This window comes from Thunnus thynnus, chromosome 7 (genome assembly GCF_963924715.1).
Source record: "Thunnus thynnus chromosome 7, fThuThy2.1, whole genome shotgun sequence".
Classification (NCBI taxonomy): domain Eukaryota; kingdom Metazoa; phylum Chordata; class Actinopteri; order Scombriformes; family Scombridae; genus Thunnus; species Thunnus thynnus.
Window position 1 is genome coordinate 30,761,345 of NC_089523.1, and position 72,089 is coordinate 30,833,433.

A 72,089-nucleotide genomic window follows, 5' to 3' on the forward strand; every position below is an offset into this window, starting at 1 on the left:
CTGCCGTACCTCATCATAATTAATGATGTCTTATTAACAACCAGTGTCATGACAAAATAAGGCATTCCATTTTTTTCCTTCGTAATATATTGTGTATGTCAAAGTGTATGGAAATGTATCTATAATTTTAGAAATTTATAGCCAGAGAAATCCATATTTTTGTACAAGGTTTTCTTTGTGGGTACAGATAAAGGTTAGCCAAGAACTAATTCAGATACAGCCAATATTTGAACCAAATAGCTACAAAATGATCTCCATCTGATCTGGAGCTGACTGGGTGCCAGCCCAGATACGAAAGGACGCCGGCCCGGATCCATTTTACTGATCTGGGCCAGAGCCTCCATAGGTTCTGGGCCGGATCCAGTACAGAAATTATCCAGATCTGGTCCACCTTTGGGCCAAATGACTTTGGGCCCTTCAACCGTCCTGTCAACTAACTCATTAAAAACAAACTTATCAGAAAAATGAGCACTTGGACATAATCAGCGTGATAAGAACTACCTAAAATGACAGAAACCATCTTTGGGAAAATTTGGGACATGTACTTTGATTTTTTTTTAGTTTGGTTCATGTCCCATCCACTAACATGGAGAGGGGGTGAGATTTATGACCCATACTGCAGCCAGCCACCAGGGAGCAGTCAACATGTTTTGGCTTCACTTTTTAGGAGCTGTCATGACGTACACAATTAGAAAAAAAATAGAGCTAGACATTTACTAACTGTGATGGAAATTTACTGAGCTGCTGAAGTTGTGCACTGAGAAGTTTAGTATCTGTTCATGACGCTCATGACAACATGTTTTCAATTCTACTTCTTCAAGCCTAGCCAAAAGAGAAGAGTGTCCTTGCAACGGAATATTGATGTGGCGAGACAGTCCTGAGGCAGCGAGATTAGGGGGTTGGAAGAACATTCTGTATGTTTCATTCAAATGTACACTTTGCTTCCTGGATCCGGAATAAATGAAGACAATGGCCAGAGAGTTTTCTTTTTATACATAACTGGTGTGGTTGGTTGAGGTGAAGCTAATTTGAACTATTTATTATTTTTTAACTATATAATAATAATAATAATAATAAATATTATGTGATTTTTTAATATAAACACTTAATTTGAATTAGTAATTAGTAACTGTAACTCAAATAAACGTCCCTCTGATGTGTGGTGGAAAAAGAAGTATAAAGGGAACAGAAATATTCAAATACCCAAAATTTAACGCCTGGTTGTACTCCCTGATCTTATCTCATGCATCTGTGCACATTAGGGGTACTGCCCTACGTCAGATTTTTGTTTTTTCTGAAACTTTTTATAGAGGATTATTTTGTGGGAGCAGCAAGTCTGTTTTTAAGTATATTCCAAGTATCATACACCAAATTACAAAATACAGAATTGTATTTCTGGCAGTATGGAGAAGGCTTTGAAACACCATTTATACCTTCATGTTGGGCAATTACATTTACAGATAGTATAACTGAACAGTTAATTAGTTACATAAAACATGAAAATAACTTTTCTACCCTTATCTTAAGACAGAACTGACTTATGCTGCGTCCTTATCTCAGTGTGCACAATTTCTGTACTTGTGAAACAATAAACACATACGGAGGTGCGTCCAACCCATATTTCAGACTTTCATGTTTTCATCTGATGGGATTTTAAGAATGTACTTGTCACATCCCTTGTTCGTTTTTGTTGTTGGGCGTTTGATATCCTTGCAGCACATGCAGACACACATTAAGTTAGAACCTACAGTAATACTACACCATATATAATATTGAGTTTACACTGGGAAAAGCCTTGTTTATGTAACTGATAGTCAGCATGCTCAGCTCTGTGGTCTGTTTTTATCTTATTCATTGCCACATAAACTGTTAGTATAACATCACAGCATATAACAACACAGAAAAAAGGAACTTACTTAACTTACTTTCCTCATGCAGGCAAACATGTTAAAATCCCATGTCTGGAAAAGTCCACTTTGGATGTTAAAAGCTGAATTACCCACTAAAAGCAGGAGGCTTTCAGGAAGCAGGCACGTAGCCTTTTGTAGACAAAGCTGATGTGTCTCTGTCTGCACTGTGAACAACTGTGGGCAGTGGAACTCACACTTGTCATCAACTGGCTGCTGGAGGAGGAGTAGGATGCACATTAGAACTATACTATCAAAGTGAAATTGAAACTGTAAATGAGAAAACTGCATGTTCTTTGTTGGCAACATCACGGTTAAAACGGTTTAACATTTACATAACGTTTAACATTCAAAAGTAGGTAGTAGTAGTGTTGCAACTTGTATTGAGATTTTTCAGAGTTTATAGCAGACATTTTCAGTTGATACAGAACAGCTATATGAGATTAAAATACGTTTTTTATTTTTATTTTTTTTATCAACATTGTTTTTCACTTCTGCTTTATTTGGATTTGGGTGTTAAACGGCAAGTGTGCAAACATGAGCAGAGTGAGAACAAAAACTCTGCCGGGTACTTTAAACAATGACTGGCCCGCTAAAACCCATCAGTTCTGAAGACACACCACAACAAAAGCCAGAATCAAGCCACAAGAATAATGTAAGAAAACAGATATTAAATGAACTATAATTATTTGTAGACCAATATGTGGATTAGGCACAAAAACCACTTGGGTAGGGTTAGGAAAAGATCACGGTTTTGGTTAAAATGATTGCTTGAAACATAGTTTATACCTCCTTAATATGATTAATATAATATAAATATTTTTATTATTTTTTACCCATTACACATACTTTTTGCGGGTTACCCAAACCCTGGTGCAGGACTCCAATGTCAGCGGTGATAGGAAAACAGCCTGAATATTTTCTCTACACACATACATGTGAGTGCGACAGATTGTGTTGTGTGCGCGTATGTGTGTGTGCGCATGTACGTCATGGACATCCTTTGTCCTGCTCTGTACATCAACATCCTGCATGTCTGCAGGATGAGAAAGCGTGCCTGTTTCTCATTGAAGGACAGGAGGAAGACTTCAGGATCACATGTCACCTTTACAGACAAGCAGGGGTCATGCGCTCTGACAATAACGGATGCTTTCATTAGTAAACAAAATCATGGTCCAGTGGAAAGGTGTGTGAGATGCAGGCATGGCCAGTAACAAGATTCAAACAGCTTGGTGTGCTGTATATTATTATTTTACTGCCAATAAATGTGGTTAACTATATAACTGCTACACTACTATCATCGCATTTATCATTGCTATAGTGCCCTGCAGTATAGCGGCCTGAGAGGTGCGCAACACACAGTCCTGGAAAACTCAAAATACTCAAAACACACTTGGTACATTTAGGGGTTCGGACACGGATATACCCAGACAACTCAAACACTCAAACTTCCCAGCACAGCGCCGGAAAATCTCTCAGCATTGCACTACTGCAAAAAAAAAAAAAAGTATCTCCTAGGCACTAATCTTACCATGCTTTTTAATGTTTTACTCACTACTTTCATTTTTATTTTAATATTTTTATGAATAATATTAAAATTATTACCCAATCTGTCAGTTGGGGTCTTGGAGGCCCTGAAGCCCCTTGTTTAGGGCTTGGGGGTCAATGGAAGAGGCCTGTAAAAGTCCAGCCATAAATTTAAAATGATCAGAAACTTGTGATTTGTGACTTTTGGCAGATAGCACTTCGATCAGACGTATTTCTTATATAAATATAGTGTAAAAAAGGCAAGGCAAGGCAAGTTTATTTGTATAGCACATTTCAACAACAAGGCAATTCAAAGTACTTTACATAGAGGGTAAAAGGCATCAAAACAGAATATAAAAGCAACACAATTAAAAAGACATAAAACAATTAAAAAGTGTTAAATTTGGAGATAAAAATAAGCTAAAAGGGAATAAGACAGATAAAACAAGAGAATAAAAGTTACAGTGCAGTGTAAAATATCAACCCTCAAATCTGGTTTAATAAAAGGCAGCAAACAGAAAAGTCTTCAGCTGTGTTAAAAGAACTGAGAGTTGCAGCAGACCTGCAGTTTTCTGGGAGTTTGTTCCAGATATGTGGAGCATAAAAACTGAACGCTGCTTCTCCATGTTTAGTTTTTTACTCTGGGGACAGAAAGCAGACCTGTCCCAGACCACCTGAGAGGTCTGGATGGTTCATAATGTAGCAGCAGATCAGAAAGACTTTGATTTTTTGTAACTTTGAAGGTTATTGATTTGATTTGACTAATTTGGACAGCCGAAGACTATTATTCACATAAATGATCAGATGCATTTTTGCACAGGAGGAGGACTGTGGATTTTGTCCACCATCATCTGTACCCTGTACCGCAGTCGAAGGACTTCTGTCACGGGCATGATGATGTCTTCAGACCCGGGCTGTTTTCAGACAGTGCAAGAAGGAGATAAACATCACTTCCTGTAACTATAGCTTTTCACTGTTATCTAATGTTGCATGAAGGAGTTAAATATCATTTCCTGAGTTCACTATATGGTGCAAGAAAACACCCGTTAAGTGAACATCATGTCGCTGTATATCAACTGTAGAGCACACCTTGAAAATTTCATGTGAATCAGATGATGTTTGTCATATAAGACTGAGTTGCTCACACCTGTGTCATCAAAACTGTACAAGTTTTGAGCCCGGTCACTTGAATTTCAATTAGTAAATTGAAAAGTCTTGATGAATTTGTGTGTAAAACAAATTCATTTCCTATTTTTCATCATCTATTTTTTGAAAAGTAAACACTTTTAACCCACATGATCTGGTCAAAGTTTGGTTGAAATGCGTACTGTCACTGGGCTCTACAGTGTGAGTATTTCATTCGCATTTGCCCCTAAAAATAGATATGAGTGAAGGGGAGAAATAATTTGCAGCTGCAGCATGACCGGAAAGAAGCACAACCAGTTAGCCTCCGCTGGGCTCTCAGCTAGCTGTTGGTTGTTTGGATCCAACCGGACCACTGAGCCCTGGTTTGTTATTCAGTTTAAAGTGGGAAGAAGCAGCGGGTCTGTCGGCCAGCTGAGTGAAGTGAAAACTGCAGAGGAAACAGTGGTACCATCAGGGTGAAACAGTCCGTAGAGGAGCTGCTGTGTTCAGCTGCACAGATAGGAAATCCCTCGACTGACAGGATGTACCACTCTGTTTGGAAAAATATTTTACTTTCCTCTTTTTGGTTTATAACAGCGGTTGGCAACCAGCATATTAGGTGCATTACTGCCACCCTCTGCTTCAGACTGTCAACCAATGATTAAATCCTACATGTTAATCCTGTCTGTCTAATAAACTAAAAGAAAAACTGCTGCTCCATCCTCTTGGCAGGTCCATTAAAGTTTTAATGCTGTGCTCTGGAACTCCAGTCTTCCTGCGTTTTTCCCTCATGTAGGCTATAGTCTTTCTTGATCATCAGTACAATATATGATTGCATGTGTAATAGTCTCCTCAGCCAAGTGGGGAAAAATATGTGCATATATCAACATCAGCAATTGGCAAAAATGACAGTCAAAAAGTAATCATGTTAAATAATCGTGATCTCAATATTGAACAAGATAATCGTGATTATAAGAGTTTAAATATGTATGTGATAAATTGTAAATATGTATGTAATGAATTGTTTTCTTTAATTAACTGTTACTTGAACATTTTTCAGTGTGCTCCTAAAGTTATATGTGTGCTCCTAATTTTTCATTTAGGAGCACATGTACTCCTTGAAAAAAAAGTAAGCATTGAACACTGCTGTCAGATATGTAGAAACACTAAGTAACTGGGGTGTGGCACAGTCCAAGGGCTTCTGTCACAGGCATGTAGATGTTTTCAGACCTGGGCTGACAGGTCTGACTTTACTCTACCCCCCCCCCCCTTCTTTCCTCCTTCTCTCTCTCAGTTGGAGAGGAGGATTTTAATAGTGTTCTTGTGAAATATCGTCATAAATCCCAGGACTTTGGCCAAATCTTACATTAAAAATAATATTTTTGTAGGAAAATTCGTCGCAAATCCATTGACTTATAGTTTAGACATCAGAACCATTTGTTTGGCACAAAGTCCATGCCTAGAGATTGCCTCCCCATTGGTTTACATTGTAAGATGCGATGTGTGTTCAGCACAGTGTGATAAGTCATGTATTCAAGTTTGAAGCCGATACCATTAACGCCCTCGGAGGAGATAGCGTTTGTTCGGGGTCCAAAATTGGGGAAAAGTCGTACTTTCATGTGTGTATTGCGGACTTCCTGTTGGATTTAGGTCAGGGGTGACAGCATATGATTTGTGGGTCTTGATGAGATGAATAATTAGGACCTGAGCCCCAAAGGGGCGAAGACCCTCTTGTATCTGTTCTGTTTCTTTCTTTCTTTCTTCTTTCTTTATTATCTCGCCACTTCAGACCTAAATTTGACCCCCTAAACATGTTCAAAAACTCACCAAATTTGGCAGGCACATCAGGTCCGGTAAAAAATTTGATACGATGTAAAAATTATCCCCCAAAGTGCCAAAATGTGCTCTATAGCGCCACCTATGTCACTAAAATGGCCGCCACGGCCCGTAGGAATATCGTAGAGAGATCAAACCAAAACTCAATTATTCGTCTCATTAAGACCTACAAATCATGATGTAAATCCAACAGGAAGTTCACAATACACCAATCAAAGTATGGCTTTGTGCCAATTTTGGACCCCGAACAAACGCTATCTCCTCCTAGGGCGTTAATGGTATCGGCTTCAAACTTGAATACATGACTTATCACACTGTGCTGAACACACATCGCACCTTACAATGTAAACCAATGGGGAGGCAACCTATGGGCATGGACTTTGTGCCAAACTGAGGCCTCTGACGTCTTAACTATAAGTCAGACTACTTTCAAACCTGTATCAATGGATTTGCGACGAATTTTCCTACATTTTCTACAAATTCCTACTAAAATGTGATTTTTAATGTAAGATTTGGCCAAAGTCATGGGATTTATGAGGATATTTCACAAGAAGAGTACTCTGAAATCCTTCTCTCCAGCTGAGAGCGAGAGGGAGGGAAGAAAGTGGGGGGATGGGTGTTACGGTTAAACGGAGGTAATTTTTGAAGGATACAGCAGAAAGGTCTATATACATATAGTACATTATATACAAACTTTGTATGAAGTTTGGTGCTATTGTCATTTATTTTACAATAATTATGAGTCTTATATGTATAATTCAGTAGTGGGGATGACCTATGAGGGGAAGGGAAAAAATTTATTAGGGCCCAAGCACCTAGTGGTTCGCTCACACTCCATTCAAATATATTTTTTCTGTGTCCAGCTGCAGTTACTTATTGTCTCTACACACCTGACAGTACACATTTCAACTTTGACCAGGTCATGTGGGTTAAAAGTCTTCACTTTTCTAAAAATAGACTTGATGAAAATTAGGAAGTTAATTTCTTTTACACACAAAAGTTTTCACAAGAGTTTTCAATTTACTAACTGAAATTCAAGTGAATGGGCCCAAAACTTCCTGTCATTCTCACACTGTTGAAATTTGATGTTTTACCATGACAGAGGAAATTGCTGTCAGCCCAGGTCTGGAGACATCTACATGCCCGTGACAGAAGCCCTTGGACTGCATCGCACCCCGACGTGCGCAAGAGTGCGAAGGCCCGTTCAACGCTGCTTGCAGCTTTAATTTGTGTTAGCTTGTGGTAATGTGATTAAACACAAAATATAAGGAATATACATAATATGAGCAAATATAAATGCAAGTTCTTAAAACTACATTTTGACACAGGGTCTCCCTACAGTATAAGACCACAAAATTAACTAATAATGCAAGATCCAAATTAGTTGATATTGTACTTTAGTGGTGAAAATTCAACAAATTTGCAAGTAATCAAATTACCTAAACCATTTGATATGTACAGTAGTGAACCTGCTTCTTTTTGGGGGCCCTTTGGGGTCCGGGGGCTCGGGGCAGGTGCCTGCTTTGCCTGGTCTTTAGCATTACTTATAATGATGTAATAACAACAACAAGCTTAAATGAATCCTGTATTGTTCTTATTTTGGTTTAATAGATTATGTTACAAGTTTTTATACAGTAGATTGATTTGCTATGCCAGGAAAAGGTGCTCAATGGTGCATGCATGGTCAAGGGCCACATGCTGGATGCCTATTCACTCTCCAAGTGCAAACAAATTAATTATCTTGGCAGTTAGCGCTATACGCTGGCCTTTACAGCATTATACATCTCTATTATACTAGAAAGACCTCTCAGAGCACTGACTTGTGTGTATATGTGCATTTGTTTGCCTTTCCCTCTTTGTCATGACCACTCTGCCTCACCCTACATTGTACTGCTGAAACACCTCACGCCAAACCCTTCCACCCCTGCATCCATCAAGATTAGACAGTGGGGACATGATTAACCTTAACGTTTCAGTGGAAGCTAAAGCAGATGGATGATGGATCTAATGAATTAAGTCTGTATTAACCACAAACCACAAACAGTCTTTTGCTCTTTTAGTCACTGTGATACAGGATATTGTTGTTATATTTGCACTTCCTTTTAGCCCTCTCTATGAATGATTTATGAACTTAAATTCATTCATTCTGAATTTTACTTAATTTTATGCCCATAGATTTATCAGCAAATGTATTAAGTCTAGAATATTCACAATTAAGTAGCAAAAAGAGTGTTCACCTTCATCTTGAACTTTTAAAGAGTGTGTAAATACTATTCACCTTTACAGAAATAAAAGTTTAGTTTGTATCCTGCTGTGTTTATTGTTACAAAATGTCATGTAACATGTAATAAAAGCATAATGTGTAAATAATAAACAGAATCTCCAAAGTCAAGAGAAGTAAAAGAATAATGGATGATATGTGAAAATGATTTTAGCCACGTCGAAGACCAAAGGTAGGACATGAGACTGCCATGGATACAAAGGTAGTATCCAAGCGTGTGTGTTTTCCCATTGAAGATTATACACACAATCCTTCATTTTCACTCACTTGTGCTGTCTCTGTGCTCTCTGTGTATTTTATATACCAATCCATTAGTGGTCAGGTTGAACTGTTGGGGCATGGGAGGTCAAATTTTCTGAAAGTGACAATGCCTTCTAGTTAACATGTTTGAATTATAAATGTATTTTCTTATTTGTAGGGAACTATAAAGGCAAATAAAGTGGAGATTAATTTATACAGTAATAATGAAATATTGTCACAATTGCCCATTGCCTAAGCACCAGCCCCCTTAGTTACTGTTGCTACACCTGCAGTTTACAATAATAGCAGTGGCAGATTCATAGTGATTTTTTGGGATTTCAAGAATTAGACAAAGGCGGTTCTCATCACTAGTTGGCAACAGTCAATTTTTGTGGTGGTAACGACAACTGTCACTGGTAGATTTTAATAATATAGCTTGCAAGCAACTTAACGTTAGCTCTTTGAGTTGGTTATAAACCTCGTCTCCAGGTGCCTCCTTTTAAAGTGAGAACCTTAAAAAGGGTCTTAAATATCCACTTGATGATGATGGCCAAAGGGTTCATGGTAAAACGTCAAAATCCTCACCAGTTGTTGATCCATGTAGAAGACATGGGAATAAAGGAGTAGCATTGTTTTTGTGTTGCAGCTTGTTAGCCCTAATATTATAGTAGTATTATAAGAAAGATTAAAAATGTAATTTCTTTATAACATAACTATGTTTGAATGCTTACTCTAGAAATAACATCAGATAAGCAGCACAGAGGTTAGGTTTATGCCTCATTGTTTGTATTTTCAGACAGCAAGTCTAATGGTAACAACAGAACAGTGTGTGTGCAAATCTAACACCATCTTGGATAAGTAGTTTGGTTTGGGTTGCTGAAGTGTAAACTTGGTCAAATCCAACAATGAGCAGACCAAATCAAGCCGCTAATGTTAACCCATACTTTTGTAACATCCAAGACCGTGGACAGAGGGGACGTTCCAGTCCTGAACAGGGCTTTTATCCAATGTAAGCTGTTACCCCACAAAATACAGTAATTAGCTAATGATACTGTAGGTAGGAAGCTATGTAGTGGGACATGCTAACGTTTTCATCTTACAGTATGTTAAAGCGGAGTATCTCTCTTGCTAGAGGTGTAAATTACAAATTGATTGATATTTCGTTCAGTTCAGTTCAGTCTAAAGATTCGTAGTTGCTGACTATGCAGTTTGTTTACTTTTTTCAAAGCTAAGTGATGGCATCACCGTTCAGACCGCCACGTCATTCAGTGCTGATTCTTCAGCTCAGTAGTATGTTCATGTGATGCCCACAAAAGTGTGATCACGTTTTGGTAAATGAAATTAATTGGTTTTAGCATGTTTGAAAGAATATGTATTTTGTTTGTGTACTGTTTTTCCTTTTCATAAAAAAAAGCATAATCTAGTTTAAACCAGAATAATTGATCTGCTATAGCAGTTTTGTGACAATACGTGGCAGTGTGAGACCGTAGTTCGCCACAGTGACTGTAGCAAGGAACACGCACAGCTCTCTTCTCCTCACAACTATGGACGATTCAACAGCGACAAGCCACATCTCTCTGTCTCACGTTTCTGTCCTGTATTTCAGGTTAGTAATGCGTCAATAACTTACAGAAATTGCTGTAGTTTGTCAGCTAACGTTAAGAGATAATTTCAGTTTAAGTATGCGAGTGAAACAAGCGGGGAGAGTGTTTGTTTTGATTTTACGAAAGTAGCAGGTAAAAGGTATACCTGTTTATTCTGTAGATAAAGCAACACTTCAGAGGTATAAATCAGCCTTGAGACATACCGATACTCTGTTTGTCATGGTGATAAAGTACTTCATTCACTTCAGAATGTGGTTTCAGTGAGCATTTACTATGATGAGTGTGCTGATGCCAGTATGGCTTTGTGCTACCATTGCAACTGTTGAACGTTAACCCTGAGAGAAACATGGCTCCCAGAGAAAACATAGTAGTGCAACCATATATTTTTGAACCAGTCTGACCCTGAGCATACAACAGGATGTTTCTGAATGGTTAGTTATTAACTTTATGGTACTTCGACATTTCTTTTTGTACGTGGTTATGTTAGCTAAAGTCTTACGGTGTTGCTGGCTGCGGTGGTTGTTTGTGTTGTGGACAACCCACTGCCAAATGTCATCTTTTGAAAACGTGTAACTGTTACTGTTTTTTCTTATTCTGTTGTAGATACAGTATGTTTGACATAGTATTATTTGGTATTCTCAGTGACTTGGGAAAGTCTGATACTCATGAAATATTTTACCTTCCAGCAGACAAACTCATTAGCAGCACAGACAAAAATAAAATTTGAAGTTTCGGATGTATACCATTAAATCTTGGCTCTGCTTTAGGCTTCCTGTTCTGTCCTATAAGGTGTTTCCTCTCCTGTTCCTGTTATGTCTTTATGCACAGCTCTGCGCCCAAATATTTGTGAATGGGACAACAGTAACAGACCTGCTACGTGCGGGAGGCGGGCGGGGCTGAAATGGCCTCCGTGATTCAGGGCAAGTCAAATTTCTTGTGAATTTCTAAAAAAAAAAAACAGCAGCAAGAAATACTGGGAACAGCACCACCCATTCTCTCATTTTACTCTCCTGTTATTTAAGAGTGTTCATAAGTTCATCTTACAGATAATCAACTAACAAACTAATACCATTAACGTTAGTGTGGACCCTGCAGCAAGTAATGCCAGTAACTTACTTCTAATATATTACCTCAGCTGTTAGCGTTAGCTTGTACTAAATGGCAAAAGAAACGTACAGCACAATTATTTTTTAAATACTTACATTTCCCTCATCTGCATTTTTTCCACGGACATTTGGTATTGAAAAGGTTTCGTGGCCAGTCCTGTGTTGTACGTTGGCAAAGGTGTCAGACACAAAGCGGTTAGCACACACATACAGGTTTTTGCTAACTGTAGCTAGGACGTTGCTGTCAAAAATAAACTTTATCCACTCAGCTCTTCTGTCCTCTGAGGCTGGCCGCCAATTTAGCAATTTGTGCAGGCAACAACAGAGCAGTTCCCGTCTTTAGCCCCTTGACTTCGACATGCTAGCGGGTCTGGTGCTTGCAAGAAAAGCATGGCGCACCTTTGGAAAGGTAGTTCCTAATCAAGCGTGGGTGGATATACTCAGATAGGGGTGGTATTATTCTAATGAGTTCCCACTTGACGTAGGAGGGGGAGGCAAATCTGAATGGCTTGTTGAATCACGTTTTCTGACCTACTGGGAATTGTTCTGGTGCTCCCGATGGCCAGTCTGGGCCTGGTGCTCACAGGGTTTCACAACAGATTGCACATGTCTCAGGGTCAGGGATGAGGAACAGAGGGGTGGTGGGTTGGGATTAAGAATATTCTATTATTTGACACCTCCTTTGCCTTGAATCCATGTTATGAATAATTCCACTGGCATAGATTGATATCATGGACTATGGTGTCCATACATATGAAACTGTTTTGCATTGGGGGAATACAACATACAAATAAAACATAGGGCAGCTCCTTTTGGACTTGGAAATGACATAGCAAAGCAATGATTTTAGTTTATTTTTTACAGCTATATGTAACATCTAAAGGTTTTCTATGGACTAACACGCCTCTTTTATACAGAGTACCCACATTATAGCTGTAAAGAGCTGTTGAGCCACCTCTGGATTCAGAGGTATGATGGAGATCAGACTGATCAGAGCTGTAGAATCAGATAAAAGAGAGCTGAGAGCACCAGTGTGTGAGAGAGAGAGAGAGCGCAGCTGTGGTTGAGCGAGCTAGAGAGTGAATGAAGAGCACGGGTAGTGAGCTGATTTATTGGTGGAGCAACTCTGTCATCCGAATTTAGTCGGATGACAGCATATCGACCAGCTAATTGACCATTCGATAATATGAAGTGAAATACCCTGGAAGTGCCCCAAAACGTTTGCAGCAGATGTAGAAAGAAATGCTAGATAATTGTTGTGGCAATTCACCTCTTGCACTTGATTTCAATAAATAAAGAAACAATGCGCTATAAAGTATTGTCACATTTTCTTTAATGCTCAGAGCATGACACACTCACACTAGATACAGACATACAAGCTGCTGCAGAGGAGTGAGCCCCAAAGAGTGGGTGCATACTTCTCTTTCACACCAACGTCTAGGAGATGAGAGTACTGTTTGTATGGTTATAACCATACAGACTCAACAGGACATGCTTCAGTACAAATAGTTGTTCTTTGTTCCTCTTTCACATGGGAACATACTGTTAGGTTGCACAAATGGTTTGTGTAACTGCCACTGACCGTTTTTAACCTTTCAGAAGTACATATGCAACTGAACAGGTTGGTGACTCAACATGAGCAGTCATGTTGTACTACTGTCAACATGACTCAACATGCCAGGCTGTTGTGGCTGCGTATGGTTCTTCCACATCCGGCTGAGGCTCCTGTTTGTTAAATGAATAAATTGTTAAATTGCCAATATGTCTTGTTTCTTCAAACTTCAATCATCCAGTCCACTAAACAAGAGTCAATGGCAGAATAAGCTTGTTTGGCATTGGCAGAGAAGATTTGGAAAATTTTTCATGGGCACAACCCACATACTCAGCTCTGCTGCTCATCCCACAAATGCATGTTCCTTACAAATGTGGCAACTGTAACATAACTAATTTAGCAGTTTAACTAATTCTAATTACTACACTTAATTAAAGTGTTACTGTTTCTCATATTTCTCAAATATGGCTCATGCTACCTTCTCATATATAGCTTCAGTTGAACATTTAAGAGAAATATCAGATCAGACAAGGAGGACACAATGGTAAGATCTCATTGACCCTGTTTACACTTGGTTTTAAAATGTGTTTTGGGTGATCAGATTACAAATGGACTAAATACAAGTGTAAATGACCACTAAGACGCATCGTCGTCCGATCACTCAAACTCAGTGCCGCCGCTCCACATACGCAGAGTACGCAGAGTACGCAGAGCACGTGGGGCCTCAAGCACCAGACGGGGGCCCCCAAAATTAAGGTTGATAAAAATGTCATGATAATTCTCACATTATTACATTTTAACACCAATAGAAAAAATATATAAATTAGTTATGGACAGGCCCACTTTCACTTTTTTTTCATTGTATGGACCCTATCACTCAATTCAGGCAAATTAGATATTTTTACCTAATATATAAAAAGAGCCCCCCTCACCCCCCGCCCCTTCCTCGAAATGGTACAACCTTCAAAGCCCTCATCTGTTCGCTTCGGTTCGCTTGTAGCCTACTAACTGCCTCTCGCCTGAAGTTTGCCATATTAGCCGCTTTATCAAGCTGTTTTTGAATGAGTCATAATGGCAAGTAAGAGACAAAATGAATCTGGCGCTGCAAAACGGAAGAAGAGGAAACTGAGAGATGAAGCCCGTGCCAGTGTTGTAGTACTCGAGTCCAGGGCTCAGACTCGATATCAGGTTGGGGAAGCAGGAGTGGACCCAAACACAGAGGCCGGAGTGCAGATTTGATGGAAAAAAATCTCCTTTAATCGTGGATGGTCATTAACAGGCAAACAGAGCTGAACAGAACTAGCAGACGAAACAAAACGAACGATCCAACAAAGACTCAACTCAAAACCAGACCTTAAATACAGACTAAACTAATCAGGGAATGGGGAACAGGTGATGAGATACAACGGCAAGCTGGGAGTGATTGGCTGAGGAAACACAGGAAGCAGGGCAGGGCTAACGAGGGTGAAGCAGGGCAGGTGAGGAGGAGTACATTAACACACAAGGGAAACACAGTAACAAAACTAAAACCCAGAAAACACAATATTCTAAATACAACCCACACCAACCTGTCCAAGAACCACCATGAACCTAAACTAAAGTATACAACACACCAGGCTAAACAACAAAAGGCAGTCCAAACCCACCACCCAAATATAACAAGAAAACCCATATGACCCGAAGGACTAAACAGAAGTGCAAACAGGAGACCCAAAAGAACATAAAAAGACCAAAAAACACACAAAGTCCAGGCAGGGTGTGACACTCGAGTCCGACTGGAGTCCTGATTTTCCAGACTCGAGACTCGACTCGGACTTGCGTACTGATGACTCGGACTTGGACTCCAGCACTGACTGCATTCAGACATTGTTGCCGCACACAACATGCAGTCACGCACACAGCGCACAGAAATTTGTGTTCATGTCGACAGCAACAGTGAACACAACAGCTGTGAGCGCAGTGCCGAAGCTTTGGGTCCCGTCGGCTGCTACTGCTCCAAAAATACACACTCTCCCTTGAGTTCTTTGCCCTTAATATCTTGTGATTATTTGAACAGAAAACATGATCTTTCCCTCACCCAGTGGTTTTTGTGCCTAAACTTAACCAGACCTTAAACCCAGTATTGTCACATCATAAACATCATTAGCTGCATTCAATGTCATGTTTAACTCCACTTTAATAAATCAGCTGTTATATAAATGTGTAAACTTTGTTGTTAAGGCAGATGAACATTACCTGGGAAACATCACGTTTACTAAATTTACATGGAGCTAAAATTAATTCTGAATTATGTTAAATGTTTGCAAAATGTTTATTGTTACATACATTTTGAATGCAGGACTTTTACTTTAATAAAGTTGTTTCAAAACATGAAACTTAACATCACAAAACAGAACTGAACTGGCTGACAGGACACTTAGCATGATGCTAACAACATATGAATACAATGGAATACAAAGCTAGCAGAGTTAGCGCAACACTATTTAACTTAAAATAATTACTAGATGTGTACACAAAATAGTCCTTATGAACACCCATGAAAACAGTCAGGCCTCAGAAGGGGGGCTAGCAAGAAAAACGTTTTTTAGTTGCTACCTCCCCCAACTTCTCATGTAAACTTTCAAAAGTAAATCATAAGTTTTGCTGAAGTTTATTTGTTGTTTGTTTTTCAATGGCTGGTGCAGTTACTTCATGTAAATAAATAAATTCGTGTTGTGTACATGTAAACGAATTGCATTTACTGTGTGAAATACAGAGAACACGTGCAGCTGCATCACATGTAGTAATCAGTAGCAGACTGTGGGGTCTTGCACTGTAGTTTGTGTGTATGCACCATGTACATAACCCCATTCAGAAACCAGAGCATATGCACTGCAGCAAACATGCACACATAATATACACACATCTCAGACATTGGTATAAGAAATAACACCTGCGTTCCTTGTTATCTGAGTTTCTGGGCTTAATCCACTATATCTCATTCACATTTTTATTATCAACAGGGAGTGTTTTTCTTCTTTCACACCTATCATGTTTGAAGCAGTTCATTGAGAATCACTATTTGCACATTTAGTTTGGCTCATTTGTGCTAGTGAGAACAGTGCCATTTGGACTGAGTGGTGTACCAAATATTTGCAGCTCTTCCAAGTGAACTGCAGTAGAGAATGTAATCTGAACAAACCTTAAACATGAGGTTTTATGGCATAAGGCACACAAGGCAGATAATCATGCACAAAGAGCATAATGTCTTATTTATTTATTGGGACCATGTACAGTGTTAAACATAAATGTTACCATTTGATGTACTGCACCACAGTTAGCTTATAGCTAATTTTCATCTGCGGTCAACAACAGCACAATAACACACAGTTCAAAACTAAAAATACGCAGGCTACACACAATAGCACATCACATACACCCACAATGTCAACTAGTAATGACTCGTATATGCTTGTCAAATTATTTGCATCCATGAGAGGACCTTGAGATAAAATGTAGAGTCAGAGGTTACCCAGCCTCGAGGCAAACCACAGCCTTGATCAGTGCTTATATTACAAGGTCTGAAATTATAAATGATGTGTCTCGACACAGCCACCAAAATCTCTTAACATAGCAGCAGTGCAGGATATGTTCCTTCCTCGTTATGTTCTTTTGCTATTGCATTCACAAAGTGCTTCAATAATGCAAGATTATGCCGTCTGCAAAGCCTTACTCTTAATGGCTATGTTGCACTGGACACATCCTACATATCGGCACTTCTGTTGTGCTGGTGCCTGTCTGGAAAATCAGTTATTTTGAATTTGTCAAGACTGCAGTTTTAAAACAGTGAACAGCCATTTATCAGTCAGTCATGCTGTTCGTCTCTGGTTGTATGCGGTGATTGGCACAGGTTGACAATGCTGAGAAAACTCTCAACATCGCAGTCTTCATCTCAGCTATTATTATTCACCTTGTTACACATGCTCCTGAAAGCTATGCTAAGACGATATTTTGACATGCGAGTTTTCGATTAAAACTGCAGCCAGTGACAGCTCAGGCTTTCTAAACCTTCACTCCCACAGTGATCTGAACTTGTTTATGAAGATTATTCATGCACACTTGCAGTTTCTGTAATACATTTGCATTTTTACACTGAACCAGTCACATGACACACTAGCATAATGTGAGATACGGATATGAAAATTGCCCTCTGCAGGTGCTATTTATTCCCCCTGTCCCTTTGATACAGCTGCTGTTGGCTTTTTCAATTAACATCCTGCCATTTTTTTAGGAGAGTGATAAAGGTGTATCCTTCGTTATCACATTAAGCGAGTGATGCGAAAATGAGCCGAGCAACGGCTTCTCCTCACCCAGCAGACGAAAGTCACAGCTGTTTAATGTGGTCTAAATTTCAGTTGCTGTGTGAAACTTTTTTTTTTCTCTTGCTGAGCTCCCCCAGCTGCTTATTGAATAATCACTCAAAAGTATCCCAGCCTTTTATTGTAGCCATTCAATCAGCTGAGATGATTCTTTCACACACACACACACACACACACACACACACACAGAACTAAATGCTCAAAAGTCTGCTTACACTTCACTAGAGTCAATGCTGACAATGCTCGTTGCCACATGTGCAACAGGTTTTTTGCATGTAAGGTCAGAAACATGAGAAATCTTTCCAAACATCTAGTAAAAGTGCATCACATAAAGGCGGAGAAATGTTTTTCGACTGCGCAGCTCGTGGTTCATCTCCCATTGCCCTTTTCATACCTCAGGTATGTTATGTATACTAGCAGCCTAGAGTCAACAGAGAGTGAACTAAATTATACAAACACAGGTTAATGATTAAAAGTAACCATTAGCCAGCTGATTGTTCAGCTAAGAATATGGGTGTTTTCATAAATTCAATCTGAAATGGTCAGAGCATCGTCTGGACTGCTCCAGTTTCAGAGCACTCATCGGAGTTCCTACAGGCACTGCGTATCATCAAGTGTATAGTTTTGAGTATAGAATAAGAGCTGTCATAATCCCTCCTGACATAAAGAGTCTGTGCCAAGTGACAGCCCTTATCTATCATCTACAGACTGTGTTTCGAGGGTTGGTGTACACATACAAACCATGCCTCTGAGTTTTAATGCATGGGTGCGTGTGAGGTGACAGTGGCTTGATCGTAGCTGATTTATGTGATGAAATGATTGAGGCAACCGTTGCTACTGATTGATAAGTGATCACATTGGCCTTTCCTACACCATACCAGGTAGGAATTAACTTGTCACCAAGGTAACTCCTGCAGGGAGGGGAATATCTGGGGTTGAGTGCCTTGCTCATCTCCCTACAGTAAAAAAAGGTGTATATTTTTCATGTATTGAATTATCATTATTAAATTGTGTTGTGTATTGTATTGTGGAGTGATGGGACTAACATATGACCCATTTACAACTACTTTTACTAATACTACTATATCCTCAAAACTATACACTTGATCATATGCAGTGCCTGTAGGACCTCCAATTCACCTTCAAGTATGAACAAACTGAAAGTGGCTGTTATAAAGCCACAACTAGCCAAATAGCTCAATTTCCTTACCCTTCATTCCTGTAGTACTGATGAGCACTTTGTAGCAGCTCGAAACAGTTTCACAGCAAGTGAACCAGGGATGAAAATACAGTGACATTTATCTGACATATAAATTAGCTCTCACACCTCAAGTTCCTTGAAAATAATCGTCTTATGTTCCACCTTAGTATGAGTCACACCTTTTATAGTTTGCTTTTTGTGCTGTGATATTGGGAGTCATCAGATGTTCAACTGTGCACCTTGCATTCAAGGTCCATCTGATTGAAATTACTGTCATTCAGACAATTTATTGGATCGATCGCCACTTTAAGATAGGTTGCTTGTCTGTCATTTTCAATAAAAGCTAAAGAAAACGTTCAAGATAAGAAAAATCCTCATTTTACTGAAGAATCCATGGATTTCCTGAGCATCACTGGGGCTCAGTTTGACAACCACTTTTGTGGTTTTCATAAAAAAAGGGGAAAAAAGAGCTATTATATTACCTTATAATGAATGATAGACAGGTAAAGAAGACTCCAATGAGCACAGCAGAAAAGGTGGTAAAGCTGCACCTGGCAGGATTTTATGTAAAAATGTGTATATTATAATATTTTTAGGGAAGTGTTCCTCTTCTCTATTTTTTCCCCACTGGAATTCATGAATAAAGTCCTATGTAAAAACATTTGACACTGCACTGCGGGGGGTGTGCTGCACATCCTGTGTGTGTGTTGAGGTTTAGGGCAACAAAAACACTTTGGTTCACACTCTTTCTGTAGTAAACAGAGACCATGATTTTTCTCTGACCTTAAACAAGTGTCAGAACTCTGGTAAAAAAACAAACAAACCTAGGTATGTTGTCTCTGAACATTTCACTCAAACGTTCAGTATCAACATTTTTGCAACTTGTTAATTAACATTTTATCATTTTGTCGAGAGAAAACTTAATTCAGCCAACATTACGTTTCTAGCAAAACATATTTGCTGTTGCAATTTAGTTGTTTATGAACATAGTTTCTAGGAAAAAGCGTGCACACACACAAGAAACACAATCACGTCACACAATTCTGGAGAACTGAATATCCATTCAAGATGTGACAGATCATTTATAAACCATTAACTTTATTTAACCAGGGTAGTTTCACTGAGAGCAATGTTTTTTTAATTATTAGCCTACCTTAAGAAGAGAGCATTGCTCTCTTCTTAAGGTAGTACCACACAGATGCTTTCACCCATGTTAAAATAAGATGTACCTTTATTGATCCTCCGCAGGGAAAATTCACAGCAGCACAAGTTAATGTAGTTAACAGCGAAGAAAGATACTTATACATCAAAGAGGGGTGAGTAAAAAATAAAATAAGATAAATTAGGAATAATAGATACAATAAAATAGATCTCTGTTTACATACATGTGCAATGGTGCTGTTTCTAAAATGTACATACACTCATACAGTATCTGTTGTATATACACATATATACCAGAATAAGTCTTTAAATTCTTTATTGAAAGCATAGTTTGGTCTTCACATGCCAGTTACAGCTTCTACATTTTCCATGACAAGGACACACTCCGATAAAAACAGACATACACAAACACAAAAAGGAAATCAGTTGGAATTTGTTTTGAATGCCAAGTTACTGTGGAAACTATAAACTGAAATTGCTACCTTAGGAGGAATGCCACATCCTTGACGCACCCCAAGCAAATACACACTGGTATCTGATACGTGTCAGCAACTCCATGGTAATGCAAGTTTGAACACCTGCAGTTCAAGTGCAGGTTGTCTGTGTACCCATCTTACAGAGATTATATTTAATATTACTTTTGAAGTTTTCCATTTGGATGGCTCACATCCAAAATCATGATAGAGGGTTCTTTTTTTCTGATGTAAGAAGCTAAATGGATTGCCAGTGAGCTCAGGTATTTCACATCACACATTAATACCTGATCCAGTAGTGCAGTTTAGTAACCATGATGGTAATTTATGAGGAAGTAATTAATACACTGGAACAATACACAAGACATGTTTTATCATGTATAATCTAGTTAACTGGGATTCCACAAATGCATTACAATTACCTGAGCTGTAGAAATGTGCCCTTTTACTGAACTTGACTGAACTTTCACTGAATGCTGTTAAATCTCTGTTTAGCCAGGTTTACAGCAAGTTTAAGTTAAATGTCAGATGACTGCTTGAAGCATTTAGGTGATTTCTACAGGAAGCAGCAGCTGAGCTTAGACTAAACCAGCACCAACCTGTAACCACAGTGTTTTAGAGACTGTTTTATTTTGTTAGACAACACAGATTTAAACAGTCTTAAACCTTAAATTGCAGATAAGAGGAGACAAACAAAACACTAAACCACTGGATGAACATACGATGGCTGTATGCAGGTACATTATTACAACCAAGGTCACACTGACTGTTTTGTATGTTAAAATATGTGTTGTGGATCTCTCTCTTTCTCTCTGTGGACATGTTATGATGTGGTTGTGTGTCTGATGGGCTGCAGTTGAGCTGCTACAATTGCTTCTTTGAATATTTGCCAGGCTGGTGCACTAATTCATTACAGCCGTGAGATGTTCAGCTGGATAGCATCTTTCATTTACATTTCTTTCACTTTTCAACTGCAAGCGGAAAAGGAAGTTGTAATTAACCAGATAAATATTTAAATTCTTGATCGAAAACATAGTTTTGTCTTCACATGCCAGTTACAGCTTCTACATTTTTGCTCCTCTCCATGACAAGGAAACACTACTATAAAAACACAAACACAATAGGTAAACCGTTGGAGTTTTTTTTTAATGTCAAGTCGAAACTGTAAACAAAAGTTACTACCTTAGGAGGAATGCTACATCCCTGATGCTGCCAGAGCAATTACAAGCTGCCATCTGATGTGTGAGAGCGACTTCCTCTTGCTCAGGACAGTCTTCCCTTCCTGATTTAGGTTAAAAGTTAAATCCACTGGGGAGCCATTTACTTTACCACTGATTGAGGAAGAGGCAGAGGAAGTCATTACAGACATTAACAGACACGGACAAACAGACGCAGGAAAACAGACGCAAGTAGTTGATTCTTTTAAAAATCTTCATAGTTTATATCCATCATTGCATTGTATCTTTGATACAGTGGTTCCTAAACTGGAGGAAGTGTATTACAACAGAAAACGGATGCGGTGTTTGGTGTTACAGTGCAGGAAAACATGACTACCCTGTCTCCTAGAAATAAAAACATTTATATACTACTATTTTAAGAAACTTAATACTGCCATGGTTATGTTTTTTAACACCACAATGAGGAAGCATTACAAAATGCTGCAAAATGTTGATACTGAATCAGTATCAGTACAATATTCACTGACAGAATATTTCATTTGTTTTTTTGTCAGAATATCCGCTCCTGCAATACAACATCCCGTCGTGGCGACAAGAGTGTGATTAAACTTTTTATGATCATGTTTAGGCACTCACAGCACCTGGTTAAGATTAGAAAAAGATTATGGTCAAGTCCTCAGTGACTTGAAGCATAAGACAGGACATTAAACCATAACCATAACCTTACAGAGTCAAAGTCCGTCAATTTGCAATATTCAATGTCATCTGTAAATAGATAAAAGGCCCGGACATTTCTGGGTGCTTATCGCCTAAATACTCACGTTATCTGGTTATAGGAGATGACGTATGTACCTCGCTAGTGTTTTGCTGTTGTGTGTAGAAAGAGTCAGTGCTCAAGTTCAGCATGCACCACATTATAGTTTAGGTTCACTTACCTGTGAGGATTATCATCCTTAGTTTTTCCTGTGTGACGACAATACTGAGTGTTGAACTGTGCCAATAATTACCGGTGGAACACAATACAGTTCAAAGAGGAAATTACATCCCCTCATCTTCATGCCTGTGTCCTGACTGATACACCAACCTGTTTACTGCCAAACCTAAACAAGCTAGCCCTATATAATTAGCTCACAAACAGTAAATGTAATCCAGGTAGCGATTACATTTCTTAATCTAATTGGGAAAATAAATTAATACTGTACCAACTTAATTTCAAGGAAACACCATTGAAGATGTAGAAGTTTGCGAATGATACTTAAAGGACAGGTTCACAATTGTTCAAGTCTGTTCTAAAACAACTTTCAGGTGCTCAAATGAACACTGACATGGGTTTTTCTTGCTGTAACCATTCCTGCTGTTCATACTAATAATAATAATACATTTAATTTGTATGCACTTTTCATTCATAGTGAAACTCAAAGTGCTACAGTATTAGTTACATAGAACACACATCATCAAGAAAACAGTAATATGAGTCAAGATGAAAAAGCCTTCCTGAATAGGAAGTTTTTAGGCCTTTTCTAAAAAAGAGACTAGGGTCTGTGCTGCCCTCAGATGTTTACGAAGGCTTTTCCATAAGTGTGGTGCAACAGAGCAGAGGGCTCCATCCCCCATAGTGTGGAGCTTAGTACTGGGGGTCTCATGGTGTGGAGCTTGGTACTGGGGGCCCAAAGGAGCAAGCTGCTGGCAGATCTGATGGTGTGGGTGGAGGTTTGTGGTATGATCAGTTCTTGTAGTTAGGGAGGTGCATGTCCATTGATGGATTGTATGTGAGTAGCAGGACTTTGTAGTCAATCCTGAAGGAGACAGGGAGCCAATGCAATGAAAACAGAATTGGTGTTATATGTCGCTGTTTTCACACTCTCATCAGGATCCTGGCAGTGTTGTTCTGAATGTACTGGAGCTTCTGGATGCTCCTGCCAGGGAACCATGCATTGCAGTAGTCCAGTCTTGAGAAGATAAAGGCATGGACAAGTTTCTCTGCATCTGAGTTTAGATATGTTTTTGAGATTGTAGAGAGAGGTTTTGCATAGATGTCTAATATGGTCATCAAAAGTCAGCTGAGGGTCAAATCTAACACCCAGATTAGTGATTGAGGGGGCCATCAAAGGTGAGATGAGGTATGGGGGATGACTGAATCTGGTGTTGAGTGCCAATAAGGAGAGCTCCAGTTTTACTGCTGTTTAGCTGGAGGAGATTTGTGCTCATCCAGTCCTTTATCTTGTTAAGACAGGTTCTGAGGTGGCTGCAGAAAGGCTTGGGGCAGTTTTGATGTACAGCTGGGTATCATCAGCATAGCAATGAAAAGACATCCATATCTGCTGAGGACACATCCAAGGGGAAGCATGTAGATGGTAAACATGGGTTTACCATGGGTTTACCATCTACATCTACTGGAAAGGTAAGACTGAAACCACTTAAGTGCAGAATCTGACTGTCCAATGGTAGTGTGGAGGCACTCTCATAGTGTGATCCACAGTGTCAAATGCAACACTCTCAAGTCAAGGAGAATCAGGAGCGAAGGGGACCCTGCATTTTTCAATTAGGTTGTTGTGTTTAAGGTGGTCCTGAAGCTCAGAAGTAACCACCTTCTCCAACACCTTGGACTGGAAAGGGAGGTTGGAGATACTGTAGGTCTGTTGCTGGCAAGAACTTCTGGGTCCTGGGTGGGCTTCTTGGGGAAGGGCCAGATGACTGTGACCTTGACGGCAGATGGAACACTACCAGTTTGAAGGGAAGGTTGACAATTTGTTGATCAAAGGGCTGAGAGGATCTATGATTGAGCAGAGTTGTGGGAAAGATGTCCAGGGCACAAGTTCAGGGTTTCATCTTCCTGAGGATTTCCTCAATGTGGCTCTGCCTGACTCCAGTAAAATGGAGACATTGAGGCAGAAAGGAAGAGCTGGGCATCAGAGAGCGGATGTTGTTGACCGTGGCTCTGAAAAAGTCAATAAAGCTGTTACATCGCTCTTCTGTTGCCTCAATTAGGAATGATGATTGGATTGTGGCTTCGGGAAATGTACTAAGGTGGAAAGAAGATGCTTTGGGTCACCAGTATTGTTATTTAATTAGGTTGGAATAGAAATGAGCATTGTTAAGGGACTTTGAGTAAGTCCTTTGATGTTCATGGAAGGCAGGTTTATGGAAAAAAGTAAGCTGAAGCGTCATTCCAGGACATGTCCAGCTGTTTTTCTTTTCCATAGGTCATGGGTGACCTAGGAAACAGAGTGTAAAAAATTGACCTTACGCATCTTGACAAGGGCATGAAGATCAAAGATACTAATCAGAGATGTATTGTAGAGTGCCACTAGTTCATCCACTGATGCAGAAGCTGGGCAGGTGATGGGCTGGAGGTCCATAGTCATGATGGCTGTGTCAATGCTTTTCCAGTTCTGAAAAGGCTTTTGATGCTTAGGTTTAGTTGGGGGTGACAGGAATGTCAAATCCATTGAGACCATCTTGTGGTCAGACACACCCTGAGCATAGACCTGTAGGTTATTATTGGGGGTGGATTCAGTGATGACCAGGTCAAGTGTAAGTATGGACATCAACATGCTGCTTCAGGCCAAGACACTCAATCAGATTCCAGAGGACTCCACTGCAAAATGACAAGAGAGGTTGTCGACATGTATATTCATATCACCAACAATGACATCGTTGGTTGGCATGGAGCAGAGTGAGGCGGCGAGGTCTAGGTATTGTGTTCATAGGAAACACAACATAGCTTTTGTCAAACAAAGTCACATTCATGTCTCCTCCACAATATTCAGCTCCTCATTAAAGAAAATAGTCAACTCAAAAGCAAGGGTTTTACATCATTGCATTAAATTATTTACATCTAAACTGCTCAGTTTTATGGATTATGTTGCTGCTACACCCAGCTGCACTCATAATTGCAACTTATATTGTACACACTGATGGTCATCCAACTTATTAATACTATAATATTTCATATTAAGTGATTGTATGCTGGGAGACATGAATTTTTGTGAGTTTACAACAAACTAGTTTACAGTACAGTTTACATGGGAAAACAGAGATTATATGGAGGCTAATGCTCGATTTAAACTCAAGTCCTCTCTACAAGACTGAGCCACAAGATTATGAATCAATACAGGCGTCACCTTAAGCCCGATGTCATTTCAGTTTATATTGTTCTTTTAATGGTGCATACAGTATTACCAAATAACTTTACAATTATTTAAATTACCGCAAACACCACATGGCTAACCCAGAGCCTTCAAGGCCTGTGAAAGTCTGAGGTCCCAGGGTAGTTGCCTAATTGGTAATCCAGCCTTGACTAGATAGTATATACTCTACAATGCTTTGTTGGGAAATGGATACATGGTGGCTGATGTCCGGTTGACAAATAGTAAATCCTACATAACAGCTAACATCTGGCTCTGTATCTAATGTGGGTTTTGAGGGGAAGTTAATTAGTCACTCTCCAATCTCTGACGGTGGTTTATGTGAGAAGTAATGGGGCCATAATCAACTAATCTACTTGAGTTCTCTATTTGAGTCGACTTCTTTATTTGAGCTGTGTATTCACATAATAAATTCATTCTATACGATTGGCTGACTGAAATAATATAGTGTAATTTATATTCAATTTGCCATCAAAATGTTTTGTACACAATCCTTTTTGAACAAGCAAGACGAAATGAGAACACAGTCTTGTTGTTACAGCACAGTCCCAGTAATAGCTCACCATCACTTACTGATATCTGCATGTCTCTTTGCATTCTTATCTTCCTCATAATCCCATTTATCTGTTATTTATCCATGCACAGATGAGAGACGGGACTGCACACAAAGACATTAAATGTTCCATTGATATATAGCCTACAGTAAATATATCACCATGAGGCTCTTGTGTAGAGTAAATGGAATATGTGGTTTGCTCTTATTTCTGGTTTCATTTGTTTGCTCATTTAAACTAGATAAATACCTTATTTAGTAAGACATCACTCTCTATTTGCTTTCTCACTCCTACTCTCTGTTTCTCTCACCACAGTGGGTGGAAGAATATTCAGTGAAGTCTCAGGGTCTAATTCAATGTGACTAAGGATGTTGGCTCACAAGCCTCAAGCAGACCTAAATTAATCTAATTTCTCAAGACATGTTGATCTGTAGTATAGAGATGGCTTTGCACTCGGCTGTCTCATAAATCAGTCAAACAAATGTTTGAGTGATACATTTGCACGGCTTTGTACCAAATGTAATTTAATGGATACATTAGATGCATTATTTTACTGAATGCGTATGAACTGTTATTTGCTGCATACTAAGGTCATCTGTCATGGAGTTAATGAAGATGCCAACGTTTCACTGCGATTTGGTGTTATTTCCAACACATCCTCATAATTAAACACCAGCATAGGTCCAAAATTCATATTATGTTTACCATTACAAATCACTGTTAGAAAATAATGATGTTTTATGGTGTGACAATGCTGTGACTAAGGTCTGGTTAGATTTAGGCACAAAAACACTTGGTTAGGGTTAGGGAAAGATCATGGTTTGGGTTAAAATAATCAAATGAAACGTGGTTCATACTTCCTGAAAGTTTAAAAAATGTCATGACTCGCGGAGACATGACACTCGCAGGAGGAAACAGGAAGTTTCCCACTCACTCAACCCACCTCCTCCTAACGAGGCAAAGTCATCTTATCAAGTCACCTTATATTGACGTCATTTGAACTACGTCACTTCTCTGAGTCATAATTACTACGGCCTGAAGTTTAGACCTATACCATTGTTTTTCTTGTGAGGATGGGCTGGTTATTTCAAACAGGCAAATCTGGTCATGGGTTAACTGAGATTGACTGGAGAAATCAGCCCTGCTCTCCTTGAATTTATGCCACTGGAAATGTTTATATAAAAATAAGATTACAAATATGTAATCAGCTTTCTGACTCTCCTCAAACAGTCTTAGGCCAAAGTGAGTCACAGAGGGTGGGCCTTCTTTACATAACATGACAAGAAATGACAAAGAACAAACCACTTCAGAGCTTCTGAAGAAGTTGTTGGAAACCATTGTTTCCGAGATGACTCATACTGGATAATTACCAAAGCGTCAAGGTCACTAAAGAACTTACCCACAATGGAAGAATAGTTCTGAGTACGGTTAGAAGTGAGGTGGAGCCTATTTCTAGGCCTATTTCTAGGCTCCACATCAGGGGGGTTATGAAAGGTATATAATATGATTTTTTATGATTTTGCATTGGGTTCTTTGTCCCGGGATCAAGGCCTCGGTTTGCTTTGTATTGCTCTTGATGCACAGTAAACCTATTCACATTGAACTCTGTCAGTCTCAAGTGTGTTCTTTGAGTCCGATTATACATATAAGTTTTTGAGTTAATACTAAGTTGGGGTTGAAGATTTATTGGCTCATCTGAAGATTTCCCACCAAAGCACCAGCTTGTGCCTTCATGCTGGAATTCACGATTCTATGAAGTGAAGTTTGCACGAGGTTTTATATCATCTCCTTCAAAATGAAAAAGACGTCTGTGTGAGTTGAAAATGTTTAAATTTGAGCAAAAAAATTGCGCATATCATGGGGTTTTATGAATGACAGAGGTTAGAGAGAAATAACAGAGAGAACCGCAGCATCTGGTGAGTTCTGAGTTCAGTCAGAGACTGAACTGAACACAAACACAAAGCTATGTACAGTAATGTATTTTGGCTGTTTGGGGCGAATAAACACTAACCGTCGAGCCAGGCGGACTACTGGGGCCTGAGGACAGAGAGGATGAAGCGACAAAATGACTGTGGAAATACTGTTGTTAGACAGTTATGAAGTTAGATGGAGTAGATACAGCACAAATACATAGTTTTTTTCCCTCTATTTAAAATAAATGTATGATACTTTGTAAAAGTCTGGATTATCTGTAATTCTGTGTGTGCAATGCATTCACATAAAAAAAATCTGCAATTTAAAATATTGTGTGAGAAAAAATGTGTAACACTGACAAAGCAGACACAGTCATAGGAGTTATTGTGCCAAGAGAAAAACTGTGTTGTGCCTTTGGTGAAAATGTTTTAATGTGTTTGGACATAGCATCAGGTTTTTTTTGTGTGTATTTGTAGAAAACCTCTGAGAGAACGACGATAAACAACAATAAATTGGAAGATAAATCAAACTTGGGTCTGGATTATTATATATATGATGATACTGCATTGCCATTATTAAATTTTCAAGTTTGATTTGCAGTTTATTGAATAAGTAAGACTACTTATCATCATGTTTGACATAGATAAACAATGCCAGCTCTGAGCCTGTATTTGTCTTGCCATTGTATTGTTAAATATGTTTGCCCAAACTCATGTTAACATATAGAAAAGGACAAAAGGACTGGGAGGAACCCAGCACTAATTACACCGCCAGTCATTCTGTACTGGTCGTTGGATGAGAACAAAACACTAGGACTGGATTGGTGACTTTGATGTTGAGCAATATTTCTGTTTTCAGTCAGTCATCAGCATCCGTAATGAATCATATCAGAGAGAGAGACGCAGGCTGAGATTCGGTTCACCACTGCGTAGCGTGCCTGCTGTTTTCTGCCGGGCTGTTCAGATAGGAGTGACTCATCCCAAACTCTGCAGAGCCTGCTACTGCCTTGGGTCAATGTTGTCAGTAGGCTATAGTGGGCCATGTGCAACGAGAGATGAGAAAGAGCCTTTTAGCACGCAAACAGAGAAACACAACAGAGTTGCAAACAAGTTTAAAATTGTGTGATTTAATATCAGTAGAATATCAAATATAAGTCCAGTTGCTTTGTAAAAATGTATAGTGTTCATTTGTAGAGTCATGAAGTTTGTGCTGTGTGTTTTTTAACCAGAGGAAAGTAAGATAGCAGGATTAAAAACTTGCTGTGAGACTTAAGATAACTAGAGCTCTCTACTGACATCTGCTGGCACTTCAAAGCAGAGCAACACACTGTTTTCATGCATCTGTGCTTTGAATTTAACTGCAGGAATCTTTTATTTAATTTTTTTTTAAATAGCAGGATTAGTGTTTCTTATGTTTACGCTGAATGTGGGTTTATCTGCATAGTAAATTCAGCTGTTGCAGGTAACAACCCTTTCTTCGGTTCAACTGGTCCATAGTGAGCTATAAACTGGTGCTGACACAAAGGCTTCCTTAATTATCAGTCAGCAGAAAAAAGTAAGACGGAATACCGAATATAACCCAGTTTCAAAGGCCACAGACAACACACTGCAAAAAAAAGAGGAAATATCTTGTTTTAGGATGATTAAACCTTATTTTTCTTATCAAAGACAAATACTTCTGTCAAGCACCGTGTAGGTTATTAGACTTGTTTCAAGGTAACTGGTCTTAATTTGTCTTAGTAAATTATTCAGTCTATTGTTCAGCTGAAAAGAAACAAGCCTGAAAAGTGGATTGCACAGTTATCACTTTATATCTTTATTGTGAGAAAACAAGATTGCTCTGCTTATTTCAAAAATCAAACCACAACTAAAGCGTTTGGAGATGTTAATTCCTAAACTGATTCAAATTAAAAGGTATGCCTTCGTAAACTACTGGTTAAAACGCCACAACTCATAAACAGAAGTAATCTAGTTTCAAGCACCTTTTACATGAACTTCTGATTTCTTATATAAAGCCAAACAGGCTTAAATCTAATTCTTTTTTAAAAACTAGTTTTAAGGTTTGATAGTGGCTAGATTTTTATGCTAGTTTCAAGAAAACTTACTATGTCATTTTTGCTTACCCCATTGGTGGATTTTCTTGCTTGAAATGATCAAATTTCACCAGTTCAAAGAATATTTTGTACCGTTTCAAGCAGAGGAGTTTTTGCAGTGGCAGCACCTAGACGTTGCTTGATGTCCTCCTGATCAGATTCTTCATATATGTTATCAATCATTCTGTTTGTCCATGCTGTATTTCTGTAACTTTGTTTTCTTGGTCTATTTTGAACACTCAACATCTATTTCCTGTCTGTCCGACCTTTGTTGCTCTTCCTGAGGTTTCTTTTTTCCCCACTGAAGGTTTTTTTGAATGTCAGAGGATGTTGTATTGCTGTACAGACTGTAAAGGCCCCCTGAGGCAGATTTATGATTTGTGATATTGGGCTATACAAATAAAAAATGACTTGACTTGAACTGAATTTTTAAAAAAGTGGGTTCAACACATTCTCACAGTGTTAAAGCCACACATAAGATGTTCATGGGTGATGCATAAATTGCTTTGTGTGGCTTTGAACACATTATACTCTCTCTCTCTCTCTGTCTCTCAAATACACACACACACACACACACACACACACACACACACACACACACATTTGTGTATTTCACCAAAGTTTCCACTAGATGGCATCACCTCTCTACATCTTGACTTGACTGATGCTCAGCTCCAGGGTCTTTCAGTCTTTTTATTTGTCATTCGTAGACATTAGTACTTAAAGATGTTTATTCTGTAATGAGAGACATTAAAGTGACCACTGTGGTTAACCTTTAAGTCATTTAGGGGCTTGGAAAGTAACTAAAAAACATTAGTAGTTAGTTATGTTTAATTTTTATATTTAAAATATTGGATTTGTACTGATTCTTTGATCATTGGTTGATTGGAACTCGGCGGGCAACTGGAGAAATTTTCCGCCACTTATTCCCTCAAATTATTAAACTGCTTGCTCAAATTAATTAATTACTTCAAAAATGGAAAGTGCAGCATTTTGTCCTGAATGCAGAAAACACTTCTTATGTTCACTTAATGAGGTCCGGCCCAGATACTCAAAAGTTCTGGGTTGAGTTTGAATCTCAGATTTCTCTGATACTGAAACTCAAAGTTGGTTTAAATCCACACTAGTGTATCTCAGGTTTTCACTCCCTGAACCTCAAATAGCAGAGCTACAAACAAGTGTACCTTATTACTCATTTGAGTTGCCTTAATTTGAACTTCATTTTTAAAAATATCTTTGTAATCAAAATGATTAACTTATATATTAGATGGAAAACAGGATAGCTTTATCAAAATGTAGCAACCTGTGCTTCATTATCCAGGTCAGGATTCATTTAATATGTAATATTTTGTATAGTGGACTGGAAATGCCTAACTGATAAGTCGTAGTTTGCATATATTTAAATTTATGGTTCTGCAACTATGGGAGTCGAGGCATTATGTCACTTTTATTGTTTGTCAATATTTTGCTTGTTGTAAAAGGCCTGAGTGCACAATAACTGATACTAAATTACTGTTTAATTGGTGAGAAGAAGGTTTCCTTATTAGGCTATTTTTTAATTTTTAATTTCCCCAATCTATTCTATTTTATACTTGCAACTAGCAAACCTACAAACTTATGCATGTCATGGTCTACTGATGAATCAATATCTCCTTGAGATTTGCTGTTCAATCTTGTTTTGTTTTGTTTAGATATTTGTTTCTTTTGGTTGCCTTTCTATTCCTCTCCTTCTGTGTGTGTGTGTGTGTGTGTGTGTTAATCCTTCATATTGTGTTTCTGTTTTATTGAAGGGTATTGTATTTTTTTTTTTTTTACCAAGAAATTGTTTTTCTGTGCTATAGATGCTTTTTTTCATGTGAATGTGCTGACAACACAATGAAATAATAAAAAAAAATAAAAAGAATGTTGAATAGTGTAGCAGTGCACATTGAAGGTATTGATTGTTGCAGCTGGTCGGGTGAGTTTATAGCTCCTTCCAGTTATATTCCAGTAATACAGCGTAATAATAAACACAGAGATTGAAGAGTTTCAAGGAGATGTCTGTCCTTGAGTTTTCAGATTTTATTCCATTTTGTTCAAGCTCACTCACGTTTAATGCAGTTTTACTTTGTTCCTGGACTGAGATACAGCATGTTGACTTCAGAGCTGCAACGATTAGTTGATTAATCGATTAGTCGATCGACAGAAAATGAATCAGCAACTATTTTCATAACTGTTTCATCATTTTAGCTATTTTTCAAGTAAATATGTCAAATATTAACTGGTTCCAGCTTCTTTAGCATAAGGATTTTATGCTGTTCTTTGTCATGTATGATAGAATATCTGGGTTATGGACTGTTGGATGAATAATATCAGCAATTTGAGGAAGTTATTAATATATTCTTAAAGGCAAAAATGCCCCAAATTTGCTGGTTTCAGCCTCTCAAATGTGAATATTTGATGCTTTTTTGTGTCATATATGATAATGAAGTAAGTATCTTTTGATTTTGTGCTGCTGATCAGACAAAACAAAACATTTGAAGATGTCACCATGAGCTCTAAGATCACTATTTTCCAGACAAAACTGATACATGATTCATTGAGAAAATAATCAACAGATTTATCGAAAATAAAAGTAATAGTTAGTTGCAATTCAACACAACAATCTCCTCTTCTAACTTCAAACTAGAGGTTCAGTGAGTGCAAATAACACAGACTGTGAGGATATATGTCATTTAAGGACAAAAAACATGGCTGATTTATCAGTTTTTTTTTCTCCTGACACCTGCCGTACTCCCTATGGACCTGCAGAGGGAGCTACACAAACTGTGTCTGTTTCCCTTCAGAGCAACAGAACACTGGCAGCATGTAAATCAGATACATACATGACCAGTCAAAAGTTTGTGTCCAAACTAACTGTAGATCAACCACAGTCTGACCTGCTGGCCACTGAGCAGCTCCACTGGAACAGTTGAGGTTATATGTGCTTTGCTCAAGGACACGTCAGTGGTGGTGATGACGGAGGGGCAAGCGCTGCTTTTTCACATTCCCCACTCAAATTTATCCCGCTGGTCCAGGGATTGAACCGACCTTGATGTGATATTGTTTAAATATGGGGACACCAGTCTCTCCTTTATCTATGGTCTTCTCATTAGTGCAGGTCATCTTGCTTTTAATTTGACAAGTTTACATTATTAACTTCTAATTGACCTTGTGGGTGTGTGTGTTGTGCTGTTGTGTGCAGCTTTGTATTTTGCATGGTGTGTTCTGTGTGTTTTTTGCTTTGTACTGTTTGTTGTTGTGCTGTTGTATGTGTTGATTGTGGGCGACTGCGGATGTAAATTAGCTTTGAGCTAACTCCGGTGCAGTGCATCTTTAATGTTTAAAACTGCACACTGTCCAAATCAATGAATAAATGCATCTCCTGGAAGGCATTTATAGTGTTGAACATGAAAAGTGACATAAATAGCTAGAGAGAGAAGTTCAAAACTGACTCCTTTCTCACCTCCACACAGCTGATCAATCACTACCTGAAGTGGGTGTTAATGTCGGCTCATCTGTTGCGGACAGTTACAGAAATGGCTCCACACAATGCCCCCCCCCCCCACCCCAACGCCTTGTCGGAAAGGTGCGGCTGGAGGTTTCCAAAGCTAATTGACAATCTGACAAGGAGAATACCGGCCCCTCCCAAGCTTTGTTAGCCCATAATGTTTGTAATCTAAGACCCAAACTTTCCTCTAAGTCTGTCTGGAAAGGAGCAGCAGCTAAATGACTGAACTCTAAATGTTCATATCTTTGTACTTGTGTTGGCTTTACAGGTTAAAAAGTACTCTACAAACACATAAAAGTAAAAAGAGAAATTACCAGATAAATGTTAGATAAAAGTAGAATTGATACAATAATAATAAGTGCATGGTAAAAGCATGGATTAAAACTAATCATTAAAATTGTAAGATAAGATGCTAAAATTGGCGTCATGTGGACTCTTTTATTGGATTTTGTGAGCGGTCTTTCTTTGTTTGGAGAGGCTGTATTGAGTTACACTAATCTAAGCAGGATGTGACAGAAATGTGAATGACAGTTTCTAGATTCTTAGTGGATAAAAAAGATCTAATTTTTGAGATATTTCGAAGGTGCAGAAAGCTAAAGATTAGTTTGTTCTGCACTGAGGACAGAGAAGTTAAGTGGGGGGAAGTGCTCACTAGAAGACTCTGGATTTATGTTAATAGCTTCTGTTTTCTCTGAGTTTAACTGAAGAAAGTTTTGAGTGAGACAGTTTGTGTAAGACAGCATTGTATTTTAAACTTTATTTTATTGTGTTGTTGGAGTCAGAAGAGACATGGTGGTGTAGGTAACATGTTGATTTCAGCCTCAACTTTCATTTCAATACAACTCCGCTGCCTTATTTCTGGGGCATTTGAGGACATTTGCAATTCAGAGAGACCCCTCCAAACACCACACACACACACGCATACAGCCCCTCATACACACCTCATTTAAACTTCACCCCAACCCCATCCATTCCCTCCTGAGCTGTTAACCAATAATTCTTCTCTTTCATTCCTCTCTCTCTCTCTCTCTCTTTAAGCCTGGCACAAACCCTTTCCTGCTGCTGAATTCTCCCAAATCACCCCCCACCCCTCACATACAGAGCAGGCGCCCCTCACCCTCTCTCCCAGACTGATTCCAGTTCATTCCCATTGAGCTACATTAGCATACAGATGTTAGACTGAAAAGGGAAAGCACAGAAACACAAAGGGCCTGCATGACCAGGAGGGGAGGGAGGGGTTGAGGGGCTGCACACGGATGGCCCTTGGCCTTTTTAGGGTCTTACAGACACACACACACACACACACACACACACATTCATGCACACACACACGGGTATTGAATGGTAAGTAGCCATGGGGGTTGTGGGAGTCTGCTCCTGCTTCACTCTACTGTTATTCATTCACCAGAGGGAAATCCTCAGCCTGCTAACAGCTGAATGCCAACACACACACACACACACACACACACATACACACACATACAAACACACACACAGTGAAGAGCAAGTAGGGATGGATGAAAACACTCAGATGGTGGTTGAAGCTCACTCCAGCGATGTATGGAAATGTGGTTACAGAGAACTGATGAATATGAACAGAAGAACAGGACTTATTTCTGAATGAAAAAGTTCGTTAGCTGCACAAACTGAAAAAAAGAGCTAAGAGACACGACACTGCTGCTTAAAAAGGCACACAGAGAGTAAGATCATGGCTAAATAAAACAGTACTGTGGGCTGCAGTACATCCTGCCGCAGAGGTTGCAGAGGAAACATCATCTCGTTACTTAGTTCATGTCATCCATGCATGCTTGTGACATGATATCATCATCCTGGCAGCCATGTCTTTGTATACATGATGGTATCATAACGATGGCCAAAGCGCAAAAACTTCCTATCTGCAGAATTTTCTGATTGTTGAATTTCACTTTGGATGATGAGAACAAGGAAGGCTGCTCATATTCAGTCTGTCTGCAAGATAATCCCAACGTTTGTCGTGACAGAAAAGTCAATTTTAATTATTAACTTAATTTAGAGCATCGTTTTGTAGAACCTCCTCCAACTTGCACCAAGTGCAAAAGCTCCGATCTGCACTTTGAGAGGCATTAATACCTTGTTGGTATTGTTAACACATTATATATAATAATATAGTCCAAAAACAGTGTATTATGTATTGGGTATCCTTAACAAATAGCATTCTGCAAGAAAACAAGTTTTTTTTAGTTTTCTCAAAAAAGTGCATTTTTCAGATAGGAGGTTTTGCTCTTCGGCCATCGATATACAGTATGTGAGGCTGTATGTGGATGATGGTCTCCCACCAGTGGACATCTAAAATCTGACCTAATCTTGTAAACCAAATCCAGTCAAGAAAACCATCATCTTCCCTTGACACACGACAATGAGAAAATAAAAAAAACCCCGCCCTCCTCAGTACGGCAGAACGTCTCAGCTCGGAAAGAAAAACCTCTGAATGCAATAGTGCAAAATTTCACAGAGGGACTTTCTGTGTGGAGGCGTTAATACAACAGAAGGCCGCTGTTTTGTTTTCTGTTTCCAACCCGCAAAGGGGTCAATTTGACTAAAAACATGATATTTCCCTAAACATATTCAGACCTTAACCACAGCAATGTCACAAATTCACAAAACAGTTTCGGAAAGCATAGATACATGATGTCCTGCTGATAGAAAACACTCCTGTGTGTCATACGATCAAACCACATATTTGGTCATCTGTATCTGTGTACCTCGGGGATGATGATAACATTGAGGTTGTTTGTTGTGTCTAACACTTTCATATTGTGGCCATAATGAACACTGCAGACTGTCATAGCTTTAAAAAACAGGTTCACAATTTTTCAAATCTGCCCTAAAACAACAGTCAGGAGCCCAAATGAACATCGACATTGTTTTTTGTTGCTGTGATTATTCCTCCTGTTCATACTGACCATTAGAAGATTCCCTCCAAATGTGCTTTCTATGTAAGTGATGAGGGTAAAATCCACAGTTCTCCTGTGCAAAATGTATTTAAACGTTTATGTGAAGATAATATGAAGCTTCAGTTGTCTGAGTTAGTCAAATAAAGTGGATATCTTCCATGGTTACAGCCTTTTTAGTAACATATTCCCTCTTTCTGTCAGTGTTTTCCTGTTAAGCCGCAGTGGAAGGATTGCAACAAAAAGAGGGACTAAAAAGACTGTAACGTTGAAAGATATCTGCTTGATTTGATTTAATTCAGACGGCTGAAGCCTCAAATTATTCACATAAAGGATCAAATGGATTTTCACACAGAAGAAGGTATTATTATGATGTGAAGTGAAGTTGTAAGTGTATTATGAAGGGATCTTCTAATGGTCAGGATGAACAGGAGGAATAATTACAGCAAGAAAAACATGTTTCACCGTCTGTTTGGGCTCCTGACTGTTGTTTTAGCACAGACATGAAAAACCTTTCCTGTCCTCTGAAGAGACATTTATAATTACTAACAACTGCTCTTAGACGGATGTAGTGTAAGATAAAATACAACCTGAAATGTAGTGAGTGAAACTATAAAAAAAATCATCTTACATACATACATACAGCCAGGCTGCTTGAACTGAACACACACGCATAAACACACACACACACACACACACACACACACACACACACACACACACACACACACACACACACACACACACATAGGGGAGGACCTCAACTTCTGCTCCACTTTGTGTGAATAGATGGAAATCAGTCACAAGTATCTCTGTGTCCCATTGTGTGCTGGGAAGTCTTTGTTCGAGCATCTGTTGCCCAAACATTCTCCTCAGTGTCACTCACTCTAAATTGGTCTGTTCAGACGAGTTACAACAAAACTCACTCCTCTTCCCACACAACACACACACACATAAACACACACACAGGGGAGGGCTGGGAGATTCCCTGAACGCAAGTAAGAGAAAGAGTTAATCTTTGTTCCTTTTGTGTGTCAATGAGACACAGATGATCGTAAAGGTCCTAGAAGCAGTGGCAGCGTTTTAAAAAGGAGATGCTCGTGGGAACGTTCCACCACAAATTCTTAGTTTTTGGCAAACTAACTTATACATTTAAAATACCGATACTAAAGATCTGGATGTCTTAGATGTTTATTTCGGTTATTACTTAAGTACAAAGTTTCCAGTGATATCAATCAGTACTGAAAAGTGTGAGGGTTTGATTCAGCAGTAAAGACAGACTATAATGTTGATATTCTTTGCAATAAGATGTTTATCCACAATACAGCTGAATCAATATCATCCATTTCATCTCTGTCTTTACATGCATTGCTTATTTAACTGAGCTACTAAAGGTCAAAGCTCTGACATGATCTTACAGGTGATGAAAACAGGGAAGGGAAGTGTATGTTTGACATGAGGATGTGAGGTCTGAAGAAGCTGAACATCCATCTCATGGATTTCTTGCTTTTGTAAATTTATCTTCTGTTTTTTTCCACACATGAGTCACTGAAGATAATTCATTCTCGATTCAAGAAACACGCAACAGCTCTTCTTTTTTTTTCCGAAGATTTTTATTTTGAAATCAAGATGGACAAATATATTAAGATAAAGAGCTCGGATATCAACACAGGGTGCGATTTGTCAGGTGGTGGTGATGGTGAGGATTTCCCCCCCTCTGGTCTATATATATCTCTTCCTCTGCTGAGTTTTATCCCCTTCATAAGACCGTATAAAATATCTAAAATAAAAATAGGCTATTTAAAAAAAAAAAAATCTAAGCACTGCAACGTGAGAACAGTCATTAGTATAAACAACAATAAAATCAGAAATGGACTTTCACTGATATGACAACAGAGATGACAGCGTGTCCAGGCTACGTGATGATGCAGGAGGCACTAACAAGTAGGCGTATACTGTAGCCTATATGAAGTTTGCTGCACGCTACACATAGAACTGAATTAAACATTGACTTGCATGAATGACATTCCTCAGTACCGAAAGGAGCGTTGGGGAATTTAGTTCTGGCATATTAAATTAGCATTTTGAGCTTTTGTTTTGTTGTATACTTGTTGTATGATTACATCTCCTATGTGTCAGCATGAGCAAAAGACCAAGACATGAACATGACATCACATCGCTGAGAGTGAAAATATGGCGCTACTTCAGAAAATTACATTTTTTTTTAATATTCCAAATGAAGTGGTCAAGTTTAAGTCTCGCGATTCTTTTATTAAAGTTCATAATTAATTTATAATGTTAATCTAACAGCTGCAATATGCTTCATAGTCTATATTATAGGCCCACTGTGGATCTGATTTATTTTCATGAATAAACTGAATAAACCCCGCCTCCCCCCCTCTGATTTTTTCACAAATCGCACCCTGAACATAACCCATGGAATGTAAACAATAAATGCACTTAAATTATGTAAAACAACAAAAAAAACAACAACATCAAACATATCAAACAACACAATATAAGTTTTTGCTTTGAAAAACAAAATAAATAAGACTTTAAGTTAACAAAAGTTACCAAAAAAAAAAAAAAACACGGCTCGCTGTCAAGTCAAGCTAACAGTAAGCTACAGCACGAAGCGTCTCCGGACTCGACGGGGCGGGAGGAGTCGGTTTCAATGACGAAAAACAAACAAACAAACAATAACGATCTCGCCTGATTTCACTTGAACTCTCTTGATTTCCCCCCACCGCTAAAAAAAGAAGTTAGCTAGCAAGCTAGCGTGCAACAGAGGTCGACCTACAAACGCATTGTCATCGAGGCAACTCTGATAGATAAAAACCAACTATAAACAAAGGTCACCTTTTCACCTGTGTGTTTTCACCACAAGAGAAGAACACAAGGTTTTAAAACACATAGGAATTCCCCAAACACTAAGAGCATCACGCAGCAGTACGGCAGTCCTGATAGACACTCACATTTATGCTCTTTCATGACAGTAAAATAGATTTTTTCATTTCTTTTGGTGATCCTTTGACTTCCAGACTGTTGCTCACACAATCTACCCACCCTTTTATTTACCACTGATGACCCACACTGACGCTATTAATGTGTGGCGAAGCCCTCTTTCACTACTGTTTTGCTATGAATAACAGCAGTAAACAATTGGAAAAACAGGTTATTACAGTCAGAGGTGTGAGGCTTGACGGAGAGGAGAGAAGACTCGCTGTGTGCTCACACCAACAACAGTTACTGATAGATGACGACGACCAAAAGTTCAGTCCTCAAAGAGAGAAACCCGACTAACAACTGTAGCTGTTGGTGTGAAAACTCAACGAGTCTTGATTTCTGCCAGGCCTAATAGCCAATAAGGCAACATACATGTAGAATGCCAAAATTTCTTCCCCTCCCTCCCCCTCTCCCCTTTCCTCTCCTCTCCACAAGCCTCCTTAAAGCTACTGGATAGCGTAAACCAAGCAGACGGACAACATGGATGCATAAGTAAAGCATAATTTCTCCGGCATCATAAAGAAAAAATCCATAAACACAATCACAAAGCAAACTCTGAAAGAAACAAATGATACAAAAAGAAATAAATAAGTCTAAAAAAAAAAAAAAAAGTGTTAGGCTATAATAAGAATAATCATAACACTGTGTATTACCTGTCATGGCTAAACTAGGTGTTAACAGTACTAGGAGGTAAAGGGAACTCTAACATCAACTTTGGTAACTAGAGAATCAGTGGGTTGCCTACACTTGTGCTATTTTTTTTGTCGCTAAGGCAGTTTAGCTGAATCCTTGCCAGGCAGTTAAAAATGGCTGATAAATACAATCAACTGGCCACAGCCATACAACCAATCAATAAATCAATCAATCAGTGACAGCATACAGTTATTTAACCCTCTTACTCACTGACAAGAGGTTGGTTTCATACCGTTCGAGAGCCCTAAATATGACTGAAGAAGTGCTGCAAGCTGGTATCACTGAAGCTGTTTGTAAGCAGGAAAATAAGGAATAAGATTTGTAAGAAAACAAAACAACATCGCTATATGAAAACGTGGAATGCACATCAGTCATACATAGGGCAAACATCACTAATCTTTAACTCCTTCTTAAAGCAGAGTACAGGAAATTCTAACACAGAACTTCCCACTGAGCAGGAACAGTGAAGTACCCCCCTAAGTATTCCCTAAAAACGGGTATACAACAGTATACAGCAGTAAGAACAACCTTACAAAAAAACAAAAAAAACAAACCCAAAAAAAACAAAACAAAAAAGAGAAGTCAGCTAAAACTGGACGAACACTGAGCAGCGCTACAACTGCGTTGATGAGAGATGCAATATGCACAAAGTTAGGTACGTTTACCTGGCTGCATTTATGGAGGAACTGAAAACCTAATGTTTGAAGCCTCTGTGACTTGTATCTGAACTTTTATGTGTCAAAGCTGCTCCTTTGGTTTTTTTTTGGACAAGACACAAAAACATCAAGATCCTGGTCACATAAAGTTACAACAATTAGACCATCTATCCCTGATTAAATTCAGCCTCGCAGTAAAACCCTTCTCTACTCGACAGACAGGCGGCTGAAGATGGGCAGGCGTCGGCCCTCGAAGCTCGGTGACTCTGTGCCGCTGGAGGAAGAGCTGAGGGAGCAAGAGGAGGTGTAGCCTTCCTCGGAGAGGGAGTCCGCCGAGGAGCAGCGCTGAAGGCCCGGCAGGCCGTTCAGGGAGACTGGCAGCTGCTGAGGGAGGTGGTAGGGGAGGTTTGGGTTTTTGGAGGTGAAAGTAGATGTGGGACACCTGGCGCCGACGGAATCTGCGACAGCGTAGAAGTGCAGAGCTGAATCTCCGCTGTCATTGGCCAGTTCTGAGATGCCAGAGAAGGAGTAAGGGCAGTGCTTCAGTGCCCCCGGCTCAGGGAAGAGAGGAGAGAGGAGCTCTGGGCTCCCTGTGGAGGATGGAGGAGGAGACACAGAGGAGGCCCGAGTGAAGATGAGAGGGTTAGGCTGCGACTCCTCGACCGGTTGGAAAGTCTGCGGGGAGGAGGAGAAGCCTGCGAAGCTGAGGCTGTGACGAAGCAGAGGAGGCCTCAGCTTCTGCTTCTGCTGTGGAGCGCCGGCGTTGCCGGTTTGGAGCTCGTCAGCGTTGTGGATGAAGTGGCAGCGGGCGCCGTATGGGCAGAAGCCTATTGTGTGGAAAGTGCGGCAAGGCTCCGTCTTGTACTTTGGGTGCCTGCTGAGGCCTCTCAGCTCGTCTAAGCCGTGGGCAAACTGGCACTTGGCGCCGTACTTGCAGGCCCCACTTTCTTCAAAGGTGCGGCAGAGTTCAGTCTTGTAGCGGGTGGAGATGTGAGGCGAAGGGGCCAGGGGTCTTGAGGCAGTGGGGGAGGCGGTGGAGGAGAGGGAGGTGTTGCTGATGCAGAAGCCCGGTGGAGGGAGCGGCAGTGGCGGACAAACGTTCGCCATTTTGTCCTCTCTGCCTCCCAAGCTGCTGACGTTGCCCTCGATCATGCTGACCGAGCGGTCGACTCTGAAGGGGATATGACTGAGCGAGGAGCGAGGAAGCTGACTTTCCCTCTTCCACTGCTGGTTGGAGGCCATGTTGATCCCCCAGCAGGCCGACTCGCTCACCTCAGAGCTGCTGCTGCTGCTGCTGCTGCTGCTGCTGCTGTTGTTGAACTTGGAGTTGGGGAGGGTCACGGGGCAGAGAGAATGGCGACGCTGGAAGCCCAGGACTCTTTGACTGTGCTGCTGCCGCTGCTGCTGCTGCTGCGAGCTGGTGGACAAACCATCTGTCACCTCCAGGCCGTGGAAATTCTGTCACACAAAAGGAGAGAGAGGAGAAGAATAGATGTGAGCTCTCTGCATTCCTGGAGCGCTGGAGCGAGACTGGCAAGCCGAGCTGAAGGGAGATTTTAAAGTTGCAGCTAAAACAACAGGGCTGATAAATTAGACTGGAGAAATTTACTACGATTCATTTATTAACCTAAAGTATGTCTAAACTAAAGAAGTTGGACTAGAACCGGAGTATGGGACGTTCATGGATTAAAACCTAAATTTTAAACAGCAAAAGTTGTGTTTAATCCCAGTTTAACTAGATTGCAAAGTAGCATAAATACGCACATCAAAATATACAAAAAACTCGATTCAGTTTGGTGTTTTATTGTATTATAGCTGCAGCCTTTACACTTTTATTTGCACAAAATGCTTTCAGGGCTTTGAAAGAAACAATAAAACTCAAAAAAGTTTTTCCATAAACATTACTATTCAAGCAAAATTATATTTTAAACATATTGTGAAACAAAAAAAAGCAAACATGCGAGAAGCTGATGCAAACTTCAACTCAAAAATGTCTCTTGTTTTGCGAAGTATAGAAAACCTTCAATATGTTATATAGGAAATAAACCTTTGAGCTCAAACTGAAAGCTGCAAAAAAGATCAAATTTGCTCTCACACTCCAGATCTTATACACTACACTTGCAAAAGCAAAAAGTATCATTAATGCATCATTAATGAAAACATATTAACATATTCCTAAATGAATTTGAGACACAGGAAAATTAGGCATCTTTTAGCAACTTGATTATCTTTTACCATATGTAGAAATATCTTTAATACTTTACTCCAGTATTGACTTAATTGTATTGCATTTATTAGTATTGCATCCTAGGCAGGAGCTTAAGCTGCTTCCACAGGATGATTAGTTGTTGCATGTATATAAATGTTTTAAATCGTCTGTGGATGTTCTCACCTTGCAGAACTCCTCATCCAGTTCCAGGAAAGGTGTTAGAAAGTCGGAGGGCATGTTTCACTCCACCGTCCACTCGCTGAGTGAAGGAGCCGGATGTCTGATCCCAAAGCGGGGAGGACAAAAAGTTTCTGGGTCCAAAGAAGAAGAAGAAGAAGAAGAGATGGACAAAGTCTGGTCTTTAGGGAGCCGAGACAACAGAGAAAAGCGTTTAAACCTCAGAGATTTCAGTTTGACTCTCTGGAGGTTGTTTTTGGATGGTCGAGAGGAGAGAAACTGCTTCTTCCAAAATAATTTCTTTTGGGGGGGATAGGGGAGAGAAATGGAGCAGTCCGTTGTGAAGGAGACGGGGAGTTGGGAGAAAGCGCGATGTGACGACAGGAGGAAAGTTCCTCGACCATCTGCTGGAATCTTCTTAAATAGTCGGGGCAACCCACCCACCCTCCCACGCAACCCCCCCCCCTCCCCCTCCCTCCCTCCCTCCTTCCCTCCCTCCCTGCCAGTGTTCTTCAGGGGGCAGGGCAGGGAGTGTGTGTTAATGTGTGTGTGTGTGTGTGTGCTGGAGGGGTGAAGGGGGTTGGGGGGGTTGGGGGAGGAGGTCCTGCATTGTCACAGTGTGCTGGGGGGCAGGGTGGGCACAGAAAGAAGAGGAGGGAGCTGAATGAAGCTACTTTTCTACCCATTCATTACCAAATCCTTAAAGATGCATTCTTCTTCTTCTTCTTTTTTTTTTTAACAGGCCGTCCCCCTCACTTTGTTTAGGATCGATACAGCTAAGGAGATAATGACAAGTGTTGCAAATACCAAACACATTTACTGTCATTAGTGCAGTAAAGTTGTTTCAAATATTTATATAAAATGTTTCACAACTTTTAATGGTACACGTAAGTTTTGTTCCTCCAATTGTTTTCAGGCGCAGTACTTTCAAGTGTGACTGAAGCGGTCAAGCTGAAAATAAGGGAAGTACTTTTTAAGACATGATTTGACATTATAAGATGAATCATGCTTCTGGAAACTGACAATACAGTTGTTATACACAAGTCTTACTCCGTTCACCATTGAATATTCATTAAAACAATGTTTTGTCATGTGGATTCCTGACTGCAACAGGTTGGTATAACTGAGGGTAACAACAATTCACTGCTCATAAACAGATAAACAGAGACTCTTGGGAGTCTGTTCAGCCGTATTGTTGACAGTTGTTTTTTACTCCAACACAATGTCCGATACACATTTAATGACACCTATTCTGGGATATCATGAAACTGTAGTGTTAGTTTTAGGGGCTGCACATTATTATCTGCTGATTATTTTCTCGATTTATCGATTAATGGTCTATAAAACGTGCCCATCACAATATTCCACAGCCCAAGCCACGATGTTACAACAAGAATAGGCACCAAACTCATTTTTCGAGGATGAAACCATCAAATGTTTTGACACTTTTGATTGAAAACTGATTAAACAATTATCAGAATAGTTGTAGATTAATCTTCTGTCCGTTGTTGCAGCTCTAGTAAGTTTTCATCCTAAATTATGGATGGATGGATCTATAAATTATAAAGAAAAAGTCTCGTTTCTGGACAATACAGAGTACAAGTACAAACAATGGCGGCACGGTGAGTCAGCCTGTGTCAGTCCAAAGTCATGTCGATTGAAAACTCCAAATTGCTAACAGGTGTAAATGAAGTGTGAATGTGTTAGACTGACTATCTATGCAGGGTGCACCCCACCCACCTCTGTTGGAAAATGGTGAGCAGAGTCAGAGACGCCTCAGAGGCAAAAATGACATCATCGGGTGACGATCCAGTCTGACTTCCTGAGTATAATGTAAGCAAGTTTGTAGCTGTCGACTGTGTTGAATTGTTTATCTTTCAAGATTAAGAACAAATTAAAATGTGACTGTTATCTCATTTTATAATTTATATCCAATGCACATTGTCGCATCGATGAGAGATAAGAACGAGTCCTGACATGTGGGGTCAGAGGTGACCGAGCCGTTTCTTCAGCGGTGAGTCGTTTCAGAGCTCGTCTCTTCTCTTTTGGTTTTCTTAACTGAGCCCAACTGTCTGGAAACTGAAACTGAAACTCACTTGTTTTGTATTGTGACATTTTGCAATGATGCATTTCAAACAACACTGTCGGTTTGTTGTTTGCGTCGTGCGTTGTATGCCTTTATGGAGAGCTTTCAGACGGTGTTAACGTTGCGGTGTTGAGCCCATCAAAGAGTCCGCGGGCCTGTTTCAGAAAGCGAGTTTAGTGAAAACTCTGAGTTCGTTCACCCTGAGATGAGGGGAAACTCTAACTTCAACTTTGGGTCAGTTACCATGGGAACTGACACTGTAAAGCTAAACTGCTTGCTGGCAGATTTCCTGCTTGAGTTCCTCTCTGTCTCTTCCCTCTCTTCATTTCCTCATTCATTCAGTCTTTATCAAAGCACGTATCAAAACCATTCATTAGCGGAGTTTAACTATCTGTCAGAATCTAAATCCTGGTTGGATATTAGTTTAGTTACTCAAGGACTTTCTAAAGTTATCGCTTTTATGTGCGTCAGTCATTTCTTTGAACAGCGTTTCTTGCTCTCACATTCAAATATTATACAGCTTGAATTCCGCCTCAGCTTAGAATAAAACCTCCGCATCTTATAATGCTGTGACTGTCAGTTTGTTAGAGCAGCTCCTGCACTGAAGTCTTTATTGCACATAATGTGTAATCTCAGTTTAAATATGAAATATCAGTATGAAGCTTTAGACACACACTCATGATGTGATTGGTCGCACTGATGGAACATAATTCCTATAATATTGGAGATTATATGTTAATATTTCTGAATGAGCAGGATCACTGAATGCTGTCGGGCCGAGACACCACGACACCTTTTCAAGTACACATCACCAAACACCTAACTGGATCAGACTGGATCAGACCGGATCACTGTTATGTCTCATTTTTCATTGCAAACATATACTGATCAGCTGTTCTAAAACGAGAAACTGGGAATTTCCCATCAACTCAGAGTTCAGGGTTTGACTCAGAGTTTGTTAAGTTTGCTCTCTGAAACAAGCCCCAAGGAGCTACACAGAGGAAGTGTAAACACTGTGGTGTTTAAGGTATACCATTTATCAGTACCATAAAATAAAATGATACAATGACCTCTAGATGGCTTTCCATCGAAACGACAACATGTGAACAACATCCACTTTCAACCAGACCTTTCTTAAGCAAAGTGAACGACGAAGAATGTGCATCTTTGGGTCAAACATGTATTAAAAAGATAAGGCTGGTGATATATAACAATGAACTGATCAACTAACAAGTATTGTGTGTGATATATCTTATTCCTCTGTGCTGTAGACCTCCTGCTGTTGTCCAAAAACTATTAAAAACATGTTGATGAGTCACACCATGTTCCTTCATCATGAAAAGTTATGGCCCATGCAGAATAGAACATCAACAGCCATATGCTTTAACCCTTTAACATCCACCCTTTTTATATAATTTTCACCTATTTGGCACGCCCACATGGAAAAGCTTATAACAGAAGAACTGTAAGGCCAAGATGCATATATTAGACTTCAAGTGACATCTTCTAGTTTCTGGAAATGTGTTTGTTTAGCATGTGGCTAAAACACAAACAAAACTACATCAGTTCAAATAAGGCTCAAAAAAGTGTTTTTGGTCCTCGTTGATAATGAGTCATATTTGAATAACAATAATTAGGACATGCTTTATGCCAGAACCATGCAAATCACCACATACCTTCTACATCTTGTCAACCTGTATAATATTCCAGACCTCTAGGCCTCTAACCTTATGGGAGTTTTTAGTTTGTGGTGTCACTGGTGTCCCCGAACCTCTCCAATCATCTCCAATTGGCCAAATTGTGCCAATTGCTTTTACTCATTACTGTGTGATGCGACCGCTTACAACTGGTTTAAGCAGGTCGCCAGTGACCCCGTGGTATTTAGAGAACAGTACAGCATAGTTTAAACCTTCCAACCAGCACAATCAGGCTTTCTATCAAATCACTATTATTTTGAGCTTGTTCCGTTGTCTGATAACAGAAACATAAAAATATGTGAGTATACTGTCAGAGTAGCAAACTGTAAAACACAACAGACATTTCTTATCACGCCTCACTGATATGTTACTGTTACTGTTACTGTGTGTGTGTGTGTGTGTGTGTGTGTGTGTGTGTGTTCAGGGTTAAATAACTGTAATCCAGTGTGGTTTCCTCCCTGTGGTCAGTTGGTTTGGTAAGAGTCTGACTGTCGTTATGTCTCTCTCTCCCTTTTTGCTTTCCCTGTTTCTGAATCTTTACACCACTTCTACATTGTTCCTTCTTTCTTTCTTTTACACATTTACACATTGAGTAATTTATGAGCTACATAGCACCTTGTATTTTTTCCTGATCGATTAAGCCCCTACCTCCCCCGACTTTTTCTCTGTTGCTGTGGTCTGGTCTTCTGAGTGACACAGCAACTGAATCTCTTCTTACATAACCAGCATAACTGTCTGTGGCTGTGATGTGTGTGTGTGTGTGTGTGTGTGTGTGTGTGGCATGGCGGATTTATGTATATGTGCAAAGCTCAGTATGGAAAGTGCATTGCAGCCGTTGTGGGTTTTTAACAAATAACCCACAAAGTGTGATTCACCATTGAAACCAGTTCAGGGAGCCTGGAAACAAAAGACAAAATGTTTACTGGTAATGTTAGGCTGTTATGTTATGTTAGGTTCTGGCAAAAAAAACCATTGTACTGGCCTCAACTTTTACCATGTTACATCATCGCATTGCGTCAAGGTGTTTGGTTAGCTCAGTTTAACCTGCAGGAGTTTCTGAAGGCTTTTGTAACATGTTTTTCTGCCGAGGATGAAACGAATCATGACGAGTAAAAATGAGCCCAAAGTGTCTCCTGACGTCTTTGTGTGACTGATATTAATAGCATCTCAGGGAATTTTTCCCAACAGGATGAGTGTAAAAGAGCGTCGTAGCTTCGAAAAAAGTCTTTCCAAACACAGCTGTTGGAAAAAGAAGGGGTTGGGGTGGGATGGTAAGTTCCTTTGTAACATGAAGTGAGTATTTCTGCTGTTTACCTCGCGATCGTCGCTTCAAAAGATAAAATAATTGCAGCCTTGGAAACTTCCAGAGTTCTAAAATCTGTGTTGTGAACAGTTGTGTGGTGTTTTGGCGTCTGATAACTCATGGATCTGTTACTCAAACTGGACTTCCTGGCTTGTATTTCATTTCTTTTTCCAAAATTTTTGAGAATTGTTTAAATGTCATATGTAAAATATCAGTTACTTGAATACTATTTGAATGAATCACTATGAAGAGTGATATGAAGACAAGGCCTATCTGATCACTTTCACAATTTTATGTCTGCAAAAAAAAATGATCACGATGGTGGTGTACTTTAATTTTGTCTGTGAAAGGTCACCCGCTGTGTCAGTTAGCAGTGGTTTGGGTGGAGACGAGGGAGGGGCGGGTTTACAGAGGCTGGTACAACACAGTAATGCAGTGTTTTGTCACTGTGTTGTACCCGTTGTTAAGTTTTATGGTTTGCAGTATGTTGACGACAGAGACAATATGATGTGGTGCCTGTCAAAGAACACGGCCGACACTTGACGGGAACACGAAACGTCATGTTTAAACCTTAAACAGACAGCTCACCGATGATCTGACAACTCAAAATGTTTGGTTTGCATAGAAATCTGTTTATGGAGAATGGATCATGATCCTAAGAGTGGAGATATAGCAGGAATATTTGTTACAATGATTAACTGTTGACTTGAAATCATGCAAAACATAAAAATAAACGACAAAATAGTTTTAACTATAAAGCTAATCTTTGCTTGTTTATGTGACAAGGCTGAAACAAAAGTAGTAGTGATAAATAATAGTCTTGTCACATTCACACACAAGCTCAAAACAGCTACAGAGACATAGAGAAACACATGTCTGTTCACCCCAATATCTCTCTCTCTCTCTCTCTCTCTCACACACACACACACAACAACACACACACACAGAAACACACACCCCAGCATGGTCGTCGGCCCCCTGTCTGAGCCTGTCTTGGCCTCTTTGTTGAGACCAGCATGACAAGAGCTCCATTGTCCAAAAGCTTCTCCATATGTTCTCCTACACACCACAGTGAAGCATTACGGACAATACCAGCACCCAGGATCTGATCTAACTGTCCTCTGTGGCTTAACCAAAGACAAGAGCTCACCCTGAGACTCACACGGTTGTGCTGCAGGGACGTGTGTTTAGTAAAGTTAGTTTCAGTGTTTCAGTGTTTTCCTTTCATGATGCCCTCAGTATCCCTCACAGTTAAAGGATGTGGCTGGTTATTTTCTGTATATTTCTTATTATCAACAAATCTCATGTTTGGTGCCAAACCAACAATGAACTGATCTACTAACAGGTATTGTGTGTGTATCTACAGCCTGATATATCTTATTCCTCTGTGCGGTAGACCTCTGTTGTTGTCTGAAAACTATTAAAAACACCTCAGTGAGCCACACCTCTGCACTGGGTGACATGTTCCTTCATTATTAAGAGTTTGGTCACGTTAGTTTGTTCAGAAACAGCTCCAAAGACAGCGATCATGTTTTCAGTCTCTGGAGAGTAGTTCTGTAGTAGTACTACATTGTAAATTTCTAACAAAACTTCGGTACAAAGTCCAGAGGTCGTGATACGTAGCACAACAAGTTAGCGGAGCTGCGTTCCTGCACATGCTCAGTGGTGTCTGACCTGAGGCCAATTCATGCTTTCCGTGTCTGCGTGGACACAAGGGTCCGCGTTGGTCCGGGTGACGTAAATTTCGTCATCCGCCCATGTCTGCGAGGTCCTCGCAGACATCCACGTGCAACCCAAAATTTGTGTCTGCACAGACTGTATGTATGGCAAGCCAACTGCACATGTGCTAGAAAAGCAAACAGGAATGTCCGTCTCGTCTACTGTATGTATGTACTGTATTCCTGTTCTCATTAAACTGTCACTATTTTTTTGACTTTTTTTTCGTTCAGCAACATAGAGGAACTCCTCAGCTGCATTCAGATTGAAAACAGTCCTTTGTATAATAATACAAGGGGCTGTGTTGGTGTATGCATGTTGTTTAAAGTGCCGGTGAGACAATGAAATATGATCCAGCAAGTGCGGTTGGAGTAACAGATTATTGCATCTAAAGGCTGATAAGAAAAACACTGCAGAGCGCAGCGGTTTGTAATATTCACAGACTGGATTTTACAACCTTGTTGATATGGAACGTGTCCGTGGACCCTCTACTGTAGTATGTATAGAACCGCATGCGTGTCTGTGGTCCACGTGCAAGTTCACAGCTGTCCACGGATGTGGAAGGCATGAATTGGCCTTTACACAGAACTACTCTCCAATCGGGTTGGTGTAGTGTTGCATCATACGGTAATTTTTCAGATTCATCCATTGCAGATAATTTGCATAGTACTATCTTGTGTCATACCAGCAACAGTGTGATATATTATTTTAATAGGTGATGGTTGTATGTAGTATGTCCCAGTTTGAATTTTTATATAGAAAATCTCATAATTATAAGTACCAAAAGAAATATTTCATTACATTTTCTCCTTGATGCCTTCATACCTTGATGAATATTCTGCAAATAGTGAAATCTGAACCAAGCAAAGATGGAGTAAAATTAGTAGGATATGCAATGGTAGAAAGCCTTTGCTGTGCTGGTTATGAAGGTCTAAACTATGCTGTACTTTTCACCAAATTCTTTACAGGGTATGACATCCAATTTTCCATTCTGCCGTGCCCAAAACTCTTGAAAAAACGTGTCACCCAGTGCAGCGGCGTGACTCATTGATGTGTTTTTAATCAATTTTGGATAACAACAGAGAAATAAGGTATATCAGGCTTGTTACTAGATCTGCTCATTGTTGGTTGGGAAACAAACGAGATTTATTGACAATAAGAAAAATATAGAAAGTAGCATGAGGAGGATCTGAATGTATGAAATGCACCTTGGGAGTTGTAGTTAACTTCTTTTCCTTACACAGGCGTAAACCTTCGACGTCTCAACAAATAAGAGAGGATTTCAAGTCCATCCGGCTCTTGGGAGAACTCCAACTGTGAGTCACCACACATCATCTATGAGAAATTTAACTAAAGACAGTGACTTTTACTCCTGGAACCATGGACGCATGTAATAACACAACAAGACACAATAAAACAAAGAGGTTTAAACAAGCAATGGAGCAGCTTTGCACACTTTCCAAACTCCAATTCTTAGGTTTGTTGGTTGGTGACAAGATACAACATAAGACAATTTTACAACAGTTGGAAGGCCACTTACCTTTAGTGGTATCTCACCATACAGATAGTTTTGTTTGTGAGCAGTTTTCAGTAAAGTTCCTTAATATAGATGCATAACAGACACTTTCTAGAAAGGCACATGTTGCTGTTGCTGTTTTCCAAATGTAATCTTTAATTGTTGTGAGCACATCCTCTTCCATGTAATGTTAATGTTCCAAATGAGCCCAATGAGTTGTTTACTACCTAAATAAAAACAATTCATGCTTTTAATATTCATCCTCATCTCCTCCCTGACTGCCCATTGTCATGGACGATTGCTCTTTTAGGTCATTTCCATTTCGGGGTGGATCTGAATGGTCGTCAAGTGCCCTGTTTGTAAAGCCACAGTCTATTGTTGTAACCTGCTGTGCTTGTTTGTTGTAGTGGTACTTTTGCTCCCACTTTCCTGCCTTCCATTGATTTGGTTCGTTTGTTCCTCTCTTCCTTCCATTCAAACTTTATTTTCTTTCTCTCTTTCTCACAGAACGAGGACCGCGACCATCAGATGTGTCCACCACGTCTCCTCCTCATCCCCTCATCGGTTATTTTCGTATCCATTATACCACATAAACACATAAAACAAGAAGAATAAAAAGAATCTGTGTTTAAATTGGCAAATATTTTTGAAAGTTTGTTTATTGTCAGTTTAACTTTTTCACCAGTGAGATTAAAACTAGATTAGCAAGCAGTGGTTAAACTGTTAATCAGTGTTATCAGTGTCCTAAAGAGTATTTTATCATGGTCATGGTGTGATGACATTTTTTGCAACATCCACTTCCAATGAACCAAAAGAGGAAGAAGGGACTGATTCCAATAAGTCCTTTTTTTAAAACAGATATCATCACAAAGTAACTGTTGAGTTTTTTGTTTTGTTGATATGATGATATATGAAGCTCATTCTGTGCTCGGAGACAGTGAATGTTTTGCTCATTGTGTAGCCAGAGAATAAAGCCTTCAACACTAACAGCACTGTGTTAGCACCAATAAAGCACACAGGACCACAGCAACTCTATCTGCTTTTAAGAAGGTGATTTATGAGTCCTTTTCTAAAGGTGCCAGGAAATACTTGCAGCCCTGATAGGAGCCAAACTGTTTTAAACGGGTGATTAAAGTGAAAAGTTATAGAGATTAATGTTGACTACAGTTGAGAAATGAACATGCCGTTGAAGCTGAGAGATGAATGGTGACCCCGGGCTGTTGGTGACTGTTATACAGAAGTGGATAAATCACCGTGCGTGGACCTGACTCCGGTGAGCTCACACAAGCAACTGTGTCAAGACAAGCTGCCGAAAAGAGGATATGTCACTTTGTCTTTGGCCTTGTTCCATCCATCAAGCCAGCTTCCTCTCTTCTACTTTCTCTCCAATAATGTTTTCTCATTTCCTCAATAATAATTCTATATATATATATATATATATATATATATATATATGTATATATATATTGTATTTAAAAAGAATTATGTCTCATTCTCTCCTCTCTATTCTCCCACACACAAATGATTAATACTGTATATTCACACTTTCTCTGCTGAAGACTCATCTATTCAGACTGCTCTTCATCTAGCCTAGTGCTGTCTAGTGTTTGTAATTCTGTGTGGGTTTTTTTGTCTTTTGTTGCTTATGTTTTATTTTTTGTTTGTTTTATGGTCTTATTTTTAACTATTGTGAGGCACTTTGTGACCTTGCTTTGTGAAAGGTGCTATACTTAATAAACTTAACTTACTTTGTGGATCTCTCTGTTGAGAGAAGATTAAGTGATATCTCTGATCCTCCCCTAATATTATAAATTCTCTCTCTCTGCTTTTTTCCTTGTTGAAGCGCTCTGCAGTGTGATAAAAACAAAAGGAGATGATGACAGTGACTGTGGAGAATCAGACAGATGTTACTGAATGAACACTTTGCTAAAAGATTCCCTCTCTCCAGACTCCACCCATCCTCAATCCTGACAGTGAAAACAAACACAAGTTTGCACTAATCTAGTTTGGGACTTATAGATGAGTGGTATAAATATTAATTGTTTTTTTCTTGCCAATGAGTGAACGGGTTGTAATGTAACTTAAAAAATTAGACCTTCCCCGACTTTCTCGGTTGTCTGTAACAGCCTGTGGACTGATTTCTATGTGAAGGACTCGGGCTGGTTTTCCCATGAAAATCCAATAGATGTGCCCATCTTGCACTGTGCTAACCAAGCTAGCAGTTAGCAGCTAGCATAAGGGTCAGCTCCACCTTCTTGTCCATATATGGTCGCTTCTGGCTGCAAAAATCCAAGATGGTGATGGTCAAAAGTGCTACTGCAACTGGAGGCTACAAAACAGGAGTCCACAAACCAATGGGTTGGATTTTTTGGAGCCAGAAGTGATGAGAAATGAGCATATTTGGACGAGAGGGTGGAGCTGACCCTAATGCTAGCTGCTAACCATTGTTTTTTATACAGTCTATGGTTTGGCTTGCTAATGTTAGCCACAGGTACGCCTACATTCAGGAGTCACCTGATGCTGGTCTAGTTCAGAATTGGAGGGTGTGTGAATCGTGCAGAGGTCTGGACTTCTGCAGTGCGGTGTGCAGTCACTGAGGCTATGCTAATGCTAGCTGTTGGATGGTCAGTAAATCCTTCCAGACTGTATCCTGCTTGTTTTGTTAAACCACAAATGTCTCATTTTCTGTTTCTATGTGTCTTAAATACTAAAAATGCAGCGTGCAGGTGTGGAGGATTCTGAGTTGTTTAAAAGACACTTTGACAGAGCTGACGGCTGAGTAATGAAAGTAAACTAACGAGTAATGCGTTACTTTTGCTGCTGAGTAATAAGTAAAGTAATTTAATTATTCTTACTTATTAGTCATGTCTAATCAGTAATTGATTGAACAAATGGATGTATTTAGCCGCATATTTGCACATTCCGTGTTTTGAAAGATGCAGATCAACAATGAAGAAGTGGGTTACGCTGCAGGGGTGATCTGAAAAGTTTCTATGGACATTTTATTTATGGATAGTTAACTTGGGTCACTGCTGACATCCACAGCAACTGACGCAAATCACATGAATGTTCTCATCGACCATGTTCTCTTTCTCCAAACAGTCATGGTCATCAGACACAGCCTTGTCCTTCTCTTTCATCCTCTATCAGGCCGTATGGCTCCTTAAATCCTTTCAATTGACCAACTGGACTCGACCCCCACTCTGCACACACACACACACACACACACACACAAAGATAACGCCTCACAGCACCGTTCATCCCACTCTCTCTTTTTCTCCCCCAACAACGAATCCCTGACTTCCCCTCCTCAGTGTTCTCTTTGAGGAGGGAAGCAGCAGCCGGCTCGGCTTCCTGGAAAAATATGTTGACCAAAGACAGAAAGAGTGAGTGTGTGTGTGTGTGTGTGTGTGTGTGTGTGTTGGAGTGTTTGTGAGGAAGAAGGGAGGGGGATGGGGGGGGGGGGGGCAAAACGAGCGTCCACTGGATTATGTTTTGACAAAAGACTGGACCCCCTGCTGCTGTAATTTTCCCGCCAGTTAGTTTCCTGTTTCCTGGAATCTGGCAACGTGTCACACACTTACACACACACACACACACACACACACACACACGGGCCATTTGGTGCCAGCTGCTCACTATGATGCAACAGTATAGTGACCAGAGGGCCCTCGGGGCATCTGGGTAATAAAGACTTCCTTTCATCAAATCCCTGGGAACATAATCCATACATTATTTTTTCACATCTCTTGGAAATCGCATTAAAAACAGGCAGACAAGAGAATCTGCTGAATCCTATTTATCCTGTGACAATAATAAAAAGATTATTTTCCACATGGAAACTGACTGCCAGTATTTTTGATGCTCAGCATGTTCAACATGTGGTTCATTGTTTCAGTTGTTTGGGATAAAGTGAAACAGATTTAGATGTTTCTGTATTTTTGTGAACATTTTAACAAAACGTTCACGTTAAAAGGTCAGTGTAATTATTTTTTTGTATCATTAAAAAAGGTTATTATCTATCTGTCTTCATCTCTCTCTCTCGGATATGTAAATCTCTTGTACAATAGCAGCAACTAAGTTCTTAAAGTGCCACGGATGGCTGCTCCAACTGACTCCCATTCAAAAAACGTCAACTTCTCTCAAGAAATACTGAGTCAATAATTGTTTTCAATGAGTCATTATGGTCTCAATCTCTACATTCAGGCTCTCTAATAAGTGTGCTGGTGGTCATTTTGGAAATTACTGCTGTGTTAATAAGATTTGAAGACTTCTAGTAGCTTGATCTGTTTGGGCGTTGACTAACAGTTGGCTCACCTGCTGCTCTCCCCGGCTCTGGGACTCATAATGAGTCAGACTATTGTTGTAATATTTCACTAAGTCTAATGTTACTTGATTATGATACTTGCCCTGTTAGCACAGTTTAGCTAAAGTAGCTAATGTTAGCCCAAGTTCGTGGTGCTTGGTGTTCCCAGTAAGCTAGCATTAGCTTGGGTAGTGGGGCTTGTTTCCAGATCGTGAAAGGCAACACCCCACACTGCTTATTTCGGAAGGTCCTGGCTCCAAACGGAAAAGATGGCGCCGATCATAAGCTGCAACTCTGGGCTTCAAACTGGCTCCAATGCAAACCAACAGATGACGTCACACCTCACTACGTCTGTTTTTATATACAAACTGTTGTTGGGACTGTTCTGAATGAGCTAAAGTCACCTGACAGTTATTTCAGGGGAAACCAGAGAACAGACCATTACAGTAATCTAACTTGCTGAAGATGAAAGCATGGATGAGTCCTGCCTGGACAGTCTTTCATTCTTCTGATGTTGACTCATTTTAAGTTTGGCTTGGCCTTTTTTCACTGATGAATTTGGCTGAGGCTCAGTATAAAACACCAACAGTGTAAGACTGAAACTTAACCTTGGTAATGGAGTCAGATCAAAACTGACACATGCATATAAAAGCTCATCCCGCATAACAACATCAGTGTGAAAATCCTGATGAGTTAAACACTGGATGTACAAATGGCAGCATGTCAAGAGGCTGGTAAAGGTCTCTAAGATAAGAGCTGCTGCAGCTTTAAGTACATATGCAGATCTAAGTACAAATGTACACCAGTGTAAAGGAAATGCTGCGGATGCCAAGCAGACACTCAAATGTTCACTACAAATGTCTTTAAGGACAAATGCCAGCCTCCCCGACACACACACACACACACACACACACACACACACACACACACACACCTCCAATGCCAAACTGTCAACTGCCACAACTGGTGGACGGTTTAAGGTGTGTGTGTGTGTGTGTGTGTGTGTGTGTGTGTGTGAGACAGACTGGACTTTGTTAACTCCAGACAGCCTCAGTCTTCTGATACAGTGTGAATTACCACATGGACACACACACACACACACACACACACACACACACACACACTGGGTCTGGGTGCGAGTCTAAGAGGTGTTGTTTGGTGCTAAATGAGACCAGTCTCCTCAGCAGCTGCTGCTGTTATTTTAACAGGAGCTGTCGTGTGTGTTTGTGTGTGTGTGTGTGTGTGCACCTCTTCCCCTCAGCTGTTAGCCGCCAAAGCTCTTTTGTTTTTGAATTACATCATATAGAGAAGAACAGACAGACAGGAGGAGAGCATCCAGTGTTTAATTTTTTGTGTTCATAAAGTTAAATGGTCATATAAGGTCAGCAACAACATAAACATCAGTACACCTGTAAACACTACAACCAACATTTTATGTTTCTTTCACTGAAACTAAGAAAGCCCAAAGGTTTCAGTGTCTTCAGGATGGAAATACGTACTACTTTACTACTGTAATGTGACTGATGTGTGCATTTATCAAATATAAAATCATGTGTAATGACACATATTTATGCATTTGTCAGAAACATGTTGCCTATTTGGAAATGTTACCTGAATATCATAAAGACAGAGGACGAAGTCAGAGAGTCTGAGAACATTTTGCCAACTGAGATATCTGAGAAGCTACGCAGCAGTCATGACCTTTAACCCTCTCAACATTGTAAAAGGAATCAAGTTGTGTGTCAACAAACAGTAAGAAAAGACGCTCATACACATGCACCTACTATGGTATGTTACACACATGTAGTACAGTTTGTTCTGTTGTGCTGGTTCGAATTACAGACAAAACATTTTGTGAATGTGTCGCTGTTTATAGACAGATTTGTGTCTGGAAGTCCCCACTGTTGGACTTTCCCCTCCAGCATAAGAAAGGGACATTTGATTTGATTTGATAAAATGGGAAATACCTGCTAAACTTAATAAGCCCAATTTATATATACATCTAACCAATGGGGACAGAACATTGGACTTAAGCTCTGCGGTTAAAATGCAGTAAAATTCAAAACAGAGGTTCCTGGTAAAGTTCCTAACATGACATATTACACAAAATACATAACAAACGTAATCAGTTTAGTTGAAATGCTCATGACAAAACATAAATTATCTTACAATACTTTTCACTATAACGGAAAATTGTCTTTGCCTCACCGAAACATGAAGACGCACAAGAAAGACGTAATGAAGCTGTCAGTGTAACAAACACAGAGACAAGGTCACATCACACATTAAAAACACTTCATGTCTTGTCTGTGGGTTAGATTTCATCAGTCAGAGTGCAGAGTTAAGAATACTAAAAGCATTCAGGATGAAGGACTTCTTAAATACATTTTTCAGCTGCCAGAGGTACTTTATATTGCCTCCTGGAGCTCAAAGGCTCAAACCGGGTGAATAGAGGATGGGAGCTACCTGCTAAGATACTCCTCGCTTTCTTCCTTGTCCTTTCTGTAAAGAGATGAATCAAGGACTTTTGGGGTTTGCCAACTATTCTGCTGGCAATCCTTTTTTTTCTAAAATTAAAACGCAGAGGCTGCCGAGTCTTTTAAGGAGATAAAATCGTTGGGAGCCTTTCTCGAAACTCACCTAGAAGTAAAGAACTGTACTAAGATATTTAAAGCTTTCAACATTTTCAATTGAAACTGGTTCTATTTTTAAATCATGTTTTGTACAGATAATTAGTCTTTTGTCTTTGCCTGCTGGCTACTGTGACACCATGTTTGAAGAGCTTCTGTGGCCAACTTCACCTAAGGGGTTTTCTGTAGGTTGAAGAAGGACTAAGAGGCTGGTTGTTATGAGCGTTGAGCTTTAATGGGGACTTGCACTGGTATTTTAGGAATGTTGGCTATGAAATATGAGGTCAGAGGGGTTAACAGCCCTCATCTCTCTTATATTTTTGAACATAGTCTCATTGTCCCCCACCCATTCAGCTGTCGTGATGGTGTCTGATGTGGCTTTAGATCTGAAGGCTGAATAAAAATAGAAGGGTAAATCTCATGAAATGTTTTTTCTCATCTGTTGAAAGGGGTCAAAACAGTTGATCCATGTGTTTATGAATAAACTTAACCTGAGAGATGGAGGAATTTTGTGTATGTGTTTCTATCACGCTGTCGGCTGCTGGTCAGGAACGACTGGATCGTAAATGGTTTGGTACTTTTTGATGTGATCTTGAAGCATTTTGAGTCGTGTATCAAACTGGGCTCCCAACATCCTGAAGTAGACTTTGAAGTGATCCTGCAGTTCCAAGTATCAGCTGGTGAAATTATTCCTGCTCTTTAAACTGAAATTTCCCATCATGAATGTTTGTGTGGGGTATAAAAGATGAGAAGCAGTGTTAGAGCTTTTTGTACATAAGTTTTTTAATTGATGGATTTATAATCAATGTTAACTCTTAAAGGATAGGTTCGGGTAATTTTCATGGCTGTTTTAATACTTTACTGACATGCTACTATGTACGTGGCAATGGGTCTCGGTCGTTGTAACAGTGTGTTCTCTCCATACTGACCCTGAAGATATTCCTGCAGCATGAGATTACACTGTAAGACATGAGGGATAAAAACAGCCCTAAATTCATAAATGCATCTTCTCTCTGTTTTGGCCCTCTGTCCAGACTAAAACAACGTCTTTCTCCCCTGAAAATGGAGGTTTTTCCAAAATGGTCTCCAGAATGTGTGTGTACACAGAAAAATGTAGTGTGTATGGAGAGTAGGAACTGTTACAACGACCAAGACCCGTTTCCTCGTACATCAGTACTGTATTAAGACAGACTTAGAAAAACCTGAACCTATCCTTTAAAAGGTGATATATATAGAATTTTAATTTAAAACAATTGAAAATGAACTAAAATTATCAACATAATGTAAAGAAATAACAGTTTTGACATTGATGTTGATGATGTTTGATGTCAAAGACGTCAATGTATTTTGTTGCAGAGATATCTACTGAAGTTAGCATGCTAACCAGCTAGCCCTGTCCCATCCTGTCACCGTAGCGTCCAGTCTGCTGTCAGTCCTGAGGGTGTATTCTAACCTCTTGTCAATAATTACACCAACTGTAACTTTATTAAGCTAAAGACCTATGGGAGGGACTGTGCATTTCTTTGGTTCTTCTTCTTCTTTGGTTATTTGTTTGGAGTGTGTCGACAGGTGGCTGATTCTTACATACAGCACCTTTAACAGAGAGATTTCGTTCTATGTAACGTCACAACAAAGTGACGTCCAACAAACTGTTTGTTTTTTCATCATTTTATTGCTTGTTGTGATGAAGATTGAAGAAATAAAACATTCTGCTTTTCAACTTCAGACCATCTACATCATCATCAGCCACTCGCCTGAGAAATAAGTGTATTTATAGATGCAGCCATCCAGCCATATCTAACGGAGTCATTACCATAACAAACATTAATCTCTCTTTGGAATTCATGCCCTCTTTTCTGTACAATACAAACCAACAGAGTTAATGCAACATTCCAGTGAACCGTAGCCTTCGCACCGCTATTGTTCCTGCTTTGTTTTCCACGCCGGGCCTCCATTAATCCACAACAAGTCCAGCTGGTGTTAAAGAGATTGTATTGTTCCTGGAAAATGTCTTGGTAGTGGACAGTAGAGAACAGAAAGGAGACTCAGGGTCGTTCCTCCTTTTTAAGATTCCTCTGGGCACAACAAAAACCACACCATGACCCTTTGAGGAAGTCAAATCACAAGTTATACTCTGCAAGTTTGAGCAAAGTTGCATCATTGATATTTGTCCAGAGGAGCATCTTCAGGATCTTCTTGTGTTTACATTCTCATTCCTTCTGACCAATGAGAGGAGAGGATATTCTCACGCGGCTTGTAGTAATCATAGACTGTATATAAAGATGGACATAACAAGGCGTACAATTATTATTATTACTATTAAAGTAATCCAATAATCTGCATGCTTATATGAAGTGTAACATATCTGTTTGTGTTTACTTCTCCTCTTTGGAAGATATGAGCTTGAACCTTTTTTTTGCTAAATGGCTGGACTGTCAGGATCATGTGACAGCAGAGAAAACACACTCTCACACACTCTGCTCTCTTTGCTCTTACACAAACACAAGAGAGTGATACACAATCAACAGAGCTTTTATATGTGTGTGTGTGTGTGTGTTCATAATCAGACGTGTCCCCTGTCAACAGGTCTGCAGACCAAACGCAATGACATAATTACAACAGGAAGAGAAACAGAGGTGTGTGTGTGTGTATGTGTGTGTGTGTGTGTTACAGGGGTGGTCTGGTACACTTACAAACCTTGATGGCAGACATAAAAACAAACACACACACACGCCACCTTGTACGCTGCGTCCCTATACCGTGTGAATGTGTTTTCATGTGTCTGCCATTGACAAGGCCCAGTATGTGTGTGTGTGTGTGTGTGTGTAGTCCCATGGTGTTGATAAGCACGTGAGCCGCTTTGACCGCATCCATTGCCTCACATTGATAATCCAAGCAGTTAACGAGACACAACGGGTGTTACGAGGCTTACTCTGCATAAGTGTGTGTGTGTGTGTGTGTGTGTATGTGTGCGGTTAGCTGTGTGGTAATGTTTGAGCGACGAGGGGTTAACGAACACAGCTGCCGTCAGTTAGAGCATACAGCCAGGATTCTGGATGTGGTTTACTGTTGACTGTATCTGTATGTGTGTGTGTGTGTGTGTGTGTGTTCCTGTATGTGAACATGCAACAGAGTCTAGATATCAAATTTACACATCAGTGGTCGTGTTAAAAAAGAAAGACTGAAGCCTCAAGTAGTAGTAGAAGTAACATTTTTGTGACAGTTACGCTGATTAAAAGCAAAATTAAAATCTAAATCCTGCCTGTGAATATTCAGGCTTTTTTTTTTTACATATATAGTTTGTGCAAGTTACATTTACACAACTTATATTTTGAATTCATAAAGTTGCTGCAGGGCCAACTCTAGATGAACTGCCATCCACATGTGCTGCATGTCATCTAAATTTGTCTGAGTATGTCTGAAATAGAAAAAAAATGAACAAACATTTGTGGGCTCATCTTTGTGCTACTTTTATATATCACTCTGGAGTCGAAGGGAAGACGTCGGGGTGGATGGTGGACGTATAAGATGCAGGACTCTGACAGCAGAGAGTTCACATCCTGAGTCCTGTGTGTGTTCAGGTTTAGAGCTGCCGGAGCCTGAACATAACCGTAAAAAGTTTAAATATACTAGCAGCAGATATTGTACAGCAAGATCAGACATTTTGATGAACAAAAAGAACTATGTTGTTTCTGAACATTACACTCATACGCTCTTGCAACATGCCAAATATGTTAATTAACAACATTTTCTCATTATGTTGAGAGAAAATGTGATTCAGCAGCACTTATTTTCTGTTGCAGTTTAATCACATATGAAGGTAATTTCTAGGACACAGAGTTGACCGAATTGGAATTATGAATGGCCACAGTTGTGCCAAAAAAAAAAAATATTGGCCTGAATATAAGACCACCCTTATTATAAGATGAGCCCCCCTCCCTTTCCAACACCTGTTTTTTTTGGGGAAAAAAAGACTTTTACAACAAACAACACACTGTTGGGAAAAGTTTCTCTGAGATACTGTTAATCCAGGAAGAAAAATAAAATCATCCATCCATTCATCCATAAAGCCTTTTTTTCTCATAAAAGTGAAATAAAACTATTAAGTAGATTATTATTCCTAAATAGAATGTAAATCCCACTTTTGTATAGCTGGCATTTAGCATTGTCTGTTTGTCTGTTTGAGCTCCTCGTCATCTGTGACAGCAGTAATTCTTGGCTGTTTGACAGATAATCTAGTCCTCACAGTAAAGACGGTTTCACTCGTCATGAATTTCTTTCCTCTACGGCAGAAAAACACGTCACACAAATTACTTAATATTAATAATATTATTTTATTTTGGAGATTCCACTGTAACCAACAGATATCTTGGCCGAGACTTCCTCTTTCATGCTGGTCGTTGTTTCTTCGTTGCTTCAGACGATCCAGGCGGCATTTCGACATCTCTATAAACAGATATATGTGTATGAATGCAGATACATTTTTTTAAAAAGCTATAGCAATAGCTGATGGGTTACAAGATTGCATTTCGACCCTTTGCTCTCCACACAGACTGTTTACCAGCATGCAACTAAAACTCAAATGTGATTGGTCAATACTACTCGGACTACAAACGGACTACAAATGGAAACCAAAACCTTGTCCGGTTGCCTACAGATTCTGCATCCATATGCAGATATCTGTTTATAATGTTTAGTTTTTTTTTTTCGCAGAGAGGAAGAACAAGATAGGACAACAAAATTACCTTTGATGGTGTATAAACAGAAAGACTATGACACTGTGTTAGCTTCATACTGTATGTGCATGTGTGTGTGTGTGTGTGTGTGTGTGTGTGTGTGTGTGTGTGTGTGTGTGTGTGTGTGGTCATTGTATATTGATCCTTTCCTGCAGTAGCAGAAGAGCGGCCTTTTAATACAAGTGTCATGTTGTATCCTGTCTGTGAAATGTGTGAAAGAGAGACATAGAAAATGACAGAAAGGAACTGCCTGTTATGTAAAAGACACACACACACACACACACACACACACACACACACACACTTCTCAAATACCTCCAGTTTGTATGGACAGCTGGTCTGTTGGCGGGAAAGCAGAGGACCAGCTGTCACTGGAGAGAGAGAGAGAGAGACAGAGAGAGAGAGAGAGAGAGAGAGAGAGAGCGGGAGCGTGAGGGTTTGGTTACATACAGCAGGAGATGGAAAGAGAGGAAGAACAAGACAAAAAAGATAAAACTAGAGACAGAAATAAACGTGTGTACAGAGGGAAGGAAACAACGATAAAGACAGAGGAAGAAACAGAGGAAGACAAAGACAGAGAATGAGAGAAAAAACCTCGAAACACACAAATCGGGGTTTTCCCTGCAGGTGATTCCCTCACTTTAGCCTTACAGTCAGCAGAGAAAAAAACCTCTGCGTCATTTACAGTAAATCATCATTTAAAACAACTGCCTTTCCAGTAAAAATGGGTGTTAAAACATTGTCCCTTTTGGATTTACTTGTTTCATTATAGACTAATAACCTCAGCTCCAAAACACACCACTTTCTGCCATAAAACCTTTTTAACATGAGGAGGTTCAGAAAGATGTGGCCTTTTGATCCTTATATACAGACTTATTGTTATGTTTCTGCAAAGCGTCTCTGCAAAGATATAGAAAGCTGTTGATTAATTACATTTCAATCAGGGGAGACAAGTGAGTGGAGTAAAGATAATTGTTTGTTATAACAGATGATATAGTGATAATTAAGGGAGATTTTGTCATCGAGGGGCATCAGCCCTGAGCAGCAGCGAGATGAATCCCCCCAATGGAGTCCAGACACTGGAGGTGGTCGTGACTCTGATGAGACTGATGAAGTGATGAAGATGATGAATCTGTGAAGACTGGGTAGGGATGGGGAGGTGGAGGGGCGCGAATAACAGCAGCATGAATACAGTAATGTAGAGAGAGAGAAACATATTTAAAAGGGGAGCAGCAGGATGACGGGCTAACAGAGGAGGTGTGTCGCTGTGCTATTATTGGATAGATGTGACTAGCTGATATGAACAGCTGATATCTCGATTGACGGCCAGAGCGATGACAGCGAGGAACGTTTGAGAGATGTATGAGAAACTACACACCTAAGCATGCAAACGACAGTCTACCTGACTGAACTTTTGCTAAAACTCCATTTAATCGCAATTTAAACCTTTTTAAAATCGTTATAGCACATCACTGTGTATTACTGCTTACATAACTACATTACGTAACATTATTATTTGAATGACTAATCATAAGTAATCGTAATCTTGTCTTATAATATAATCCAGGGAGTTTAAACTTCTGCACCTCGGCGTCTTCAGTTTGCATCAGTTAAGGTGGTTTAATTTGATAAAATTTACTCCATAAATCCAAGAAAAGTTTAAGTTATTACTTCAGGGTTTCAAGGTTAAGAAAATCTAAAGAAAAAGGCTAAAATGTAAATTCAAAGCAATGATTAGTGGTTAAAATACAACATATAAACTTGAGAGTATACTGTATATACTGCATAGGATGGTCTTGTTTCTGATCAACAGCCCAAAATCCAAACTTACTCAGTTTACCATCAAATCCTCATATTTGAGAAGCTGAAACCAGCACTTTTTTTTTTTAGCATTCTTACTTTAAAAAATGACTCAAATGATTATTCAACCATCAAAGTAGTTACTGATTCATTTTCTGTCAACTGACTAAACGTGTAGCATTCAGTGACACTGAGTCAAAATCTAAAATGTTGAATTACAGACAGTAACGAAAAGGTTTTAACAAGAACTCTAAGCTCACTATTCACAGATCTCTAGTATTTATTAAATGTTTTATCCATCCTCCTTTTGAAGCTTATTAGTCAAAAGGAAGGCCACCCAAAAAAACAGCATTATGTTTCTTTCAAAACATGTTTCTTACTGCAAATTAGTCGTATAGATTTTCCAGGATGCAGGTTTGCATGAGGATGTGCACATTTAGAGAAAATCCACCTCCTGTTCTGTTTTTCCGTCTCACTCTTTCTGTCCTTCTTTCTCTCCACAATACGGCCTTCATTCAGCATCCAGTTTCAATGAGGTTAATTATCTGTTGCCTAATTGGCCCCAGGGACGTCCCCCCCCGCCCCCCATGCACACACACACACACACACACACACACACACACACACACACACACACACTCACAGGGAAAAGAGCAAAGCCACTAAGTGACTCCACATAAATCTTCAACCAGCAGCGACAACACAGCTCACACACAGATGCACACACAGACATGCTAATGTTTTATATTCAGTTTAGTTTTCTTCAATATGATCTATTTCTATTTTAGCTTTTAATTTTCAGTTGCAAAAGCTTTTATATATTTTAACTAACATGTCATTACGCTTTTAGCTCAGTTTTGAGAAAAGAGACTTTAATCCTCACTGGGTATTAAGAGTTTTTAGACATTCATTGATCTATTGCATTTCATGAGATCTGCTTTTATTGTTGGTTGAGTTTTTATTGTGATTAATACAAGTTTCAGTTATAATCTTGCACACACACACACACACACTCTTGCAGAGCTCGGTTTTCACACACAAGCTCACAAACAAACACGAACGCACATACACGCAGAAGTCAGGGAGCGTGGTAAAAATAAGGGTGAATAGTGAAAAGCACCTATTTATCCCTGCTCCCTCAGGTCTCCTGGGACACACACACTGATGGGAACAATGACTGGTTTTACTCCATCCACTGACCCGCTCACGCACACACACACGCACACACACAGTGTCTCACACTGCGGTGTTTATGTGTAGCTCGACTCACACACACTCGTCATTCTGTCTGACACACACACACACACACACACACACACAGTATAGACACTCAAATACAAACACAGATCAAACTTTATACTCGTTATGTCAGTGACACAGCAGTCTTTTGTGGTGACCGGTCATGTATAGTGCAATACTACACTCTGAGGTAGAAAATGTACAAAATAATGCAATCTAGGTGTTTTTTTGCAACTGCTTTGTCCATTGTTGTTGTATATCGAGACGCTGTTGCGTATTATTGCTTACATAGTGTTCAGAAGCAGCATGAACAGATACAACAGTCACAAAGCACAAGGGCAGTGACACATTTTTTGTTGTGATAGTCCCGGAAAAATACCTTTAAAAACACAACAATGACTATGAGGTCACGAGGTGAAGTGAAGACTCTCGGCTTTAATCCACACCAGCTCAACAGTGGAGGAACTTTAGCCTTTTTTATACACAGAAATAAACCTAAATAAAGTAATCATGTTAATATTTGGAGTTATATCCTTTCAAATGAGTGGTGCTGTGTTTAAAAAACACTGTTCACCCAATGAGGATGTAAATGAACACATTGTGCAGACACATCTGGTGATATACAGACATGCAAGTCATTCTGAGCAACATGAAGTCAGTCTGGTGCCGTCATACATCCACTCCAGCTTTTAGTCAGACTGATGGAAATATCTGATTACAGTCACATCTCTTTTGTGTGGAAGTTAGTTAAGAATAATGCGGTTCAAGGTTGAGGTTCTCTTCTGGTGGGAAAGTGAGAAAAGCCCTCTCAAAAAAAGTTTCAATTTCATTTTTTGTATTAAAACCAGAAATATTCTGTCATGTTTCTCCACTTTCCTCCATCTCTATAGTTTCAGAGTTTAGCTTTATCTTCTTTTTCACCATCTTACTTTCTCATTTTCCCACCCTCTCTCTTTGTCATTTCTTTCTCTTCTCGTTCTTTATTTCTTCTCTTTCTCTCTGTCCCTTCCCCCAGTTTTCCCACCTCCATGCTCCATCGGGAGCACCACAAAGCCTGCCGCAGCCTTAGCAACCATCGCGCCGCTGCTTCTGCCCCGGCAACAGGCCGTCGCCAGGGCTGCTGACCCCTGACCCCATCACAGCTGCTCAGCCATCGCATATCCCACAATCCCCTGCTCCCTGCTCACTCCCGTGACCAGGGGGTCACACACGGGGATCAGCAGAGAATAAAACTGCATCACTTTTGCTTTGTCCTCGCTTTGGACTCCCTAAAAAAGCAGGAGAGGAGAGGAGAGGAAACAAGGAGAGGAAACAAGGAGATGAGAGGAAACAAGGAGATGAGAGGAAACAAGGAGAGGAGATGAGAGGAGGAGAGAGAAAACAAGGAGAGGAGAGGAGGAGAGGAAACATGAGAGGAGAGGAGAACCTGAAATGAAGTACCTGAAAAAAAACATGTAACAAATCACTTATTATGTCCCAGGTTTTAGTACAGCTTTGCAACAAACTACAGTATCTTTGCAGCAAACCTAGCGACCGCTCAGAAACACACTTATGTTATGGGTGTATAAACAGGTAGAGGTCTGTCTGCAATGAGGTGATGAGTAAAGTTTTAGCTCAGTAGTCAGCGCAGTCGTCTGATCTGGGAGACTCCGGTTCAAGATCCAGTGTGGGGACCTCCTTCGTAAGGTAGTTAATTCATGAACACTTATTGTAACACTTTAATTTTCTAAAACTAAAATTAATAATAATAAAATAAAAACAACAACAGGATTTTTTAGCCTCTTTCCACTTTTATTCGAATACAAATACAAATAATTTTGCTGCCTCAACAAACATAGATACAAATACTGGGCTCTCTGCACATCCCTAATATGTGGTAACTGTTTTTCTTAAATTTTTTTGGAAGGGGCGGGGGGTACATCCTGTGTCATGTGTGTTCTGTGTACCTGCCCTTTGTTTCACGGAGCTGACACCAATCATTGGTGTAGAGTCTCCTCCATACCACATTATTATTTATTTTCCTCTGAATTTGATTAGGGATCATATGACACATCTACCTGACAAATGTGAAATTTGTATTTTTAAATGTCTAATTTTTTGGATGAGAAAAAAATGATTAGTTAGTGTGGACATGCCAGGTTTGACTACAATCTGCTTTTATGTTCAATAACTTACACCAACAATATTTTTTGTTATTTGTAAATCAGAAGAGTTTTTGTACATTGTTATAAACATCAGTGTGTTGCAGCCTCTGAAGGAGCATTTGGATCTTTACATCAGTAGATGAAACAATCAGAGATAAATTACCGTTTATTGAATAAATATTCAATTATGTGCGACTCAGCTGACTAACTCCATCTCCCAGCACTCTCTCTGTTCAGCAGACAGTGTGTGTTAAACAGCCCCATTATTCCATTAAAGTGTAGTGATCATATAATACTAACAGCATGCTTCAACACACAACAGAGAGAACAAGTAACCACTCATCAGAGGAATAATCAGCCAAATCATTGGACCGTGTGTGTCGACAATAACCAGACAGATCAGTGCACTTTGTTTTCAAGTGGATCTGTGCATGAGTGCTGTTTGTGACTCGAATGTGTGAAAGCTTCTGCTTTAGTGTGTCTGTGTTGTGTTGTCTATGAGCACCGTGTCCTCAGGAGGAGATAAAGACTTAAAGACAATTAAGTCTTTTAGGGGTTTATTTTGGGTTGGAGTTCTTAAGATTTAGGTGGTTAGGTAACGTAAACATGGTGTAAGCCCAGATTCACAATGTTGTCACAATGTGACTAAGCATGAATCTGCACGTTTACTTTAGTTCCATATTAATAAAAATAAACATGTCATGAAAATCATGTCTTACCACTGTCCGTCTCCAAAATCAAAGCAATCAAACTTTATTCATATAATAACTTTATTTGTATAGCACCTCTCATACTAAAAAAATGCAGCTCAAAGTGCATGTATATAACAGGGATATATAGGATATAACGTTAATAAAAAAGACCCCTTATTTCATCTCCCACCCACATTCCACAAAGACCTGCCCTACTCTGTTTCTGATTGCAGAGTAGAGGCGGATCATTGTGGAATGCAGGTGGGAAATAAAACAACGGCCAGAAGCCAATAGGTTAATTGACATAGCTGTTGGCTATATAAACAGTGCATCTGAAGGACCACAGCCTTTCCAACCAACTACGGCATATCCATTCATTGACGACCCTGTGGAGGAAGGTGCTCAGATCATACACAGAGCATTCACAGCACCGGCCCCAAGAGTCTTCAGAGATGAGACTGATACACTGGGCTTCCCTGTGGAAGATGTACAGGTTCAGTAGGCCCAGCATACTTTATCCACAGTATGTAGCCTGCTAGAACCACAGATTAGGAGACAGACTCACTGTAGCAAAGCCCTGACCACTGTGGGACATTCTTGTACAGCGTTGGTGATGCAGAAGGTCTTGTGAGAAATAAGACAGGTATACCTTGCTCTAAAGCAGTACCTCAACATCTTCGTCCCTGTCCCTGGCCATTTGGAGACACAGATAATGAAGGAGGTGTTTTATTCAATTGCAGGTATGTGACAGTTAAAATACATGTGAAGTAGCCTATAGTTTGACATGTATCTGTATTAACTTAATCCTCTCCTTCAGTCTTTATCAATGTTACAGGCGCCATCAACTGCACCCATGTGTGTATCCAGGCCCCATCTGGACCTGTGGAGGCGGACTGTGTCAACAAGAAATCTTTCCATAGCCTAAATGTACAGGTTTGTAATGGGGGCAGCTGTCCACACACTGTCAGGCAGAATAGTAATAATAGGATCTGGAAGAAATGTGCACATCTGTGATAATAGATCAAGTTAGTTTTGATGTCGACACTTCTTTGGATGTGAATCCTGTTACCCTGGCAGTTGTTCATAGAAATGTCCATTTCAATGCCAGCCTTACACAAAGAAGCGCCTGTACTGTACAGAGATGGTGTTTCACTTTACCTTATCAGCACAGATCGATGAATGACACGAATACAAAAAAGAGAAATCATACACAATGTCAGACTCAAAGCCTAAAATATTAGTCTGGCATGTGAGACAAATGTTCAGATAATTCTGAACTGGATTTTACATTATGAATGACACCACTGCATCAACCCTTCTTAGTTGTACTGAGTAATTTCAAATTAATGCTCTGCCAAGCGAATGGTCACCCTCTATGCTGGCAGATAATCTGCAATGGAGGTTGTCTCAGCTAGTAGTAGTCAGCTGTGGCTCAGGAGGTAGAGTGGGTCGTCCACTAATTGGACGATTGGAAGTTTGATTCCCGGCTCCTACAGTCCGCATGTCGAAGTGTCCTTGGTACAAGTGTCCAAGATACTGAACCCCAAATTACTCCCGATGTCTGCACCAGTACACTGCATGGTAGCTTGTCGCCATCGATGTGTGAGTGTGTGTGTGAACGTGGTTGGTAGTGTAAAAGCACTTTGAGTGGTTGGAAGACTAGAAAGGTGCTGTATAAGTGCAGTCCATTTACCATATCAAACATCGAGGCAAAATGGCCGGGCTCTGTCCATGATTCAAGGATCTTTCAAGCATCATCGCTGTCCCAGAGGTTTTACAGAGAATGTTGTCACTACCCAAAGGGTTTTTACTTTTGAAGTAACATATATTGCATGTCATAGATTTGTAATGAGGGAGAAGGTGTAGATGTCATTTTACGGAATTCAAAATGGCAATTTTACTTTTTTTCTAGAAAACCATATCAGGCACATATACATACATGTGTGGAGGGGATCACTAATCTATGTGAACCATAAGAATGTCATGTATATTTAACCAACGCTTTTATTCTGTGAGGGAGTTTTAATGGAGTCTTGCTTGAGGACAGAGGCTATCCCTGCATGCTGTACCTGCTGACACCCTACCCAGAACCAGTGACAGAAGCAGAGAGGGCCTTCAACCATTCCCACACAAGAACCAGGGCACGGATAGACGGTTTATAGCTAACTGAAATCGAGGTTTCAGTACTTAAAAAGCCACAGAGTTACTCCTGACAGGGCCTGTGACATCATTTCCTGCGCTCGCTTGCACAACATTGCCACTCTACACCGTGAGAGACTCCCCGTAATGTTGCTGGAGGAGCAATGGAAAGACACTGACCCAGCCCTTCAGGAACCCATGGATGGAAGAAGAGTGAGGAACCTTTACAGGAATACCTATTTCAGTTGATCCCCATTTTATTTATGGTCACCTTAGTTTTAGAGTGATCCCTTTTATTTAGAAGTGTAGCATGTACAACTTCAGAAGGAAAAGTGTGCCTAAGTTGTGTTGAACTTATTTATTAATTCACTCATTTTATTCAAGCTGTGAAGACAAAAAAACAAACATTAAATACAGTCCAAACCATGGCTTTCTGCTGTGTTTAAATGTATACTTCCATCCCTCTCCAGTTTCTTTATTTCCAACTTTAACTTCAGCTTTTTGTATTCCATGCTCAGTTTCTGGTTTTCAATGCTGAGGAGCAGATGGTGCTTGTAAATCAAACGGACATCCTGTGAAAGAGACAATGTGTTAGAGAGTGGCTGGTAACAGTAATATGAATAGTTGT

At 39.8% G+C, this 72,089-nt stretch overlaps 2 protein-coding genes and 2 long non-coding RNA genes across 6 annotated transcripts in view; 1 reads left to right on the top strand and 3 right to left on the bottom strand.

Moving 5' to 3' along the window:
• Nucleotides 1–2,105, bottom strand: part of si:zfos-464b6.2 (uncharacterized) — a 31,564-nt gene extending 29,459 nt beyond the window's left edge. The window contains exon 1 of one of the 2 annotated variants that reach the window (XM_067595494.1): nt 1,926–2,105. The gene's annotated coding sequence lies outside the window, so the exon portion shown is untranslated. Of the gene's footprint in view, nt 1–1,916 lie in introns of both variants that reach the window. The other variant, XM_067595495.1, reaches the window with a different exon arrangement.
• Nucleotides 2,106–38,267: 36,162 nt separating this feature from the next.
• sb:cb81 (mRNA decay activator protein ZFP36L1-like) lies at nt 38,268–43,599 on the bottom strand. Its single transcript, XM_067595497.1, has 2 exons — nt 43,464–43,599; nt 38,268–42,529 (listed from the first exon to the last, which is right to left on the bottom strand). Exons 1-2 carry the CDS (start codon nt 43,515–43,517, stop codon nt 41,279–41,281), a joined length of 1,305 nt encoding a protein of 434 aa, XP_067451598.1. The 5' UTR covers nt 43,518–43,599; the 3' UTR covers nt 38,268–41,278.
• A 605-nt stretch (nt 43,600–44,204) lies between these two features.
• Nucleotides 44,205–54,003, top strand: LOC137186510 (uncharacterized). Of its 2 annotated transcripts, XR_010929027.1 has the most exons (5): nt 44,205–45,471; nt 51,504–51,575; nt 52,283–52,348; nt 52,943–53,048; nt 53,629–54,003. It is a non-coding gene; the product is annotated as an uncharacterized lncRNA (long non-coding RNA). The 2 variants fall into 2 exon arrangements; XR_010929026.1 differs by having other exon boundaries at nt 52,283–53,048.
• A 17,801-nt stretch (nt 54,004–71,804) lies between these two features.
• LOC137186793 (uncharacterized) overlaps nt 71,805–72,089 on the bottom strand; it is a 511-nt gene continuing 226 nt past the window's right edge. The window contains exon 2 of the long non-coding RNA XR_010929107.1: nt 71,805–72,033. This is a non-coding gene — a long non-coding RNA (uncharacterized lncRNA). The remainder of the gene's footprint in view (nt 72,034–72,089) is intronic.

What these genes read in the sequence shown, in the direction of transcription:
- sb:cb81 (XM_067595497.1), bottom strand. Translation starts at nt 43,517, where the DNA reads ATGCCCTCCGACTTTCTAACACCTTTCCTGGAACTGGATGAGGAGTTC. An exon ending in TGGATGAGGAGTTCTGCAAG is followed by an intron (nt 42,530 to 43,463) that starts GTGAGAACATCC and finishes TTTGTGTGACAG; the next exon opens with AATTTCCACGGCCTGGAGGT.